The sequence below is a fragment of the Microtus pennsylvanicus genome, chromosome 2 (genome assembly GCF_037038515.1).
Source record: "Microtus pennsylvanicus isolate mMicPen1 chromosome 2, mMicPen1.hap1, whole genome shotgun sequence".
NCBI classification, from domain to species: domain Eukaryota; kingdom Metazoa; phylum Chordata; class Mammalia; order Rodentia; family Cricetidae; genus Microtus; species Microtus pennsylvanicus.
Genome location: NC_134580.1, coordinates 82,722,407 through 82,794,495, shown reverse-complemented (window position 1 = coordinate 82,794,495; position 72,089 = coordinate 82,722,407). Strand labels below are relative to the sequence as shown.

Sequence of the window (72,089 nt, the reverse complement as noted above, 5' to 3'; positions counted from 1 at the left end):
GGAGAGAGAACATGAGCAAGGAACTCAGGACTGCTAGGGCTTGTTCCACTGAGACAGTGTGCCTGATCTAATGGGAGCTCACCAAAGCCAGATGGACTGGGTTTGAAGGAGCATGTGATCAAACCCGACTCTCTGAATATAGCTGATAATGGGGGCTGAATGAGAAGCCAACGATAATTGCACTGGGATTTGTCTCTACTGCATGTACTGGCTTTTTGGGATCCTAGTCTGTTTGGATGCACACCTTCCTAGGCCTGGATGGCGAGGGGAGGGCCTTGGACTTCCCACAGGGCAGTATATCCTGCCCTCTTTCAGGACTGTAGTGGGGATGAGGGAAGGTGATTGGGGCACGGAGGAAAATGGGAGGAGGGGAGAAAGTAGAAATTTTGAATGGTATTATTTATAAAGCAATAAAAATTAAAAAAAAATTCGAAGAACTTCCGTGGTATTACAGGACAAGAAACACAGCCCTAGAGAAGCACATTAGGGTCTCAGTCTTTTGTCCCTTGCCCCTCTTCTGCCTCATCCACCTGCATTATATTCTCTCTACTCTCCACTGCAGCTCACTACTGTCAGTACACCCCAATGATGCGCTTCTGAGTGAATAACTTGAAACTATCTAAGTTGTCACCACTTTTTGCTGACATTGAAATTATGTTCCTGACGTTGTGTACTCCTGGCTATAGTAAGCCTTGCAGATGTATCCAAACCATAGCCCATAGGTCACGTGTGGTTAAGGACAGCTGTGAATGTGGTGCAATGCAAATATAATCTTACCTAAGGAAAAAAAAAGCCAGAGATTCAGCGAGCACTCATCTATCTTCTGATAGCTATATGTTCAGATATTTGTACAGCTTTGGTTAATATTTGAAAAAGTTCACTAAATTGTTCCCTTGAACCTTATATAACCTTAGTATATGATTTAATTATTTCTCCTAGTTTTTCAATCTTGTCTCAAGTGTTCAAGGCTGCAGTATGGCATATATAGGGGCAAAATGTGTTCACTGTATATATCTTGATTCTGTGGATCAGTATTACCTCACTCACCAAGAATTTTATCTTGGGAGGCCTCAAAAGCCCTGACTCTACTTGATGTCCAAGTACCCCAGCCTTCTCTCTACAGCAACTCTTCCTGTTCAGCTGAAGACCATGGTAATACTGATGACAGTAATTGAAGCCAATTATGTGGAGTAACCTTATTTCTTGAATCCATGTCTTTATAAACTCTTTCCCATATGGTAAATTCATTCCAAAAGATACTACTGTTTGCTTAATATATTTTAGATCTTTCATGCATATAGGCTTTCATTTACATTCTGTGTATCCTTTTAGGTATTTACTATTTGTTTGTTTTCAGAACTAGTAAGAGGATAAGTAGCTAAAACACTTGGTATATCATCTCTGACTCTGAGAGGTACTGGCAATGTTAAATCTTCTGTCTGTACCACAGCTTCTTGTTTATCAGTTCTGACAAAGTTCTTCAATGGTTCCAAATCTATGTACTACTGTGTTTTGTAGAGTATGTATTTCTTTACCTGTAAATATTTCTAACAATTTCATCAAATCAATTAATTTATGGCTCTTATCATGTACATATGGGTCCAAGTCTTTCAGTTTTTCCATTAATGATATCTTCTCATCTTTAGAAATTATTTGGATGGCATATTGAATGCCTTCCAGGAGGGGTTTTCTATCTGCTAACCTGCCCTAATTTTGTAACAGATTTTGTTGGTCAGTTTCAACAGTATGAATTCTTTCAGATAATCTTATCTATCGGTTCCATTCTATAGTGGCATTTCATTTGTATTTTAATAAAGCTTGCCTGATGATCAGAAAAGGAAAGTAGCCATACTGGCAAGCCTTATAGGCAGGAAGCAATGGCACACACATTTAATCCCAGTAGTCACAATGACACACACCTTTAATCCCAGTAGTCACATGTTCTTGACATAGAAAGCAGGTGGTAGTGGTGCACACCTTTAATCTCAGAACTAGATATGATTATAAATGGGAGGAGAAAGCTCTCAGTCTCATTCTTAAATTTCCTGGAGGTAAGATCACCAGATTTGGACTGAGGTTTAGGTAAGAATCAGTGGCTGTCTGCTTTGCTTTTTCTGGTCTTCACATTGAACTTATTTATTAAAATACAAATGAAATGCCACAACATCATTCTGTAAGGTTTCATAACTCACTGTCATGAGTAAAGTTTTCTGTTGAATTATGGTTATCATTTTCAATGATATGAATCTTTTCAGCCAAGTTCACATTACTAGTGTATAAAGTCTGTATCATTTTTAAAAGTTTCTCATTCTTGACTCTGTTATCAAACCATGTCCTTCAGAATATAATATGAAGTATCAAACTAATAGCAGTTAAATCTAAGACTATATGTTACCCAGGTAGGTCATATAACTCTTTTAGAATTCCCTTTATAGTATAAATGAAAGTGTTTTAAATTCTTGGATGGTGATATTGTCTGCATTTTCAGATGACTTATTTTAACTCCATTAAAATCCTTGTTAATATTAGAATTTTAAGGTGAAATAGCAATGTGGGCCAGCAGGTGTCTCCGTTATACTGCTAAAGCAGTCCAGAAATGCTGGATATCAGATATAACTTGTTCTAATGTTGCTAACCTGTGGATACTCTAAGGAAAACTCAAAACCAAACTGAATAGATTTTTGTTAAGGAGACGCTGGTCAGGGTAACTTGCAATGGGTGTATGCTGGCCAGAGCCACAGGAAGCTGTGGTATCCTCATGGGGGCCAAAAGCAGGATTGGAGGCAAGCTTTGAGCTTGGAGAACAAGGGAGGCACAGGAAGCTGTAGGGATCAGGGTGTTCAGAAAGCTGTGTGGATAGTGTCTGCAGGGTGTCAGCAAGCAGTGACTGTCATGGGAAGTCACAAGCAGGAGTGGGAGTTAAGCTTGGGTGGATGGGAGTTGAGAGTGCCTGTTTTTCTCACCAATTCAAGTTGTTAGGTTTCTGTCCAACACTTGCCTGTGCTGGTGGCTAAAATGCCTCGGGTAAATGTTTTTGTTTTTTAAATAAATATGTACCCTAAACTTTGGGCTCCTAATTTAGCATCCCTAATAAATACCCAGATACAGTTATTGGTGTTCAACCCGAAGGTCAGAATAGTAAAACAGCTAGCCAGTGGCTCTTACCAGTTGATTCATTTATTATTTGAAATTTACTTTGCCATATATTAAAATGGCACTCTTGGCAATTCTAAAGTTGTTTGTTTTAATTTCTTTGCCTGAAAATTTTAGCCTATGAGATCTGAGGATTTTCACTGACTAAACAGTCTGTCTCAGTGAGTGTTCTGTTATTATAAATGACTATAAAATCTCTCATTTTTCATTTAATCAGGGTTTTCTTTCAGTTTTAAAGATGTACTCTATAGTGATCTTTCACTTATATTTTAATAAATACAGCTTCCCTGAATATCAGAAAGTAAAACAACCCTACTGGTCAGTCTTAAAGACATACATCTTTTTTTGTTTGTTTGTTTGCTTGATTTGAGAAAGGGTTTCTCAGTGAAACAGGACATACACTTTTTATCCCAGTAGCCACACTAGTTTGCCATAGAATTGGGCAGTAGTAATCCAACAGCCAATATCAAACTAAATGGGGAGAAACTCACAGCAATCCCATTGAAATTCAGTCATTCTCTTATACTTTCTGCAAAGCTGGGTTAATTATTTGTTTATGATTGATCTTCTGGTTTGTCTTGCCTGGTATGTCTCTCACAAGTTTCAGATGAATGTTTCTTATGACTACTTGGTGATCTGTTCTTAAGTCAGCACTAGGAAATGATTGGATGTTTTGGATGCTAGATAAGAGATTCCTGAATACGAGAATGTAGTCAGTTTGGCTGTAGTGGGTTTGGCAGGTTATTCCCACATTCAGCATCTTGATGATTTGATCTGCATGAATTTTGTGTTGGTTTGTACACATCATTTGCACAGCAGTCATTGTCCTCTACCATTTCTTTGTCCGAATCCATGTTTCTATGATACTGTAGTCCTTTCTTTCTCCAGATGCCACTCTTGTATTGAAGTCACCCATAATGATTAGAATGTCATTTTATGCACCCTGTTGACCTAGTTCTGTAGTTCTTTGAACTGTTGATTATATCCTCTTCTGCTTCTTACATGTTGGCATATATACTAGTATGATAGTTACTTGATGTATCATTGTCTGAAATCAAACATTTATAGGTATGTACCTGAGCATTCATTTTTAGACCAAACTGAGCAGCACTAAAGCTACACCTGCTGTGTGTTTTCCCTTTCTACCTGAGTTTATAATCTTCCATCCACTTATTACAAGCTTGTGTGTTCTTGTCTAGTGTGTTGTTGCCAATCCAATGATACCACACCTGAAGTGACTGAGCTCATGCATGAGTAAGCTGGTTTCCCCAAATGTGTTTAGTGTTCTTATGTTGCAGGTCCCTATTGTTGTGTCCCTTTTCAGCATGAGGATGTGCTTGTCTATCTATTCATATCAGCTCCCCTTTCCCCTTTTGACTTTAAGAGAGAAGTGTCATCTGTCCTGCACTTAGGACATAGGGTACTGGGATAGTATCAGATTCTGGGACTTTAAGATGGAAAGATCAGCCACGCTCATGGATAAGTAAAATTAATATTGTGAAAATGGCCATCTTACCAAAAGCAATCTACAGATTCAATGTAAGTCCCATCAAAATTTCAATATGGTGTTTCACAGATCCAGAAAGGACAATCCTTATCTTCATATGGAAACACAAAAAGCAACCAGGATAGGTAAAATAATCCCGATTAACAAAAGAACTGCTTGAGGTATCACTATTCCTTATGTCAAATTGCATTTTAGCTATAGTAATAAAAACAGCATAGTATTGGCACAAAAACAGACACCTTGATCAAAGCAATTGAATAGATGTCACAGAAATAAGTCCATACATCTCTTAACACCTGAACTTTTATTAAAAAGCCAGATACACTGGTAAAAGGATAACATATTCAGGAAATGGTGCTGATCAAACTGAATGTCTGCATGGAGAAGAATGCAAACAGATCCTTACCTATCACTGTGTACAAAACTCAACTCCAGATGTGTTATGGGACATCCTTCTGCATATGCGTTGCTTTTATTGATTAATGAATAAAGCTGTTTCACAGCAGTGGCGTTGCAGAATAGAGCTAAGTGGAAAACTAAATTGAATGCTGGAAGAAAGAAGGTGGATTCAGAAGAAGCCAGGTAGCTGCCTGTAGGAGACAGATGCATTGGAATCTTGCTAGTAAGCCACAGCTATGATTAATAAAAGTGGGTTAATTTAAGATATAAGTGTTAGCTAGAAATATACTTAAGCTGTTGGTCTAATAGTATTGCAAATGATATAGTTTCTCTGTGGTTATTTCAGTTCTGGGCAGCCATAAATGAATGAGTAGCCTCCCCCAATAAATTGGCACCAATGTGGCAGACTACATAATAAAACCTGAGAGAGTATTGCTTTTTTTTCCGGATGTGCTCTGTTTCCTAGAGGCAAGTGGGAGAACCATGGTTTCTTTAGGAGAGGTGTCCCTGACTCAATGGTAGCAAGAAAAACGAAGAAGAAAAGAAAAAAAAAGCACAGAGTTTTGAAATAGCAGCTTTCTGGCTCTTGCTGCTAGCATGAACTCTTGCTATTTCAGTAGATTGAATATTTGAATGCAGTTTGTGGGAAGCATGCTGCAAGTTACTTGGTGGCAGCATGGGCCAACTGGTTACTAGAGTTGAGATTGTGAGCATGGCTCCTGCCTGGCAGTCCCAGAGGCAGTGAACATGCTTCCACCTTGTTGGACTGGGCAGAGCCAACATGCAGGACTATGGAGTTGGTCCTATTCATGCCCACTTAATATAAAAAGGCACATCTGGTAAAAAAAAAATAGCTAAAGATACAGAGCAAAGACACATTCATAAAAGACCTCTAAATGAGTCACAGTGTTGGATAAATGTGTATAGGCCTGGGAGAGAAAAAAAATCGTTATAAAAAATAAATGATTTAAAAATAAATAAATAGCTAAAACAAAGTCTTTAAAGAGACAGTACAGACAGTCATAGATAAAGAGAATAAAGAAAAATAAGCCACATAAGGACAAAAATTACAGAGAGTTTCAATATGTTTGTTATTGCTTTTTCTTTGAATTTTTTGATTGTGAATGAGTTAATTACAGAGATACATTTCATTTTATGGGCTATAAAATGAAATATATATATATATATATATATACATGGTATTGATTAAGGTATTGTGTCTGTGCAACTCATTTAAAAATGTAAATTATAGTTAAGAAATACAGTTTAATAGACAGTTTTCTATAATTGTCAAAATGTAGTTATGTTTGGTTAGTTAGTTAGGTTTTCTAGACATATAGAGATATATTTCAGTTAGATAAATGTTCTTCACATCTTTCAGAAACCTTCAGAATATGGCACTGAAAATGTTTTAAGAACTTAGGACTTTTTATAATAATGAGACACATCTGCTCCTGGCAGCACCAACCATTCAAGAGGATGATGGACATCAAAGAGGCTCCTTACAGTCTGCTAGCCATTTGGGCAGGAAACGACTCTTGTCTGAACTTCTTGACTGAACTTCCAGGACCCACAAAAGTGACTTCTGAATCTTCCTAAAGAAGGTAAGACAGTCTTTCAGGGTTACTGCTTCATTAAAGAGTCTGTCAGACATTCTGCAGTACACAGAAGAAAGCAACTGATGGACTTTGCCTTTATAAGGTAGAACATATATTCAGATTTCTTGTTTCATAGAAAAGTATGCCCGATACTCTGGGCTAATAGGCTAAAGATGGGAGCCCAAAATGTTACAAAAGAACTTTGGATGACTTTCCAGGCAACGAGATGTCTCTGCAATTCTGGAGTTGGGAAGTTCCTTACAATGAACTTCCTGCTTACTTAGGTAATAATATATCTTTCTGGAGTCTTAAATGGAGTTGAAGAATAGATATATTTCTAGTTTTCCTTAGTTATTATAAAAGATGAAGTAGATATCAATATTGTGACTATAATTCTTGCTTAATAACTATTTTGTTATATGTGTTTTACTATATTAAATTTAAAATCTTCCCTTTCATTTAGAAAATGGTGTGAGAGGTCCTTCTTTTTTTTATTTTTTATTTTATTGAGAAAAGGAGAAAAAAACAAGTTTCTGCCTCCTCCCAGACTCCCATTTCCCTCCCCCTCCTCCCACCCTTCTCCCCCTCCTCCCACCCTTCTCCCCCTCCCCCCACTCCTCTCCCCCTCCCTCTCCAGTCCAAAGAGCAGTCAGGGTTCTCTGCCCTGTGGTAAGTCCAAGGTCCTCCCCGCTCCATCCATATCTAGGAAGGTGAACATCCAAACTGGCTAGGCTCCCACAAAGCCAGAACGTTGAGTAGGATCAAAACCCAGTGCCATTGTCCTTGGCTTCTCATCAGCCCTCATTTTTCGCCATGTTCAGAGAGTCCAGTTTTATCCCACGCTTTTTCAGTCCCAGTCCAGCTGGCCTTGGTGAGCTTCCAATAGATCAGCTCCACTGTCTCAGTGGGTGGGTGCACCCCTCGTGGTCCCGACTTCTTTGCTCATGTTCTCCCTCCTTCTGCTCCTCATTGGGACCTTGGGAGCTCAGTCCAGTGCTCCAGTGTGGGTCTCTGTCTCTATCTCCATCCATCACCAGATGAAGGTTCTATGGTGATATGCAAGATATTCATCAGTATTGCTATAGGCTAGGGTCGTTTCAGGTTCCCTATCCTCAGCTGCCCAAGGAACTAACTGGGGACATCGCCTTGGGCTCCTGGGAGCCACTCTAGGTTCAAGTCTCTTGCCAACCCTAAGGTGGCTCCCTTAACTAAAAATTGTGCTTCCGTGCTCCCCTATCCAAACTTCCTTTATCCCAATCATCCTTTTTCCCCAAGTTCCCCCCATCCTCCCCTTCTCCCTTTTCTCTCCACATCTCCCCTTACCCCATCCCACCCCACCCCAAGATCCTAATTTTCTCCCTGGCAATTTTGTCTACTTCCCATAGCCAAGAGGATAACTATATGTTTTTCCTTGGGTAATCTCAAATGACTGAGAAATACTAAGAAATACTGTGAAACACTAAGAAACATTAGACATTATGTAAATGCAAATCAAAACTACCTTGAGATTTCGTCTTACCTCTGTTAAAATGGCTAAGTTTAAAACACAAGTGACATACTGGTTAGGGTGTTGAATTAGGGGAACACTCCTCTGAAGGTGGTAAATGTGAAAACTTGTACAGACACTATGGAAATTGGTGTGGTGGTTCTTCAGATAGATGGTGACCTCAAGCCCCATATATCACTCTTGAATATGTACCCAACGGACACTCAATAGTTTTCTATTCATTAGAGTCAGAAATTGGAAACAACCTATGTGCTCCTCTGCAAAAGACTGGATAAAAATATGGAAGATTTATACAATTGAGTATTAATTTTTAAAAAAGACTATATCATTCAAATTGAAGTCAAATGGATGTAACTAGAAAAAATTCATTTTTAGTAAAAAACTCAGATTCAGAAAGATAAATATATTATGTATTCACTATATCTGAATATTAGTCACTAAATAAATGATAACCAAGTTATCCTCCATAGACACAGAAAGGATAGACATAGAGGAAGGGACTATGAGTACATAGATCTCCCTTGGAAGGGAAAATGGAATAGATTATATGGGTAGAATGAACTTGGGCTGAAGGGAGTGATGGGAACTGGAGGATCACATGAGAAGGGCAGGTGAGCATGGATTAAGGGAGAGAATGATAGGAGAGCCAACTAAAATTTAAGGGCATTTGAAAGTGGTATGGAAACCTAGTTCTGTAGAAAGTAATAAAATGACTCCTAATGATATTCTGCTGTATGCCCTAGATCAGTGTCTTAGTCTGCCATCATCAGAGAGGCTTCCTCCTGCAGCAAATGTGGACAAATACAGAGACAACAGGCAGATATCATGCACTGAGAGAAACCTTGGGAACACAGCTCTAAAGGAGATATCCCCATCAAATACTCCCCACCCTCAGTGCTCATGGAACATAAAGAAGAGGGGCAAGAGTAAGGGAGACAGAAGGTATGGAGAACATGAGGAGAACAAGGCGTGCTAAATCTAATGAGCAAAGCTCATATGAACTCATAGAGACATAAGCAGCAATCACAGGCCTATACTGGCCTGCACCATATCCTCTGAAAATATATGATATCTTTCTGATGAATACTTTCATGGAAATCCATAATGTGCAAATGAGTTGGTCCCTGATTCTTGTGACTGCTATTGAGGCTCTTTCATTTTTCTGTGGTGTTGTCTTGTCCAACTTCAATATGATGGTTTTTGCTTTATCTTTTCTTTTGTAATGTTTTGCTGTTATCTCTTAAAAACCTGTACTTTTCGAAGGAGAGAGAGAGAGAAAGAAGTGCCTATGAATGGGTCAAAAGGTGGGGAGTAAGTAGGAGTAGAAGAGGGAAAAAATTATTCATAATTTATTTTTGAGAAAATAATATATGTTTAATAACAGGGAAAATAATAAAAAATAAAATTTCTGAAGTACTCTACAGTGAAATGTATTCTGCATTTACAAACATAAATGTGTAAAATGAGAACAACAATATATTGAACAGTTTGAACTGGGTGAGGTTTGAAGAAGACTTTTTAAATATTCCTTTTTTATTTCTGAACAGTAATATTGATGAGAATAAAAAGAAATATTTATTATATATTACAAATATATAAAATAATCATATATGTATCATTGTTTATTTTAAATTTTAATGGCTACTAATAATATATTCCTAATATAGACAACAGCATATTCTAGCAAACTACTATACTTTTGATTTTATGCAGCAGACTATAGTGAAGCTAATCCTCCCTTACCATGGTCTTGTGGACTTTGACTTAAGAAAGATGACATGTGCCCAAAATATACTTCATCTGTGTTTGTTTTTGTTCTCTGATTCATGCTGCAAAATTATAGAGCTCAATAAGACAGGACAATAATCGGAATGAATGGTGATTTCTTTGAATATATATGCACGTCAGCCATTCAACCCTGTTTAAGTCACCCCCAGTAAATTCATTTCTTCACCAGATTATACTTTCTCAAATCAGATTTGGTGTTTTAAACACCAATCCAGTTTGGAAGAAGAACTTATTTGATGTTTCTCTCATAATTTTATGCAAAAAGAACTGAAAATTATAGTTATTTATGGAATAAAATATAATACTTGAATAAATGTATACTTATATCAAATATTTTCTCTTCAAACATTTATAATTTATTCTTGATCAGTCATTTGGCATCTTTGTCTCCAGATTTTTGAAATATAAAGTACATACCCCATTTTGTAGAGCTCCAATGTGAAACAGCAAAGTGGGATATTATTCTGTTCAAATATAACTTGGAATCTCATCCTTCCACCACTACTCACCTCAACCTCTACTAATCATCATTTTCTTCAATTTTTATATCAATTTTAAAACAGTTTCACATGTGAGTATAAATGTGTGAAACTTGCTTCTCCATGACTGGTTTATTCTACACATGATCTCAAGTTATTAGATGCTTTGACATAAATGAGAGGTTGTCATCAATTTTATAACATTTCATTTTGCATGTGATCATATTTTATATATCCATTAATTAGTTGGTGGATATTTGGATTGTACAAGTTTTTGGCAATTGCGAATAGAAATTCAATAGACTTGTGCATCTAAGTATCTAGTTGATACTTATATAGATATCAAGATACCAATCACACACACACACATACACACACTCATACATACACATCATATAATGGTGTTTCTGAATCGTTTGTTCATCCTGTTTGAAAATCACTTAGCAATCTCAATGTTTTACCATTAACAGTAAGTAGTATTCCATTTTCTTCTATACTTCTGAAACACAGTTATGTGTATTACCACAATAATATTTCCCTTATCTGTTCTTATATCTGCTCTCTTACTGATATCTCTAAATATCAGGTTCCACATAAATTATTTGTAATCAGATTGTGACTTATGGTTTCTTTGGAGGTGCTTTGAGCTAAGTAACTAAACATAGCTACTGCTTCTGTGTATCTGAACATTGGATGTGACATTTGCCAAAGTAAATGAACAGCTTTTTGTGAATCACATAGAAACAGGAGAAATATCATTTTATTATTTCTTATGTCAAATGACATGATCTAAAATATAAGATATTGTTCCTTAATATCAATTGTAATATATTTTGATAGATTCTTGTTTCCCACAGTTGTAAAATATGTTAGTAAATATGTAAAAATAACATATATTTGCTCAGTGAGATATATTTAATGTTGACCCTGGCCTGATAAACTTGATAGCTGACGATGTCCACTGAGCATAAAAATAGGGGTTTCTGTGTTTATGAACAGAATCTAATGACAGATATGGTTAGACAATTCCGACATAACATCTTTGCTTACTCAGCTTTTTAATGGCTTCTTTCATATCTTTGTTTCTTAATGTATAGATAACAGGATTCAGGGCAGGGGTTACAGCAAAGTCAACAATAAACAGGTATTTGTCAATTGATGATGTGGGGAAAGGCCACACATAGAGAAACATGCAGGGAGTAAAAAAAAGAACAACCACAGTGATGTGTGCTGATAGAGTGACAAGTGCCTTGGTCAAGTCTCCTGAAGACCTTTTCCAGACAGTTATCAAAATGAAGACATAGGAGAGCAGAAGCAGGAAGAAGGTCCCCATGCTCATGAAGCCACTATTGGCAGCAACAACAAACTCAAACTTGTCTCTATCAGTACATGCGAGTTGTATGATCCGAGGAAAGTCACAGTAAAAGCTATCTACTTTGTTAGGACCACAAAAAGGCAGGTTTATAACAAAAGAGAACTGGGACAGGGCATGGACCACACCAGTGACCCAGCCAGCCATTACAAATAAAATACATAATTTAGGGCTCATGATTCTCAAGTAGTGTAGAGGCTTACAAATGGCTGTGTACCTGTCAAATGCCATGGCTATGAGCAGCACCATCTCCACTCCTCCTATAATGTGGATAAAACACATCTGAGTCATACAACTGTGGAACGAAATTACTCTGTGTTCTTTCAGAAGATCTGAGATCATCTTGGGAACTGTGGTAGAGGAAAGTCCAACATCAATGAAGGACAGGTTGGCCAGAAGAAAGTACATAGGAGACTGTAAGTGGGAGTCAGTAATTACCAAAAAGACAATAAAAAGATTTCCCAAGATTATGCTTAAATAGAGCAAAGAAAAAATGTATATGAGAAAAATTGTAGTTTTCCAGGAGTTGAACAGTCCCAGCAACACAAACTCAAAAACCACAGAGTCATTTGTTTGATCCATTGATTGCTGCAGAGGAGAGGCTATCAAGACACCTGTTGATAGAAAATGACCAAGTTTTCATCAGTGGTAGTAAGGTCTCTCCATTGACTATAATTCTTTCTTCTGAAGTTTATATTTATCATAGTTGGAGATACATGAATAACATTCAGGAAGGGAAATATAATGATCAGCAAGCAGATCACACATAAAGAGAATGGAAGATCACAGAAAAAATGTATACTAGCCATATAACCTCGCTTATCTATTTAGATACAGTGTTCACAATGCTAAAGCAGGAAAATTATAGGCTCCTAGGCTAAAAACAGCCTCCCTTAATTATAGAAAATTATTAAATGCAAAAAAGTTGTTAGCATCTTAAAAGGTTGAAAACAGGCTATTTTCATTGTTTTTTTTCCAAAACCAGGCATTTTGGTTTTGCTTTGTTTTATTTTGACTGTGAAGGTTGCCTTAACACTTTCCATAGCTGTTCTCTTATGAGTTTCCTCACTTATGTGATAATATTTTTGTTTTCTTCAGATTAATGCTTTGGTAATGACTCACAAATTATTCCTAGCAGCATTTCTTACTCTCTCATGAACATCAATAATTTTCTTAACTGGAATATCTGGCATATGATTTTTTTGTTTGCACAAGTTGAGGTGGAGGAGAGATGTACAGATTGAGCTCATTCACCATGTTTAAATAATTACTCAGAATTATACAGCCTTGGAATTATTTATTCATTCATTACTTCCTACAATAGTAAAACATGTACACTTAAGTAAAATATAATATATATTATATATTATAATGATAACATTTTATGGAAGTTGTATTAAACATTTATTCTGGAAAAGGATCTTTGCTTAAACATTATTTCTTTCAAACTTCACACAATTCCATGTTCTGTTTTATTAGATCCATTTTATACACAGAGACACTGACTTCTAGTGGGATAAAGTATTAGAGCTAAGACTGGCATACGTAACTAAAGATATGGTAATCTATGCTCCTATTTACCACTCTGAGTTCTTTAACAACAGGCCCTTTAATTTTATACTTGGATCTTCTTCAGGTATATATTTAATTGACTAAAGTGTATTCAGTTATTATTTTTTTAATCCACTAATACAATGACTTCTTTTTATAGTGTTGTTTTTTTTTAATTTTAAATCTAGATGCTGGGTATGGGAGTGTGCAATAGCAGAGGATCACAAATTGAAAATCACTCTGGGCTAGGTAGTGAGTTGTAGATTAGTTCCTGGACAGACTCCAAGGCTACAGAGAAATGCTGTCTCAAAAAATTAAAATAAATAAATAAAGATCAATTTGTCAATGGGATTTTTCAACTTAATCTTTAGATTTATTTAAGAACCTTTGTGTAATTCTGTAGCATATCATATAAAACTTTGGTAAAAAATCCTAATATTTCAAGCAATTTTTCCTCAAGGCTTATAGGAAATAAATATAAAACATGAGTTACCATTTTTAAAACTGTTTTATGGATTTATATCAACAAAAGAAAAGCATTATAAATAATGTTTTCAATATAATTTTATTGAAATTTTTAGATTATTAACTTCTGATTATAAGTGAAGCACTAAATCTAAAAAGTAAAGAAACATCTGTTAGAGCTATAGATTAACATTATGTAATGAAACAGATGGTAATCTAATCTAAAAAAAAAATGCTTTTTGAAAGCCCAAAGTTTCAGTAACCAGTAGCCAAATTATACAACTATCTCAAAAATTACGACAAAGAAGAAATATTATGTGTAAGAGAATTTAAACAAATATAAGAAATAAGAAATAGTCTATACAGAAAAAAAGACATAAAGAGCATTATGTATTCATTTTATTAATATATTTTCTTATATATTTGATACTCTGTATAAAATGGGAATTTCAAGTATCATAATAAAATAAAGCAAGTTCAGACTTAGGAAACTATCATTTGCCAGATGACTAATCCATGAATTAACTTCAAAACTACTGAAAAGTAGTGGATATGTAAGAAGGACTAACACAAAATGGAGAGCAGCAATTTGAAGATATGAATAATGAGTGGTAGGGCAGTAAAAAGAATACTAATATACAATGGCTTAGAATGTGCCACAAACTTCTATTTAAAAAGGGATGATCTTATAAAATATACAAATTGCTACAAATTAGTTACTGTTCAAATCATATACAAATCCATAAACATAATTTTAGTAAAAAGCCTCTTTACCCACTAATCTATCTTGATATTATCCTGTGACTGAAATTAAATAACTATTACAGCTTATTCATCCCAATGTGAGTTGTTCTATCTTATAGTATTTTTTCAAATAAAAACATATATCTATGTTAATGTATATAACAGAGTAATAAATATATATGCATATATATGAGGCATGACTAACATCTAATATAGTATAATATTATAGCATAACTACTAAATAGGTTTTCTCCATCATAAAAATTGGTAATATATAAGAGACTTTCCTGTAGATTATCAGACAGGAAAGAATAATTTAGTTACTATGAGAAAGCCAAGATACAGACATTGCTTTTGTATTTTACTGATCTTATTCTTTAGAGAGAAGGGGGAAAGAAGAGTCAAAATATTACACATATTACTTTAAAATACTACTGTTTTGAAGAATGTTGTAATTTCTCTCAACTCAGTTTCAACTGTGAGTGAAGAAAGCAAATGTTACAAATGAACTTGTAAGAAGTGAACTAGGTTAAATCATAAGACACAGAAAAAGTAGATTTTGAAAAACAAAAACACAGAACAAGTTGAGGGTGGTGCAACCTGACACTAGGAGATTAGAGAATGGTCCTACACCTACCTGAGGAAGCACAGATTCTACCCTCAGCATCTTCAAGGGATGAGGAACACAGGACAGGAAGAACTTGTTTTCTAATTCACCCCTCATCATTACAACTAAAGGCACACAGCGACTTATCAACAGGAATACAACCAATTAATATGACTGGGACTAAAATTCAATATCTACATAATTATTAGTTTTCTATAGGAACTTTGCCTCCTATAAATATTGTTTTCCCAAGAGTCAGCTATTAATAAACATAGAAGAAATTATTGGCCAATGACTGATAAGGAGTCCCTATGTGGTTGTGATAATGTTTTAAATATGTGATCTGATATACATTGAATTGTTAGACTAATTAAAATCATTGATAACACTTTTTTGGTATCTATTAAATTATGCGCACGCGGTTTTGATCCAACGCAATGTGCTGCCTTGGTGGGAGCCTAGCCAGTTTGGATGTTCACCTTCCTAGATATGGACGGAGGGGGGAGGACCTAGGACTTACCACAGGGCAGGGAACCCTGACTGCTCTTTGAATTGGAGAGGGAGGGGGAGAAAAGTGGGGGGAAGGGGAGAGGGGTGGGAGGAGGGGGAGAAGAATGGGAGGAGGGGGAGGGAAATGGGAGGCTGGGAGGAGGTGGAAATTTGTTTTTTTTTCTTGCTTTTCTTTATTCTCCTTTTATCAATAAAAAAAAGTATATAAAAAAAAGAAATATATAGAGTGGACAGCCTTGCCGTGTTCCTGATTTTAGTGGGATGGCTTTGAATTTCTCTCCGTTTAGTTTGATGTTAGCTGTCGGCTTGCTGTAAATAGCTTTTATTCTATTTAGGTATGACCCTGGTATCCCTATCTCTCCAAGACTTTTATCATAAAGGGCTGTTGAATTTTGTCAAATGCTTTTTCAGCATCTAATGATATGATCATATGGTTTTTTCTTTCAGTTTATTTATATGATAGATTACATTGATAGATTTTCGTATGTTGAACCAGCCCTGCATCTCTGGGATGAAGCCTACTTGATCATAATGAATAATTTTTCTGATATTCTTGGATACGGTTTGCCAGTATTTTGTTGAGAATTTTTGCGTCAATGTTCATAAGTAAGATTGGCCTGTAATTCTCTTTCTTGGTTGAGTCTTTGTGTGGTTTTGGTATCAGAGTGACTATAGCTTCATAAAAGGAATTTGACAATGACTCTTCTGTTTCTATATTGTGAAATACATTAAGGAGTATAGGTATTAGGTCTTCTTGGAAGTTCTGGTAAAATTCCACATTGAAACCATCTGGTCCCGGGCTTTTTTTGGTAGGGAAGTTTTTGATAACAGCTTCTAATTCTTCGTAACTAACAAGTCTATTTAGATTGTTCACCTGTTCCTAGTTTAACTTTGGTATATGATATTTATCTAAAAACGTGTCGGTTTCTTTAACATTTTCCAGTTTTGTGGCATACAGGCTTTTGTAGTAAGATCTAATGATTCTTTGAAATTCCCAATGGAAATAGAAAATACTATACTGAGTGAGGTAACCCAGACCCAAAAAGATGAACATGGGATGTACTCACTCATAATTGGGTTCTAGCCATAAATAAAGGTCAGTGAGTCTATAATTTGATTTCCTAAAGAAGCTAAATAAGAAGGTGAACCCAAAGAAAAACGTATAGTTATCCTCCTGGTTATGGGAAGTAGACAAGATTGCTGGACAGAAAATTGGGATCTTGGGGGTGGGGTGGGATGGGAAGTTAGGGGAGATGGAGAGAAAAGTGAGAAGGGGAGGATGGGGAGAACTTGGGGAAACAGGATGATTGGGATAAAGGAAGGTTGGATAGAGGAGCAGGGAAGCACATATCTTAATTAAGGGAGCCATCTTAGGGTTGGCAAGAGACTTGGACCTAGAGGGGCTCCCAGGTGTCCCAAGGCGAGGTCCCCAGTTAGTTCCTGGGGCAGTTGAGGATAGAGAACCTGAAATGACCCTAGCCTATAACCATACTGATGAATATCTTGCATATCACCATAGAACCTTCATCTGGTGATGGATGGAGATAGAGACAGAGACCCACACTGGAGCACTGGACTGAGCTCCCAAAGTCCCAATGAGGAACAGAAGGAGGGAGAAGATGAGGAAGGAAGTTAAGACCACAAGGGGTGCAGCCACCCACGGAGACAGTGGGGCTGATCTATTGGAGCTCACCAAGGCCAGCTGGACTGTGACTGAGAAAGCATGGGATAAAACCGGACTCTCTGAATATGGCAGACAATGAGGGCTGCTGAGAAACCAAGGACAATGTCACGGGGTTTTGTTCCTACTGCACGTACTGTGGGAGCCTAGCCAGGTTGGATGTTCATGTTCCTAGACCAGGATGGTGGGGGGAGGACTTTGGGCTTTCCACAGGGCAGGGTACCCTGACTGCTCTTCAGACTGGAGAGGGAGGGGGAGAGGAGTGGGGGGAGGGGGAGAGGAGTGGGGGGAGGGGGAGAGGAGTGGGAGGCTGGGAGGAGGTGGAAATTTTTTCAATAAAACAATAAAAAAACCGAAATATATAGAAACAAATATAAAAGTAATATAACGTACTATAATGTACTTTTAACTGTTTATTTAATATTTATACCTAAGTGGGATTTCATAGTCTTACAAAACCCTTTCTGACTTCTTTGATCATTTTCTGACTCCCATCACAGTGTGACTTGTGATCCCTTTATGAAAGTATGATCCATTCCTGTTTGATGAGAGAAAAGAAACTCTTTAATATAAATATGTTTCCTTAAGAACTTTGGTATTCAGTGTATCAGACCCTTTTGGCTCAAGAACAAAATTTTTTTCTGACAAATATATTGATCGCCTTTCAGTGTAAGACTGAAATTGGCAGATTACAAAATATATGAAATATAAAGGAATCAAAGATAATATATTGTCATATATTCAATTGGTTTACATAGAAGAATTAAACTTCAAGAGAAGGGGACTCCAGAAAATGTGAACAAAATGGAGAATGTTTTATTTTGTGAAACTATGGTTATAATTGTATTACTTCAAGTTAAGCCTAAACACATAATAGGAAAAGAATAGACTTAGAATTTAGGGATACAGAATTGAAGAATTACAGATACATTGTCCATTATTTAACTTGTTTTTTATATCAATACAAGACATAAGAAAAGATGAGGCATCTGATATCACTAGAAGATACATTCTCACAGCAAAATCTCTAATCCTTTGGTACTCACATGGTTTTGCCAAAATAACTGCCCAAATTGGAGCCAAACAAGGATGATACCAACGGACATGCCAACGTACAGGGAAAAGCCCCTGAAGCTTCAACCCCACAAAAAATGTATGTGAAAAAGTAGAGCTGAGGGGGCGAGTCTTTCTACCCAAGGGAAGAGCAGACGGTCAGCCCTGAAAACATACATGCAAATAACTTTGTATGGATACAAACATACACACACACACTCACACACACACACACACACACACATATATATATCCATATATACTATATATATTACATTTAATGAAAAAAGAGGCCATGAATTTTAAGTAGTGTGTAGAAAAATATGGGACTGTTTAGAAAGAAGTTAAGGAAGGAAGATTAATGAAAAGTCTTATAGTATAATATCAAAATGAAGTTGGATGATGATGGTGTACACTTTACTTCCACCACTGAGGAGTCAGAGGCAAGTGGAACTATGTGAGTTTTAGGCCAGCCTGTTCTATGAAGCCATTTCAGGGAAACCATGGTTACAAAAAAAATCTTGTTTAAAGAAACAAAAACAAAAGAAAAGAAACAAAAAAAAAAAAACAAAAATGAAAAAAGAAGAAAGTTATGTAATGTGAATAATTATCTCTAAATATTTGATATTCATTGATATAAGATAAAAATAACCTTTCTTAGGTAAATAATTTAAAAGTGTTAATACAATCTTATTCATTAAACTTAATATATCTATTTTCCAAAGAAAAAGAAACTATATTCAAATAGTTTTGTCATAACTTTACATATAAATTTCCTTATAAACTTTGATTTTAGTTCTTCCAATGTTTTCAACAAGTACCACTAAGCATAATTTTATGTACAACTTTCTCAATATACATAAACACTTTCAAAGTCATTTAAATTTTGTTTCATTTTTATAATATTGGCCTCTATAAGATGCTTAAATCATGTTTCATGTAGACTCTGAATAATATATTTACTCATCCTTAAATCATGTTTTGTATAGACTCTAAATAATATATTTACAATGGTTGAGAAGGCGACATTATATGAAGAAAATTTATTTGCCTGTTTATCACCTATTTGAGGCGATCTATAATTTTATGATTGAATATCAGTTGAACAAACAATGAGTTTTATGTCACACTTTCACCTATGTATCTGGTGTACCATCATCACAATTGTTCTCTTTTACCTCTCCTGTTTCTCCTTTTCTGTTCTCCTGAGTCCTTTTCTCTTTCCTAATATTAATTTTCTTTTGTTCATTTCTTTCTTTTTCTACATTAAAATTTCATTTATAAATCACAACTATATATGACATCTAAATATGTGTAATACTGTTAGTAATTTGTTCACAGGCACTGCCACATTCAAAACATGCAGTGTGGTTTCCGGTAATATGAAGTAGTATGTCCTCCTCCTACCATAAGAACACATCCTAATGGAGAAAACTTTTGGATCAGGTCCAACTCATGGCCTCTGGGACCTAAATCTTAAATGAATGGCATCTTCAGCTTTAAGCAACTGATGTCCTCTTCTTACTTCCATGGATACTGCTACAAACATATACTTTCCCAAACAAAAATTATAGTAATAATGTTCAAAATTGTCATTGCTTGATGACTAAGTGTGCCATTTTTTCTTGCATTTAATACTCATATGTATTTCTTCTTTGAAGAATATCTTCAGGTCATTTGCTCACATTTTTTTGGTATTATTTTTTGCCTTTAGTGTTAATTTTTTTAATTTCTTTATGTAGAATGCATAGTAATCCCTTATTGGGTGAATAGTGGTAGAGATTATTTTTCAAATTCTTGCCTTTGCTTTGTTGAATTTTTTTTATAGTGAATTGAAAATTTAATTATCTTAAATCATAGTATTACAAGATGTACCTGATATATATTTTATAAACTATAACATTTTTGATGCATTAAACCAGTTGATTTATGGTTTTTTTATTTTTATTCTTTTTTAGTTGTTGAAAAAAAATTCCCGCCTCCTTCCCGTTTCCCATTTCCCTCCCCCTCCTCCCACACATCGCCCCCTCCCCCCTCCCCTTCCCCTTTCCCCCTCCCCCCACTCCATTCTGCCTCCCTATCGAGAATGAAGAGCAGTCCATATTCCCTGCCCTGCGGGAAGTCCAAGGTCCTCCCACTTCTATCTAGGTCCAGGAAGGTGAGCATCTAAACAGGCCAGGCTCCCACAAAGCCAGTTCATGTATTTGGATCGAAACCTAGTACCATTTTCCTTGGCTTCTCATCAGCCTTCCTTGTCCGCCATGTTCAGAAAGTTCGGTTTCATCCCATGCTTATTCTGTCCCAGTCCAGCTGGCCTTGGTGAGCTCCCAATAGATCAGCCCCACTGTCACAGTGGGTGGGTGCACCCTTCGAGGTCCTGACTTCCTTGCTCATGTTCTCCCTCCTTCTGCTCCTCATTTGGATCTTAAGAGCTCAGTCCGGTGCTCCAATTTGGGTATCTGTTTCTATCTCGATCCATCGCCAGATGAAGGTTCTATGGTGATATGCAAGATATTCATCAGTATGGCTATAGGATAGGGTCATTTCAGGTTCCCTCTCCTCAGTTGCCCAAGGTACTAGCTGGAGACATCTCCCTGGATACCTGTGAGCCCCTCTAGAGTCAAGTCTCTTGCCAACCCTAAGATGGCTCCCTTAATTAGGATATATATTTCTCTGCTCCCATATCCATCCTTCCTTAATCACACCCATCCCATTCCCCCAAGCTCCCCCCATCTTCTCCTTCTCATGTTTCTCACCCCATTTCCTCTTAGCCCCATACCACCTCACCCCCAAGTTCCAAGTTTTTGCCTGGCAATCTTGTCTACTTCCCATATCCCTGCGGATGACTATATATTTTCCTTTGGGTTCAATTTCAGATCATGTTATTTGTTAATTCTTATTATTATTTCCTGTGTACTGAAGTATTATTTAGAAAGTCATTGTATACATCACAATGATGTTTTCTTCTTCAGTATTTTCAAATAATGCAATATATAACTTTTAAAAATAATTAGTTTTAAGTGTAATTATATTGGTTTTAGGTCTTTGATCCTCTCTGAACTTTATTTTGTAAGATCTATGGATATGGCGAGATTCCTACTTCTGAATTTACTAAACAGATCATTGTAGTGAGGAGGCAGACTGTGTTTCTGCCACCCGGCTCCTGGCCACCTGGCTAGCTTATGCCATGAGGCAAGCAGGCCTGCTTTTTGTCCCACTAGGCTCATGCATGGTTAGCTTTACACCTGCAATAACAAAACACAAATTGTATTCATTTAAACACTGCCTGGCCCATTAGCTCTAGCCTCTTACTAGCTAACTCTCACATCTTTATTAACCCGTTTCCATTAATGTGTATAGCACCACGAGGTGGTGGCTTATCAGCAAGATTCTAACCTATGTCCATCTTGGGCTGGAGCTCATGGCGTCTCCCTCATTGCCTTCTTCCCAGCATTCTGTTCTGTCTACTCCGCCTACCTAATTTTCTGACCTATCAGGCCAAGCAGTTTCTTTATTAATTAACCAATGGAAGTAACACATAGACAGATGACCCTCCTACATCAGATTATCATATCCCCCATTGTATATTTTTTTCATGTTGCAAAAATCAGATAGCTTTGCAGTTTAAATGTATTTCTAAGCCACATATTAGTCAACATTATTATTTTGTGCCTATTATATGCTGTTTGTAACACTGATTTTGCAGTATATTATGAAGTTATATGCTATAACATCTGACATTTGCTAAGGATTTTCATGACTGTTCGGATTAACTGTTGCTTACGTATTAATGTTAGGATCATGTTTTTATACTTCTGAAATGAATTCAAGTGGAAGATTGAGAGGTGTTAGAATGAATGGTTATTCATTAGGTAAATACATCTTAAACTAACATAGCCTCAACATGCAGTTATGTAATTCTAGTTCCTTGGAAGACTGGGGTGGAAAAACTGTAGTCAAAGATAACCTAAGCCCCTTAGTAAGATTCCATTTCAAGTTTACGATATAAAAAATTAATTGGATTATAATGGGAATATATAACTAATATTAGCAAGATTCCCTAGCATACATGAGACATTGGGTTTACCCTTAGTAACAACAACAACAAAATAGACCAAGGCCAAGAAAACTCTCCTCACAATAATAACCAACAGCAATACAAAAAAAAAAAAGATAGACATCATTGAGATTTTGTGATAATATTTTTGGCTACATAGAATGGCTATCATCAAGAAAATAAAATTATAGATCTTGCTAAATGCAATAACACTTATTCAAGAGGAAAGACACTTAATTTTTTTCTAAAAATGAGAGTAGAAAAAGGAGTAACTGAGAAGAAGAAAAAGCAACAGTGGGTGCAGAAACAGGCAAATAAGTGATGGCAAGTGGAATGGGAATGAATCTGATTAGTGTACATTATAGTTACATAAATATCTTACAATGAAAATCACTACGTTTTAAAATGAATTAGTATCCACGTAGGCTTGTCTTGCTTGGGGGAGAAAGATGGCTCAGTGGCTAATAGCACTGGGTGATCTTAAAGAAGACTGGGGTTCAGTATTCTACACCTAAGTGGCAATTCTTAACTGTCTGTTCTAGTTCCAAAGGTTTCGAAGCCTCGTCTGACCTCCTTGTATTCCTGCACACACATGGAACATTGTCACACACTCAGGCACACACTTAAGCATAAAATTAAATAGTTATTTTTTAAAAAAATAAAATTTATTAATTTAATGTTTTGATTTCAGTAGGCATTTTCAAATTTCAAATAAAATTTAAACTTATTGATATAATAATTCATCATCACTATAAATATTTGTATGGATGATAGTTTTTATTATGTACTCTACTTTTATATTCAAAGCTTTGAATATTTGTGCCTTTCTTTTCTTTATTGACCTTACGACTTTACTAATAATTTGTTGTTTGTTTGGAATAGTCAGCCTTGTTTGTGTTTACACTTTGAATGTCAGAATAAAAATATCTTCATATTTTAAATATATTTCTTTCCTTCATGCTTTTCCTGATACTTCTTTCATGTTTAGTTTCTGATACTTTTTGTTTTACCCACACACAGACATGTAATAGAGCCCTTAAAGCATGATTGGGGCTATTTGGGATATATATAATATGTATTCATATTATATATATATATGACAATTTCTGACTTCCAGTCCTTCATTCCTCTTGCTTCGGTAAACACAAAGATCTTCCTCCCTGGAATTACGTTTATCAGTAGGCATTTATTTTGTCAGTGCTTAGGTTCATGAAAGAGCATTCCATTTAAAACATTCACAGACCTCCAAGGATATAGAATTAATTACTACCTGCCTAAGTTGCTTCTCTGATTTTACCCAACTAAAAAAAATTCTTAACTTCTTACACTCACTTTTACCTCTGTTTACTGCTGATTTTAATTCAGGAAATTTAAAACTTATGTTTTACTCTCAAGAACAGCAGAAGAGATAATTAGCTGCTACCAGAGAAAGACTTCCTTCCTGCTGGCACTACTTACACACAACCACCCACTGAATGACCATTACAACTTATATAGTCTAGAAACAAGTTATTATACAATTCGATTTCCACTAAAATATAAATAAATTGCGTATACATAATGAATTTGGTGATTACATAAGATGTCTAAAAATTATTTCAGAACTCACATGTGATTTACCATCTTCTTTATGACCTTCTTATTATCTTTATTTCTTAGTGTATAGATGGCTGGATTCAGGAGAGCTGTGATGAATAAGTAAAATACAGTAAGAAACTTGTCTACCCAAGTCATGCTGGCTGGCCATAGATACATTCAAAATGACAGGCCCCCAAAATAGCACAACTATGTTATGGATTTACAGGTAGAGAGGGCCATTGAGAACCATCATTAGAGTGAAGCTGTGGAGGTACTAGAATGCAAGTGTAAGATATCAGCAAGAGAATAAGAACAATTTTTGCTAAAACACCACTGTCAGCATTTATCACAATACTCAGAATACCAAAATTCATGCAGGCTAATTTTATCACCTTAGGTATATCACAGAAAAAAAACACAACTGTCTGTTACTCTAGGTTCACAGAAAGATATCTCCAAAATCAGGATCAGTTGACTAATGTCATGCACAAATGTAATGATCAACAATATCACAACAACCCAGATGCAAATGTATCTGTCCATGATGCTGGTATTGTGTATGGCTTGCAGATGACCACATAGTGGTCTTAGGCCATTGTTACAGGTAGGTAGTACCATTTCACTCCCTACAAGGCTCATGCAGTCCCCAAACAAAAAGGTTTTTCTTTTATGAGGTCTATGAACAATTTGGAGTTAGTAATTGGGGAAAGCCATAATTCAACAAATGAAAAATTGGCTAACATAAACTGCATGGGAGAAAGGAATTGATGATCAGTGATAATTAATATCACAACAAAGAGGTTGCCTACCACAGTCATCAGGTAGAGGGTGGAAAACAGCAGCAGAATGAAGCTATGTTGTTCCCTTGAAGTACAAATTTCCTGAAAATAAACTCAGATACCACTGACTGGTTTGCTTCTTTCTTTTAGTACACTGTGCTCCAACGGTTAGAGAAAGACAGAGCCTAAAGAGTTCCTGAAATAGAAATAATCAATTAATGTTCAGAGTCAAAAAACAGAAAAGAATACAAATATCTTAGCATTGTATATGTCAAATTTAAAATAACTTTTTTATTTGTATATTGTTTCTAATCAGGGAATTATCCTAAATGTAGGAAGAACTTTATACATCTGAAAGATAATATGTATAGATATATAAGTACATATGTTGTGTAAAAACATCAGTAACAAATACTCTAATCACATATTCTAAGTCTTAAATCTGTGTTTTTGCCATGGATGCAGAGGTAAATTCTTTCAATGAATATCTGAGATATATTTGCGGCCTCTTCACTTGACTGTCATAATATCATAATACTGTGGCACCCATGCTTGCCATAAGCCCATCTAGAAAAAAATGGCCATTAAGAAACTGTGCTAAACTCTGTTCTTTTTTGCCTAGAATTTCTTTTCAAGCTCTCAAAGTTTTTAAGTGGATTTATTTGGCTATGTTGACATACCAATTTGTTGTAGAAGGCCACTTGTTTGATTCAGGCTGCTCAGCCCTGAAATAACCACCCAGAAACTGTATTAATTAGATCACTGCTTGACCCATTAGCTCTAGTTTCTTATTGGCTAACACTTACATCTTAATTTAACCCATTTCTATTAATCTGTATATCACCACATGGCTTTTTCTACAGTTTAATATTTATTTTATTATCTTTATTTCTTTAATTTATGACTTATGTACTCTTTCACATTATATTTAATGGCTCTTTACACTTTTTCTTCTCTTTCCTAAGCCTATGTATACTTTTTAAACAGTGTGTCTCATTTAGAGGTCTTTTATGTCTGAATCTGTTCTTATTGTGTAACTGTAAATACTTTCTGACTTCTTAAAATGCTAAGTGGGCATGGCTACAGCCAACATGGCTTTGCCTACTTGCTCAGCCTAGTCCTCCATGGCAGAGACATGTTCACTGCCTCTGAGAGCCATGTACTTTGCCCCATTTTTTAACACACAGAGGGTCTATGTTGCCTTAAGCAAGTTGTAGCACTCTGCTTACAAATCCCATTCAAATGCTCTGCAGTGAGAACTCACTAAAGGTTTAGAGCCCCTGTGCTTGAAAACCTGGAAGCCACTGTTTTTTAAAGACAGTGCAGAGTTTTTGGTCCACCCATTTTAAAGCAGCCATGGCACCCTTGCTAGCAGCAAGTCCATCTAGAAAAAAAATTGTGGCTACCAAGAAACTGTGATAAACTCTGTTCTTTTGTGTCTAGAATTCCTTTTCAAGCTCTCTTAAATTTAGTTGGCCATGTTGGCATGCCAATTTGTTGCTGGAAACCACTTGTTTTTGTTCCTAGTTGCTCAGTCCCTAAATAACCACTCAGAAACCATATTATTTGCAATACTCTTTGGCTAATAGCTTAAGTGTAATTCTGGATAACTCTTATATCCCAAACTAACCCATCTCCTTCATCTGTGTATCGCCACATGGTATATATGACTATATACACATTTCTAAATATAAGCTGTTCAGTCCATACAATGTTACTTGCATATATGTAAGCAATTAATAAAAAAAGAGTCCTTAAATTTGAAGGAGAGTGTAGTGGAATATTGTAGGGTATCTCTTGGCAAAAGGTGGGAGCATGGGGGTGGAGATGATGTGTGGGGAAGAGGAGATGGGGAGAGAGACGGGAAAGGGGAGGATTTGGGAGAGCTTAGGGGAATGGGATGGTTGAGATGGAGGAAGGGTGGATATGGGAGCAGGGAAGGTTTCTTAATTAAGGGAGCCATTTTAGGGATGGCAAGAGATTTGACTCTAGAGGGGTTCCCAGGTGTTCAAGGAGATATCCCCTGATAGATCCTTGGGCAGCAGAGGAGAAAGTGTCTGAACTGGCCTTATCCCATAGCCACACTAATGAATATCTTGCATATCACCATAGAACCTGCATCTGGCGATGGATGGAGAGAGAGACAGAGACCCACATTGGAGCACTGGACTGAGCTCCCAAGGTCCAGATGAAGAGCAGAAGGTAGGAGAACATGAGCAAGGAAGTCAGGACCTTGAGGGATACATCCACCCATTGAGAAGGTGTGACTGATCTAATGGGAGCTCACCAAGGACAGCTGGACTGGGATTGAAAAGAATGTGATCAAACCGGACTCTCTGAATGTGGTTGACAATGAGGGCTGACTGATAAGCCAATGATAATGGCACCGGGTTTTGATTCTACTGCATGTACTGGCTTTTTGGGAACCTAGTCTGTTTGGATCCTCACCTTCCTAGACCTGGATGGAGTGGGGAGGGCCTTGGACTTCCCTCAGGGCAAGGCACCCTGACTTCTCTTAGGACTGGAGAGGGAGGAGGAGGGGCAGTGGGGGAGTGGGAGGGAAATGGGAGGAGGTGGAAATTTTTAATAAATAAATAAATAAATAAATAAATAAATAAATAAAACAAAATAAAAACCAAAAAAGAAATGAGAACAAAATAAACAAAACAATACAAAAATAAAAGAGGAGAGTAGATACAATGTGAATATATAATGATCTCTAAATAGTTGAGCAAAGTCAACTGAAATAATCTTTCTTAGATCAGTAATTTAGAAATGTTAATATTTATTTTAGTACACTTTGTTTAAATGAACTTATCTGTCTTTCAAAGGAAAAAACTATATTCCTATAGTTTTTTCATAAGCTTTTTATATTTTACTCTTTAATGAAAATGTTGTTTGCGTTCTTCCCTTGTTTCCAACAAGTACCATTAAGCATAATTTTATCCATAGCCATCTCAATATACATAAACACTTATAAATTCATTTACATTTTGTTTCATGTTTTATATTATAGGCCTCTACAGGATCATAACTCATCCATAATTAGTGTTTTATATATATTCTAAATAATATTCTTATAATTTATTTTTTGTTAACCTCCTAGTTTGGGGAATCTAAAATTTTATTAGTGAATATAAATTGAACAAGCAATGAGATTTATGCCACATTTTGATCTATGCATCTGGTGTGCTTTAATTAAATTGCTGTCTATCACCTCTCATGTTCCTCCTTTTCTGTCCTCCTGGGTCCCTTTCTTTCATAATATTAATTTTCTTTTGTCTCTTTTGCTACATTAAAATTTAATTTTTCTTTTAAAATTAATGAATTATTTTTTTAAAAAAACATCTGTTCTATTTTACAAACCAATTCCAGTTTCCACTCCCTCCCCTCCTTCTGCTTCCTCTACATTTCCCCCACTTCATTCCCATCCATTCTTTGGAGTAAGTGAGGTTTTCCATGGAACATCAACAAAGAACATCGCTTTGAGGCAGGACCAAGACTTTTCCCACTATATCTAGGCTGAGCAAAGTATCTGTCCAAAGAGAATGGGTTCCAAAAAGGCAGTACAAGGTGTAGTGACAAACCATGGTCTCAGTGACAGTGACCCTATAGTCTGCTACAGCCATAAAATAGCCACCACACTCAGAGAGCCTAGTTTGATTCTATGCTAGTTGCTCCCCTCCACTGTCCACCCCCACTGCTCTCAGGTCAGAGTCAGTGAACTCCCATTAGCTCAGGTAAACTTTTTCAGTGTGTATCCTCATCATGACCCCTTTGTTCATATTATCACTCTTCCCTCTCTTCAACTGGACTTTGGGAGCTCAGCCCTGTCTTCATTGTGGATCTCTGTATCTCCTTCCACCAGTTGCTGGATAGAGGTTTTATGATGATATTTAAGATAATCATCAATCTAACTACAATGCAAGGATAATTCACACACCCTCTCCACAGTTGCTTATACTCTTAGCTGGGATCATCCTTGTGGATTCCTGAGAATTTCTCTAGTTTCAGGTTTCTTGCTAGCCACATAATGGCTTGCTCAATCAAGATAACTCTTTCCTTGATCTCCCTCTCTGCCCTTCCCCCATCTCGACCATCATCCCATTCCTTCAAATTCTCCTCCTCCTCCCCTTGTCCACTCCTCTTTTCGCCCTTCAGCCCTAACGTTTCCCCTCACACCGACACTCCCAATTTTCTCAGGAGATCTTGTCTATTTTTCCTTTCCAGGGGGGAATCCATGTATTTTTTTTTTAGGGTTCTTCATGTTAACTAGTTTCTCTGAGGTCATAGACTACAAGCTTATAATACTTTTCTTTATATATAATATTTACTTTTGATTGAGTACATACCATGCTTATCTTTCTGGATTGTTACCCCATCCAGAATGGATTTTTTTCTACTTCCATTCTTTTGCATACAAATTTCAAGATGTCATTTTTTTTAAAACCACTGAGTAGTACACCATTGTGTAAATGTACCATATTTTCTTTATCTGTTCTTCACTTGAGAAGCATCTAGGTTATTTCCAGGTTCTGGCTATTACTCATAATGATGCCATATGCATAGTTGTGAAAACGTTCTTATAATATGAATGAGAATCCTTCAGGTATATGTCCAAAAGTGGTATTGCTGGGCCTTGAGGTAGGTTTTTTCCCAATTTTCTGAGAAACCACTATACTGATTTTCAAGGTGGTTGTACAAGTTTGTACACCTTATAGCAATGGAGGAGTTTTCCTCTTACTCTGCATCCTCTCCAGCATAAGTCAACATTAATGTTTTTGATCTTTGTCAATCTGACTGGTGTATGATGGTATCTCAGAGTTGCTTTGACTTTCATTTCTCTGATGGCTAATGTTAAACATTTTCTTTTTTATTCAAAAATTTACACTTCCTCCCCTCCTCCCATTTCTCTCCCACTCTCACACTCACCCTCTTCCCTCTCCTTCCCTCCTTAAGAGAGGGCAGGGAACCCTGCCCTGTGGGAAGTCCAAGCCCCCCCCCCACATCCAGGCCTAAGAAGCTGTACATTCAAATAGACTAGGGTCCCAAAAAGCCAGTACATGCAGTAGAAACAAGTCCCAGTGCCTTTATCAATGGTTTCTCAGTCAGCCCTCACTGTCAGCCACATTCAGAGAGTCCATTTTGATCACATGCTCATTCAGTCACGGTCCAGCTGGATTTGGTGAGGAGGTCCTGAAACTGAGAAGCTTCTGTAAAGCAAAGAACTCTGTCATTAAGACAAAAAGGCCTTCTACTGAATGAGAGAAGATCTTCACCAACCCTGCAGCACACAAAGTTCTGATCTTCAAAATATACAAAGAACTTAAGAAACTAGACATTAAAATTCTAATTAACCCAATTAAAAATGGGGTAATGAACTGAACAGAGAATTCTCAACAGAAGGAATTCAAATGGCCAAGGGACCCTTAAGGTCATGCTCAACCAACCTCTTTAGCGATCAGGGAAATGCAAATCAAAACAACGTTGAATATTTTCTTAAGCGTCTTTTGGTCATTTCTTCTGTTGAGAATTCTCTGTTTGAATCTTTATCCCATTTTTGAATTAGATTGTTTGGATTTTTGATGTCTAGTTTCTTGAGTTCTTTATATACTTTGGAGATCAGTCCTCTGATGTATGGTTGGCAAAGATTTTTTTTCCCATTTGTAGGCTGCCTTTCTGTCTTATCGACTGTTTCCTTTGCACTACAGAAGTTTCTCAGTTTTAGAAGTCCCATTTATTTATTGTTGCTCTCAGTGTCTGTGCTACTAGTTTTACATTTAGAAAGTGGTCACCTGTGCCCATGTATTGAAGGCTAACTCTCACTTTCTCTTTAATGAGATTCAATATGGCTGGATGTATATTGAGGTCTTTGATCTATTTGGACCTGAGTTTAATGCATGGGGATAGATATGGGCCTTTTTGTATTCTTCTACATGCTGATATTCATTTATGACAGCACCATTTGTTGAAGATGCTTTCTTTTTCTCATTGTATAATTTTAGCTTTTTTGTCCAGAACTAACTGTTCATAGATGTGTGGATTAATATCCGGGTCTTTGATTTGATTCCATTGTTCCACCTATCTGTTTTTATGCTAATACCAAGTATTTTTATTACTTTAGCTCCATAATAGAGCTTGATGTTAGACATGGTGATGTCCCTGGGAGTTCTTTTAGTGTACAAGACTGTTTTGGTTATCTTGGCTTTTTTTGTTTCTCCATCTGAATTGAGTATTATTCTTTCAAGGCCTGGAAACAATTGTTTTGGGATTTTGATGAGTATTCAATTAAATCTATGTATTGCTTTTGGTAGGATTGTCATTTTTGTTATGTTTACCCTACATGTCCAAGACCATACTAGACCTTTCCATTTCCTGATATCTTCTTCAATTTCTTTCTTCAGAGACTTAATGTTCTTGTTGAATAGGTTTTTCAATTCTTTGGCTAGTGTTACCCCAAGATATTTTATGCTATTTGTGGCTATTGTAAATGGTAATGTTTCTCTGATTTCTTTCTCAACCCCTTTATCATTTGTTCATGGGAAGGATACCGATTTTTTTGAGTTGACCTTGTATGCTGACAAATTACTGAAGGCATTTATCATTTCTTCACTCATCTAATTTTTGGTGTTACTTATGTATACTATCATATCATCTTCAAATAGTGAAAGTTTTATCATTTATAATTTGTATGCCTTTAATCTCTTTCAAAAGTCAGAGAGAAAAATCCAAATTAACAAAATCAGAAATGAAAAGGGGACGTTTCCACAGACACTGTAGAAATCCAGAGAATCATTGGGTCATACTTTGGAAAGCTGTACTTCACAAAACTTGAAAATGTAAAAGGAAGGAACAATTTTCTGAATAGTTACCACATACTGAAATTAAATCAAAACCATATAAACAATTTAAATAGATGTATAACCTGTAAGGAAATAGAAGCAGTCACCAATAGCCTTCTAACAAAAAAAAACCCCAACCAACCAAACAAACAACAATAACAACAACAACAACAAAACCAGGGCTTGATGATTTCAATGCAGAATTCAAAAAACTTCAAAGAGCTAATACCTATACTTCTCAAATTGTCCACACAATATAATCAGAAGGAACATTGCCAAACTCTTTCTATGATGCTACAGTTACCCTGATACTGAAACCACATAAAAACTCGACCATGAAAGGATTTACAGGAGAGTCTACATCATGAATGTCCATGCAAAAATACTCAATCAAACATTGGCAAATCAGTTGAAAGAACACATAAAAATATTATCCACCAGGATCTAGTTGACTTCATCCCAGAGATGCAGGGATGTTCTACATACAAAAATCTATCAATGTAATCTACCATATAAAAAATTGTAGGAAGAAACATATAATTATCTTATTAGATGCTTAAAAATAATTTGACAAAATCTAACACCTTTTCATAATAAAGGTCTTAGAGAGATCAGGGATATAAGGAATGTATCTAAACATAATAAAAGCAGTATACAACAAGATGACAGCCAGCGTCAAATTAAGTAGAGAAAAACTCAAAGTGATTCTATTAAAATCAGGAACAAGACAAGGTTTTCCATTTCCATTCTCTTCATATCTTTTCAACATTATACTTGAAGTTCCAGATAGAGAAAATTATATTTTCTATTGACAGCACTTCATGACACTTAATCACCTGTGCTACTGTTAGTAATTTGATCATAGGTATCACCACACTCAAATAATGCATTAGTGTAGTTTCAGGTAGCATGATGTAGTATAGTACGTCTTTCTCCTCTTATAAGAACTCATTGCATGGGAGGAAGCATTCAGGTACGGTCAAGCTCAAGGCCTCTGGGCTCTGAGTCTTAAGTGAACGATGGCCTCAGCTCCAAACAATTAATTTCCTCTTGTGACCTCCAAGGACACCACCTCCACACACATAAACTTTCCTAAACATAAATAATAGCAATAATGTTAAAAAAGGGCCCAGCAGTCATAGTGTACAACTTTAATTCCAGCACTAAGGAGGCTGTAAGTTTGAGGCCATCCTGGTCTACAGAGTTAATTTCATGAAAGCCAGGGCTATACAGAGAAACCCTGTCTCTAAAAGCCTGATAATCCTCAGCTGCCCCAGGAACTAACTGAGGACCTTGCCTTGGGCACCTGGAAGCCCCTCTAGGTCCAAGTCTCTTGCCAACCCTAAGATGGCTCCCTTAATTAAGATATGTGCTTCCCTGCTCCCCTATCCAACCTTCATTTATCCCAATCATCCCGTTGCCCCAAGTTCTCCCCATCCTACCCTTCTCACTTTTCTCTCCCCATCTCCCCTTACCCCCCTCCCACCCCACCCTTAAGATCCCGATTTTCGCCTGGCAATCTTGTCTACTTCCCATACCCAGGAGGATAGAGGCAGCTGAGGATAGGGAACCTGAAATGATCCTATCCTATAGCCATACTGATGAATATTTTGCATATCACCATAGAACCTTCATCTGGCGATGGATGGAGATAGAGACAGAGACCCACACTGGAGCACTGGACTGAGCTCCCAAAGTCCCAATGAGGAACAGAAGGAGGGAGAACATGAGCAAAGAAGTCAAGACCACAAGGGGTGCACCCACCCACGGAGACAGTGGGGCTGATCTATTGGAGCTCACCAAGGCCAGCTGGACTGTGACTGAAAAAGCATGGGATAAAACCGTACTCTCTGAATATGGTGGACAATGAGGGCTGCTGAGAAGCCAAGGACAATGGAACTGGGTTTTGATCCTACTTCATGTCCTGGCTTTGTGGGAGCCTAGCCAGTTTGGATGTTCTCCTTCCTAGACCAGGATGGAGGGGGGAGGACTTTGGACTTTCCACAGGGCAGGGAACCCTGACTGCTCTTCAGATTGGAGAGGGAGGGGGAGAGGAGTGGGGGGAGGGGGGAGGAGTGGGAGGCTGGGAGGAGGCAGAAATTTGTTTCCTCAATAAAAAAATATATAAATATTAAAAAAAGAAAAAATAAAAAATAAAAGCCTGATAATGATTATTTTAAAAATATGTCATTTATTTCTTCTTTGAAAAATGTCTATTCAGTTCATTTGCTTACTTATTTTTATTACATTATTTTTTGTCTTTAGAGTTTAATTTTTTAGTTTTTTATATAGTGTGCATAGTAATCCTTTATAGTATGGATTATGGTGAAGGCTTTTCTCTCACTCTATAGATATCTTTTCACTCTGTAAGCTCTTGCCTTTGCTTTGAAGAAGCTTTCAATTTCATGAAATCCCATTTGTCAATTCTTTCTCTTATTTCCTGCATTTAGGAATATGATTCAGAAAGTCCTTCTTTATGCCTATACTTGAAGAGTTTGCACTTCTTCAATAATTTCAAAGTTTCAGGTAATACAATACATAACTATTTAGTTCTATATGTTTAAGTTGTGTTTGTTGTAATTTTTTTGTTTGATCCATTCTGAATTGATTTTTGTATTGTGTAAGAACTATGGATTCATTGAGATTCATTCTTCCTAATTTACTAAAGATATTGCCCAATCCTCCACTGTATACTTTTGGCATGTTGCAAAAAGTTAAATAGCTTGGCTTTGTGAGCTTATTTCTAAGCCACATATCAGTCAACATTATTATTTTGGCCTGTCACATGCTGTTTGTAATCATGATTCTGTGGTATAATATTAAGTCAGGTGCTATAACATCTGACATTACTTCCTTTACAAAAGATTCGTTTGACTGTTTGGATTAACTTTTTCTTACCTATTAATGTTAGAATCATGTTTTTCTATGTCTGAAATCAATGTTAGCAGAATTCTAAGAGATGCTATGTTGAATGTTTGGCATTTGGTAAATATATATGAAACTAACTTAGCCTGAAGTTGCCTGATTATAATTCCAGCTCCTGGAAGGCAGGAGTGGAAAAATTGCAGTCAAACACAACCTTAGTCCCTTAGTAGGATCATATTTCAAGCTTTCAATATAAACAAATAAATGGACTATATTGGGAATATATAGCTCAGTGTTAGGGAGAATCTCTAGCATACATAAAACCTTGGCCTTAACTCTTAATACCAAAGGATAAAAGAAACCAAAACAAAATAAAAGTCAATAGCAACACAAAAACAAATGAAAGAAAAGTTTGAAATTGTACATAACATTTTAGCATGGCTATCATCAAATGAACAAAAATATAGATCATGCTCAGTGAAATGGCACTGATTCAGGAGGACTTAAAATGAAAAACATTGTTTTATTGATACAAATTTATGTCCCCAGCTTGTTCCTTGGGCAGCAGAGGAGAGGGTGCCTGAACTGGCTTTATTCCATAGCCACACTGATGAATATCTTGCATATCACCATAGAACCTTCTTCTGGTGATGGATGGAGATAGAGACAGAGAAACACATTGGAGCACTGGACTGATATCCCAATGTCCAAATGAAGAGCAGAAGGAGGGAGAGCATGACCAAGGAAGTCAGGACCACGAGGGGTGCGTCCACCCACGGAGAAGGTGTGTCTGATCTAATGGGAGCTCACCAAAGACAGCTGGACTGGGACTGATGGAGCCTGTGATCAAACAGGACTCTCTGAATGTGGCTAACAATGAGGGCTGCTGACTGAGAAGCCAAGGACAACGGCACTGGGTTTTGATTCTACTGCATGTACTGGCTTTGTAGGAACCTAGTCTGTTTGGATGCTCACCTTCCTAGACCTGGATGGAGCAGAGAGGACCTTGGACTTCCCACAGGGCAGGGAACCCTGACTGCTCTTAGGACTGGAGAGGAAGGGGGAGAGGGAGTGGAGGGAGGAGGACAGGGAGTGGCGGGAGGAGGAGGGAAATTGGAGGAGGGGAGGAGGTAAATTTTTTAATAAATAAATAAATAAATTGTTTTTATAAATAAAAGTAGAAGAAAGTGTAACTGGGAAGAAGAAAGGCACCAGTGGATGCAGAAACAGGCAAATAAGTGACAGAAAGAAGGATGAGTCTGATTAGTATATATTATAGTTATATGAGCAACTTACAACCAAAATCACTACTTTTAACAATTAGTTAGTATACATTTTGCTAAACTGTGAGCCAATGGTGATTCTGGGACAGTGCCAGGCCTTTTCTTCAGTTGAGACCAACTGATGAGATCATAGTGCCCCAGGGATAGTTGCAATCAATGGACACACAGATGGCTATGGGTCATAGCAATGGATCAAAAAGCAAAACAAAAATACATGAATCTGTTTGTGTGTGTATTGTGTGAGTGTGATTTTGTGTGTGGAGAAGGGGCTTGTAAGTATGGGAGGGAAATAAGAGGTCATAGACTTTATCAGATATAATCAGCTTGTTATAGATATTGTCAAATAACATACTTAATAAAATTATTGTGACAGTATAGTTGAGAGTTAAATCTCTAAACACAGTGGAGATAATTTGTTTTGAAAGAGACCAGAACCTATATATATTTACATATCAAAATCTGTGGCCAGGCATGAGCCATTCTTCACTGTAATGTATGATTTTAGAAAAACATGATACAGATATTTGTGTTGTATTGTTGGATAATTTACATTATGACAACCACTTTAACTTATTAGAATATAGATACCATTTGATTTTAGCCATAATATTCAAGAAGTTCTGATTCTCATGTCTATTTAGAAATTAACTAGCCTCCCACCTATTGTAAACATATATACATATTGTAAGGTTAGCATCACATCAGATGATATATAGAATGAATTATAATGAATGCCATATTATCAAGTGTATAATGATTACCTAACTGGCCTTTTCAGTTATGTTACTTCATTATACAACATAAAATCATGATCATACAAATAATTTGTGAACTGAAGAAAGTATATTCAAATATTATAAATAGATTGTTCTTTTGGGTATAGATTAAATATTAAAATTTCTGAATTTATATGAATAGATATGACTTAAAAACTTAAAGAGGTTATAACAATATGAGGCAACTAACATTATGATTTGGTATTTTTAACATTTTAATTTCTAAGTGTATGCAATCTTCACAACAATCTTAAATATCTTCGGTTACAAATAATTAGGTTTAGGGAAGAATGACATATTTTAAAATTTTATGTAATTGATAAGCAATTCAAAGAGAATTTTGTTAATAACAATCTTATTAAGTTAAATCTAAATATAAATCTAACAATTTAATAAACAAAGCTCCATGTATTAATGTGATTGTTATTTTTTCAACATATCTTCTAATCTTTAACATATACTAGTATTTTTCAGGACTCATTCTACATGGTAAACTATAAGTATTACAATTTCAAAAATATTTTCAAATGGTTATATTAATTACCATAAGCTAAATATAAATTATAGATTCCCAGAAAAAGTTATTGTACAATTAAATTTCCAATAAAATAGGCATAAAATCATGTTTACACAATGAACTTGCTAATTAGAAAAGATGTCAAAAATTAATCCAGAACTCACCTGTGATTTATCAACTTCTTTATGGCATTCTTTATATCTTTATTTCTTAGTGTATAAATGGCTGGATTCAGGAGAGGTGTGATGACTGAGTAAAATACAGCAAGGAACTTGTCCAGCCATGTGATACTGACAGGCGACAGATAGATGAAAATGACAGGCACAAATAATAGCACAACCACTATGATATGGGAGGTACAGGTAGAGAGTGCCTTTGATGAACCATCTTTAGAATGAAGCTTAACAGTTATTAGAATGTAAGTGTAAGATATCAGCAAGAAAATGAAGCAAGCTGTTGCTACAACACTACTGTCAGCATTTATCATAATTCTCATAGTATCAGTATTGATGCAGGCTAATTTCATCACCAAAGGAATATCACAGAAAAAGCTGTCTATCACTCTAGGTCCACAAAAAGGTAGCTCCAAAATCAGGATCAGTTGACTAATGCCATGCACAAATCCAATGATCCATGATATCACAACCAGCCAGATGCACTTCTGTCTGTCCATGATGCTGGTGTAGTGGAGTGGCCTGCAGATGGCCACATAGCGGTCATAGGCCATTGTTACAAGAAGAACCATCTCACTCCCTACAAAGAAATGTGCAAAGAGGATCTGGCTCATGCAACCTCCATAGGAAATTATTTTATTTTCTTTAACAAGGTCTATGATCAGTTTGGGGGTAGTAACTGAGGAAATGCATAAGTCAATAAATGAAAGATTGGCTAACAGAAAGTACATGGGGAAATGAAGATGATGATCAGTGATGATTAATATGACCACAAAGATGTTTCCTACCACAGTCATCAGGTAGAGGGTGGAAAATGGCAGCAGGAGGAAGATCTGTAGTTCCCTTGAAGTACAAAGTCCTTGGAAAATGAACTCAGTTACCACAGATTGGTTTACTTCTTCCATTATTTCACTGTGCTCCAGTGGGTTGAGAGAGACAGAGCCTAACAAACCATTACTGAAACAGAAACAGTAACTTAATATTCACAGCCAAGGAAGAAGAAAAGAATACATTTTATATCAACATTGTATTTAGTAAGATTTACAAGAACTGTTTCATGTTGGTATACCCCTTCTAATCATTATATTTTTCTAAATATAGGAAAATTCTATACATCTCAATGATAATATGCATAGGGGTGTAAATGAGTATATTTTCTAAAAATACCAGCAGCTATTACTCTGTTTAAATTTTTAAACCCTTAAATTTATCTTTTTTTTGTGGGATCAGAGGTAATGTTCCTCAATTATTATCTGAGCCATATTTACAGCATCTTCATTGGATTGTCTTTATACCAAAATGATAAGCATTTCACAATTTTTTTTTCTATTTTATGGATTTTATTTTTTTTTTTGATTATTTTTTTTTATTGATAAAAGAATAAAGGAAAAAAAAACAAATTTCCACCTCCTCCCAGCCTCCCCTTTCCCTCCCCCTCCTCCCACTCTTCTCCCCCTCCTCCCACCCCTCTCCCCTTCTCCCCACTCCTCTCCCCCTCCCTCTCCAGTCCAAAGAGCAGTCAGGGTTCCCTGCCCTGTGGTAAGTCCTAGGTCCTCCCCCCTCCATCCATATCTAGGAAGGTGAACATCCAAACTGGCTAGGCTCCCACCAAGCCAGCAGATTGCGTAGGATCAAAACTGCGTGCCATTGTCCTTGGCGTCTCATCAGCCCTCATTGTTCGTCATGATCAGAGAGTTCAGTTTTATCCCATGCTTTTTTTGGTAATAGTCCAGCTGGCCTTGGTGAGCTCCCAGTAGATCAGCTCCACTGTCTCAGTGGGTGGGTGCACCCCTCGTGGTCCCGACTTCTTTGCTCATGTTCTCCCTCCTTCTGCTCCTCATTGGGACCTTGGGAGCTCAGTCCAGTGCTCCAGTGTGGGTATCGGTCTCTGTCTCTATCTCCATCCATCACCAGATGAAAGTTCTAAGATGATATGCAAGATATTCGTCAGTATTGCGCTAGGATGGGGTCATTTCAGGTTCCCTATCCTCAGCTGCCCAAGGAACTAACTGGGGACCTCAGCTTGGGCACCTGGGAGCCCCTCTAGGGTCAATTCTCCTGCCCACCCTAAAGTGGGTCCCTTAACTAAGAATTGTGGTTCCGTGCTCCCCTATCCAACCTTCCTTTATCCCGATCCTCCTATTTCCCCAAGTCCCCCCTCCTTCCCTTCTACCTTTTCTCTCCCCATCTCCCCTTACCCCCTTCCCACCCCACCCCCAAGATCCCACTTTTCTCCCCGGCAATTTTGTCTACTTCCCTTATCCAAGAGGATAACGATATGTTTTTCCTTGTGTTCACCTTCTTACTTAGCTTCTTTAGGTTCGCCAATTGTAGATTCTGTGACCCCTATTTATGGCTAGAAACCAATTATGAGTGAGTACATCCCATGTTCTTCTTTTTGGGTCTGGGATACCTCACTCAGGATAGTGTTTTCTATTTCCATCCATTTGCATGCAAAATTCGAGAAGTCATTGTTTTTTACCACAGCGTAGTACTCTAGTGTGTATATATTCCATACTTTCTTCATCCATTCTTCCATTGAAGGGCATCTAGGTTGTTTCCAGGTTCTGGCTATTGCAAATAATACTGCTATGAACATAGTTGAACAAATGCTTTTGACATGTGATAGAACATCTCTTGGGTAAATTCCCAAGAGTGGTATTGCTGGGTCCAGGGGTAGGTTGATCCCGAATTTCCTGAGAAACTGAAACACTGACTTCCACAGTGGTTGCACAAGATTGCATTCCCACCAGCAATGGATGAGGGTACCCCTTCCTCCACAGCCTCTCCAGCAAAGGCTATCGTTGGTGTTTTTGACTATAGCCATTCTGACAGGTGTAAGATGGTATCTCAAAGTTGTTTTGATTTGCATTTCCCTGATTGCTAAGGAAGTTGAGCACGACCTTAAGTATCTTTTGGCCATTTGAAGTTCTTCTGTTGAGAATTCTCTGTTCAGTTCAGTGCCCCATTTTTTAATTGGGTAAATTAGCATTTTAAAGTCTAGTTTCTTGAGTTCTCTATATATTTTGGAGATCAGACCTTTGTCTGTTGCGGGGTTGGTGAAGATCTTCTCCCAGTCAGTAGGTTGCCTTTGTGTCTTAGTGACAGTGTCCTTTGCTTTACAGAAGCTTCTCAGTTATAGTAGGTCCCATTTATTGAATGTTGCCCTTAATGCCTGTGCTTCTGGGGTTATACCTAAGAAGCGATCACCTGTGCCCATCTGTTGTAGGGTATTTCCCACTTTCTCTTCTATCAGGTTCAGTGTTTTCGGGCTGATAATGAGGTCTTTAATCCATTTGGACTTGAGTTTTGTGCACGGTGATAGATATGGGTCTATTTTCATTCTTCTACAGGTTGACATCCAGTTGTGCCAGCACCATTTGTTGAAGATGCTTTCTTTCTTCCATTGTATACTTTTAGCTCCTTTATCAAAAATGAGGTGTTCATAGGTTTGTGGGGTAAAATCCGGGTCTTCTATACGATTTCATTGGTCGACTTCTCTGTTTTTATGCCAGTACCACCCTGTTTTCATTACTGTAGCTCTGTAATAGAGTTTGAAGTCAGGGATGGTAATGCCTCCAGAAGATCCTTTATTGTATAGGATTGTTTTGGCTATCCTGGGTTTTTTGTTTTTCCATATAAAGTTGATTATTGTCCTCTCCAGATCTGTGAAGAATTTTGATGGGATCTTGATGGGGATTGCATTGAATCTATAAATTGCCTTAGGTAGAATTGCCATTTTTACTATGTTGATCCTCCCAATCCAAGAGCAAGGTATGTCCATCCATTTTTTGGTATCCTCATCAATTTCTTTCTTCAATGCCTTAAAGTTCTTGTCAAATAGATCTTTCACTTCCTTGGTTAGATTTACCCCAAGATATTTTATGCTGTTTGTGGCTATCGTGAATGGAGAAGCTTCTCTGATTTCCCTCTCTGCTTCCATATCCTTTGTGTATAAGAGGGCGACTGATTTTTTTGAAGTTGATCTTGTATCCTGCCACATTACTAAAGCTGTTTATCAGCTGTAAAAGTTCTTTGGTGGAGTTTTGGGGGTCGCTTATGTACACTATCATATCATCTGCGAATAACGAAAGTTTAACTTCTTCCTTTCCAATTCGAATCCCCTTGATCCCATTATGCTGTCTTATTGCTATTGCTAGAACTTCCAGTACTATATTGAAGAGGTATGGCGAAAGTGGACAGCCTTGTCGTGTCCTGAGTTAAGCGGGATGGCTTTGAGTTTCTCTCCGTTTAATTTGATGTTAGCTGTCGGCTTGCTGTATATAGCTTTTATTATATTTAGGTATGACCCTTGTATCCCTAATCTCTCCAAGACTTTTAACATAAATGGATGTTGAATTTTGTCGAATGCTTTTTCAGCATCTAATGAAATGATCATATGGTTTTTTTCTTTCAGTTTATTTATATGCTGGATTACATTGATAGATTTTCGTATGTTGAACCAGTCCTGCATCTCAGGAATGAAGCCTACTTGATCATAATGGATAATTTTTCGGATGTGTTCTTGGATTCGGTTTGCCAGTATTTTGTTGAGGATTTTTGCATCGATATTCATGAGTGAGATCGGCCTGTAATTCTCTTTCCTGGTTGAGTCTTTGTGTGGTTTTGGTATCAGAGTAACTGTAGGTTCGTAAAAGGAATTTGGTAATGACCCTTCTGTTTCTATATTGTGAAATACATTAAGGAGTATAGGTATTAGGTCTTCTTGGAAGTTCTGGTAGAAATCCGCATTGAAACCATCTGGTCCTGGGCTTTTTTTGGTAGGGAGGTTTTTGATAACCTCTTCTAATTCTTCGCGACTAACAGGTCTATTTAGATTGTTCACCTGGTCTTGATTTAACTTTGGTAAATGATATTTATCTAAGAAAGTATCCATTTCCTTTCCATTTTCCAGTTTTGTGGCGTATAGGCTTTTGTAGTAAGATCTAATGATTCTCTGAATTTCCTCTGTGTCTGTGGTTATGTCCCCCTTTTCATTTCTGATCTTATTAATTTGCAAATTCTCTCTCTGCCGTTTGATTAGTTTGGATAGGGGTTTGTCAATCTTGTTGATTTTCTCCAGGAACCAGCTTTTTGTTTCATTGATTCTTTGGATTGTTCTCTGTGTTTCTATTTTATTGATTTCAGCCCTCAGTTTGATTATTTCCAGTCTCCTACTCCTCCTAGGTGAGTCTGCTTCTTTTTTTTCTAGAGCTTTCAGGTGGGCTGTTAAGTCTCCAATGTGAGCTTTCTCTGTTTTCTTTAAGTGGGCACTTAGTGCTATGAACTTTCCTCTTAGGACTGATTTCATAGTGTCCCATAAGTTTGAGTATGTTGTTTCTTTATTTTCATTTAATTCCAGGAATACTTTAATTTCTTTCTTTATTTCTTCCTTAATCCAGGTGTGGTTCAGTAGTTGGCTGTTCAGTTTCCATGACTTTGTGGGCTTTCCGGGGGTAGCCTTCTTGTTGAATTCTAACTTTAATCCATGGTGATCTGATAAGACACAGGTGGTTAGTAATACTTTTTTGTAACTGTGGATGTTTGCTTTGTTACCGACTATGTGGTCGATTTTCGAGAAGGTTCCATGAGCTGCAGAGAAGAAGGTGTATTCTTTCCTATTTGGGTGGAATGTTCTATAGATGTCTGTTAAGTCCATTTGTTTCATTACCTCCATTAGTTGTCTTATTTCTCTGTTAGGTTTCTGTCTGATTGACCTGTCCATTGGTGAGAGAGGAGTGTTGAAATCTCCTACTATTAGTGTGTGCGGTTTGATGGCTGCCTTGAATTTTAGCAATGTTTCTTTTATGTACGTGGGTGCTTTTATATTAGGGGCATAGATGTTCAGGATTGAGACTTCATCCTGATGAACTGTTCCTGTTATGAATATAAAATGCCCCTCTCCATCTCTTCTGATTGATTTAAGTTTGAAGTCAACTTTGTTAGAGATTAGTATGGCCACACCTGCTTGTTTCTTAGGTCCATTTGCTTGATAGGCCTTTTCCCAACCCTTTACTCTGAGTAGATGCCTGTCTTTGTGGTTGAGGTGTGTTTCTTGTAAACAGCAGAATGTTGGATCCTGTTTTCTTATCCAATCTCTTAGCCTGTGCCTTTTTATAGGTGAGTTGAGACCATTGACATTAAGTGATATTAATGACCAGTGGTTGTTAACTCCGGTCATTTTTTTTTAGTCGTAGAGTTTGTGTGTATCCCTTCTTTGGTTTGTGTTGATGAAGGGTCTCTAGATGTCTGAGTTATTGTGGTCATTATTGGATTCCTTGGTTAGTGATTTTCCTTCTATTACTTTCTGTAAGGCTGGATTTGTGGCTGCATATTGTTTGAATTTGTTTTTATCCTGGAAAATTTTATTTTCTCCATTTATAGTGAACGAAAGCTTGGCTGGGTATAGTAATCTGGGCTTGCATCCATGGTCTCTCAGTTTCTGCAGTACATCTATCCAGGACCTTCTGGCTTTCATGGTTTCCATGGAAAAGTCAGGTGTAAGTCTGATAGGTTTACCTTTGTAAGTAATTTGGCCTTTTTCCTTTGCCGCTCTTAATATTTTTTCCTTATTCTGGATGCTTTGTGTTTTGATAATTATATGGCAAGGGGATGTTTTTTTTTGATCCAGCCTATTCGGTGTTCTGTATGCTTCTTGCACCTTCATAGGTATATCTTTCTTTAGGTTGGGAAAGTTTTCTTCTATAATTTTATTAAATATATTTTCTGGACCATTGAGCTGCACTTCTTCTCCATCTTCTACTCCTATTATTCTTAGGTTTGGTCTTTTTATTGTGTCCCATATTTCCTGAATGTTTTGTGATGAGAGTTTGTTGGACTTGCTGTTTTCTTTGATCAGTGTGTTTATTTTCTCTATGGTATCTTCAGAATCTGAGAGTCTTTCTTCTATCTCTTGTATTCTGCTGGTTATGCTTGTTTCTGTAGTCTCTATTCGTTTACCTAGATTTTCCATGTCCAGCCGGCCCTCTGTTTGTGTTTTCTTCTTTGCCTCTATTTCAGTTTTCAAGTCTTGAACTGTTTCCATTATCTGTTTGATTGTTTTTCCTTGGTTTTCTAGGGTATCATTCACTGATTTATTCAATTCTTCAAACTTTCTGTTATATTTCTCATCCATTTCTATAAGGGCGTTTTTTACATGCTGTTTAAGGGCGTCAATCACCTTCATGAAGTCAAACTTTTCTCCTTCTTGATTAAGGTGTTCATGACCTTCCGTTGTGAGGTCGCTGGATTCTGGTGGCTTCATGTTGCTTTTCAGTTTGTTGGGCGAATTCTTGCCTTGGCGTCTGCCCATCTCTTCTTCCAAATACTCCCTTATGGTTCTTCTTTTACCAGATCAGGTCTCCTTGCCTACCCAACGCGGCCTCACCAATGTTGGCTCTCCTGGCACCAAGGGATCAGGTCTCTGTGCCCAACCCTGGCTCGTCCCAACGCTGGTACTCCCCAATGCTGGTTCTCCCCAACGCTGGTTCTCCTGGGCCGAGAGATCAGGCCTCCGTGCTGGTTGGGCAGCTCGCAAACAAAGCGCCTACTCTCCTTGGTGCAGGCAGGCCACAGAAACAAAGGCAGTGGAGCCCGCCGGGGCGCCAGGAGGACTGGGACCCAGCTCCCAATGCCTCGCGCCAAAAGAGGGCGGGGGGCCCAAGTGGGGAGGGCTCTGGACGGAAGCTGGGTGGGCCAGGAAGAAAGAGGCAGTAACCAGGGAATAGAGGTCCTGCAGAGAGCCCAAGAAAGACAGGAGGCCAGGGGACCCCCGAGATCCCCGTCCCTGGCTGGCACCGCGGGCCAGAAACTCACCCCAACGCTGGTTCTCCTGGGGCCGAGAGATCAGGCCTCTGTGCTGGTTGGGCAGCTCGCAAACAAAGCGCCTACCCTCCTTGGTGCAGGCAGGCCACAGAAACAAAGGCAGTGGAGCCCCCCCGGGCGCCGGGAGGACTGGGACCCAACTCCCAATGCCTCGCGCCAAAAGAGGGCGGGGGGCCCAAGTGGGGAGGGCTCTGGACGGAAGCTGGGTGGGCCAGGAAGAAAGAGGCAGTAACCAGGGAATAGAGGTCCTGCAGAGAGCCCAAGAAAGACAGGAGGCCAGGGGACCCTCAAGATCCCTGTCCCTGGCTGGCGCCGTGGGCCAGAAACTCACCCCAACGCTGGTTCTCCTGGGGCCGAGAGATCAGGCCTCCGTGCTGGTTGGGCAGCTCGCAAACAAAGCGCCTACCCTCCTTGGTGCAGGCAGGCCACAGAAACAAAGGCAGTGGAGCCCCCCCGGGCTCCGGGAGGACTGGGACCCAGCTCCCAATGCCTCGCGCCAAAAGAGGGCGGGGGGCCCAAGTGGGGAGGGCTCTAGACGGAAGCTGGGTGGGCCAGGAAGAAAAAGGCAGTAACCAGGGAATAGAGGTCCTGCAGAGAGCCCAAGAAAGACAGGAGGCCAGGGGACCCCCGAGATCCCCGTCCCTGGCTGGCGCCGTGGGCCAGAAACTCACCCCAACGCTGGTTCTCCTGGGGCCGAGAGATCAGGCCTCCATGCTGGATGGGCAGCTCGCAAACAAAGCGCCTACCCTCCTTGGTGCAGGCAGGCCACAGAAACAAAGGCAGTGGAGCCCCCCCGGGCGCCGGGAGGACTGGGACCCAGCTCCCAATGCCACGCGCCAAAAGAGGGCAGGGGGGGGGCAAGTGGGGAGGGCTCTGGACGGAAGCTGGGTGGGCCAGGAGAAAGAGGCAGTAACCAGGGAATAGAGGTCCTGCAGAGAGCCCAAGAAAGACAGGAGGCCAGGGGACCCTCGAGATCCCCGTCCCTGGCTGGCGCTGCGGGCCAGAAACTCACCCCAACGCTGGTTCTCCTGGGGCCGAGAGATCAGGCCTCCATGCTGGTTGGGCAGCTCGCAAACAAAGCGCCTACCCTCCTTGGTGCAGGCAGGCCACAGAAACAAAGGCAGTGGAGCCCGCCCGGGCGCCGGGAGGACTGGGACCCAACTCCCAATCCATTTCACAAATTTTTAACATAAACAGAAACTTTCCAGGTATAAAGTCAATTTTGACTATGTCTATAGGCAGAATCAAATCCAGAACATTAAAATTTGTGAAAAAATAGTTCATCAAATAAATTGACAATCCACCTGCTGAACACATGTTTTCAGCATTTGAGCTTTGGACTTATCCATTGTAGTATATCTCTGAACAATCATGTATTACTAGGTCATATGCATACAGCCTTTCAACTATAAATCATGATACTTCATACAACAGTTTGAAATATTTGTTCATGAATGTTTTTTTCTCTGCATCTCTACCTTTCTGTTTCATCTCTCCACTTTTCTGGTTTCTTTTATTGACTGTCTGATTTAAAGCTTTCTCATAAGTTTTCTTTCCTAATTTTAATGTCTGTAAATTTTCATACTATTTTTAGGCTTAAAATGGGAAGGGTAAATGTTAACAAATTAGGGGATATTTTGTGAGTTTCTTGTTAAGAACTTAAAATATCATATGGTAATAATAATTTTCTGGGCCAATAAACTGCAGGCAGAAGTGATACTGTAGTGAAAAATGAGGTCGGTCTGATTTTGAATCCCCAACATTACTTTTAATTATCAAACAAATGATAGGAATTTCAATTTTGAGAAGTCCAATAAAATTAATGACATTTGTAAAACAAGAGACTTTGCTATTTAAATACAAATACAAATAAGGAAAAAAATGATTAATTTCAGTAGAAAAAATGGTCAGAATTATATAGAATTAATTTTATTGTGTTCAAAATTGAGCATATTTCTTGCTGAATATCAATATTTTTTACACATCTTTTTAAAAAATTTTGTGAATTCTTAGTAAATTATGATTCCTTTAATTTGTGTTACCCTAATTGCACTCAATTTCTAATAACTAATTTTCTAAGATATTGTCTGTATCTTGAGAAACTAGAGAATCTAAACTTCAAAAGTTAATCGGACAACATTAGAGTAAGTTTAGTGGCCTGTGAGTACAAATTTTTCTGTATTTGGAAATTTGGAACTTCTAAAGTTTACCCTAAGTGATCAATAGATGTGAGCATATAAAATTTCTTTATCTTTTCTGATGTCTCAAGGACTAGTTGGAAGAGAAACCTGCAGTATTTTTATCAAGCACAACAATTAAAAATTACACATGCAAGACTCATTGTAACTTGTGAAGGATTTAAAACAATGTGCTACTAAAACAAAAGCATATAAACAAGCAAAGATTAAATGAGTAATTGTGATGGCAATTTAAAACACAACAGTCATTTTGTGATGTACTCACGCTACAACAATCACTTTATTAAACAGATCTTCCCTTTTGAATGATGTTTCCCTAGAATCTGAAACTCTTAATCATTGTTTCTACTATCACCAATGTCACTGAGTTGTTTCCTTTCAGTGTGGCTTATATACACTGACAAGAGTCATGTCTGCCTTGGAAAGATTCCTATTCTCCACATTAAATAGAACCATGAAATTGGAAAGCCTTTTGCTTTCATAGTCCTTGGGGATTCATAGACTTCAGCTTCTCTTGAATTGATTCCAAGAGCTAAAAAATAAAGAAAATTGATTCTTTAACTTTATAAATATTTTGTCATTATGAGTTAATATTTTGTATGTTCTATGACAAGTTACAAGCTAAGATAAATAACATGGGTAATGTGATACCTTAGCAGTGAATGTCATTTGTTGCCAAATCTGATGACTTGAGTTAATCCTAGGGATCCATAGGGTGGAAGGATAGAAACTACTAACTCAGCTATGTTCTGATCTCCATACATATGTTGCAGGAGAACAAGTATATATAAATACAGCTGCAGTCATAATACACGGAGCCACATGAATAATTTGGTTGAAATAGGAATAAAACATATCATCTGTAGTCCTAAAGTTCACATGCTTATTTAGACAATTATCTCTACACCTAGAAATCCCCATAGATTTACTTATTCTTTCTCACTCTCTTTGATACTTTATGACCAATGCTTACCACACCTATGAATCAGGCACATGAACTTATTTTAGGTTGTTCAGTTTGTCTTTATTTTCAAATACATTTCATTATATATACCTAAAGTGAATATAGTTATTTTGATAGACACACCTACAGAGAAATTACATATTAGTAGTTTATATAGAAAGTGTATGTGTTAAAATAATTTCAAAACTTCTTTTGACTTTTCATCACAAGCTTTTGCTTCATTAAATATAGTTTTCATTTTATACAATTTTAAAAGTAATTTATTTTGAACTGTGCATGCATTTTTCCAGAGAAACATTATTGTATATGTAAAGCAATTTTATAAATGAAGTAATTATGGACTTAAATATGTTTCTAATATTTCATATAATAAATCTGTTGCTATAGTTACTTCTCCAAAGTACATTTATTAACTGCAATCTCTTATACTTTTGTTATACTTGTAATAATCTCAGAAGCCTTACATATATCCATTCATGATCTTCTTCAATTCCCTGACTTATTTGTTCATTAATTGCTATTGCAAGCATATGTATAATACATACATGCATGCATATATACAATTATAATCTCCAATAATATCTTCCCTCTCTGTTTAATGCTATGTGTATGCATGATTTTCCATATTTGGTTACTGAGCAACCAACTGGTGTACTCTTTCCTGGAAGGTGTTTATGTCCCTATCACTCCCATATTTGCCCATTTGTATTTATATATATACAAATATGATTTTATATATATATATATGTGTGTGTGTGTGTGTGTGTGTGTGTGTGTGTGTGTGTGTGTGTGTAAGACTGAGTTAGGTGTGGTAGTACTTTAGTACTTTATAGACTACCTGGCCTCTTGTATTTAATGTGGAGTGCTTTTGCTGCCCATGCAGCATACCGATAAGGAATAAAATGTGCCCCTGCTCTTCTTTACAAAACCAATATGAAAGTTGAGAGAATCAAAGCATATATGCTTCCTCAAGCATTAACAACACAAAGATAATGAAACAAGGAGATGTAAAGGAAGAATTCTTATACATTATTTGCTAATGGAAAACATCAAGAAAGACTCTGTTAAAACTACAACCCACAGAGATGCTACTGCAGCCTTTTACATAAAGTACCTCTGCAGTGACACCTGCCAAAAAAATATTAATTCCACTTCAACCTGGCGTGATTCTGTAGTTAATGCCTTTAGTCAGAGTTATTGTTTTATGTTAAATGATGGCTCTTCCTCAGTTTTGACTTTTGAAATTTTCTTCATACTGAAGATACCTTGGTTGGTAGAGTGGTTGTCTTAGAATGCATGAAGCCCCAAATTTAGTCACCAGCAATACAGGAAACAGAGTGAATGTGGAGACAAAAACCAGAATCCTAACACTAGAGACACAGAGGTAGGAGGATGATAATTTCAAAATTGTATCAGCGATATGATGAGTTTGAGGCTGCAGTGGGTTATATGAGACCCTTTACAAAATTAAATGGCAAAAAATATATGTTAGCTAACTTTGTTCTTAAAATATTGCATTACCATAAAGTGACTATCTATCTATCTATCTATCTATCTATCTATCTATCTATCTATCTATCTATCTATACCAAAACTAGTAAAAATACTCCTCAAAGAACATAATACTTATTTTGAAATAACACTGCAGAGGGAATTCATGTTTAATCCTTAGTTGTAGGAATATTCAAAGAACTGAGGTCAGAATAAATTGCTTTTGTTATTGTTTAGTTTGTCTGTTATCTTTTATTTTTATGTTGGTTTGTTTTGTTTCATTTTAATTTATTATGGGCTATCAGTTGTGAAGAAAAAGATAACTATGCAACAATTCACAGAGTCACAGGCAAAGTCACTAGGAGGACCCAATAGGGAACACATTGATCTCACAGAGAAGGGAAAGAGGAGATCTCCTGGGTGGAAAAATTCAGATCCTGACAAAAACTTGAGAGAGCCAGTTGAGGAGTGAGTGGAGGGAAGTTGAAAGAGATGAGTAGAAAGGGGTGCTTTTCAGTGACAGGTAGAACCCTGATGCAAGGGAAACTGCTATACATCTGTAAAGGTAACCCACAGTAAGACTCCCATCAATAGAGGATATGTAATCTGAGCTTGCCATCTCCTGAGATCAGATTGGCAACTATCCAAATTTTTATCAGACAGCCTACATCCAGTAACTTATAGGAAGAGAAACAAAGACCTACAGACAAACATAAGGCTTAGCTCAGGGATTTATGCTGAAGAGAGGGAGAAAGGGTTATAGGAACCAGAGGGGTTAAGAATTGTAAGAAAATCCACAAAAATTAATCTAACTCATAGAAACTCATAGATTCTGAACCAACAACTTGAGTGCTTGCATGGGACCTAGCTAAGCCCTTCACAGATAGGTGACAGTTGTGTAGATTGGTATATTGATGTGACTCCTAATAACGGGATCAGGGACTGTCTCTTATGCTTTACTGGCTCCTGGGAACCCATTCCTCATTCTGTATTGCCATCCCAAGCCTAAATACATTGAGAGGAGAATAGTCTTTCTTTTCTTGTTTTTTTTTTTAAATATTGCTTTATAAATAATACCATTCAAAATTTCCACTTCCTCCCCTTTTCCCATTGCATCTTGCTCCCCCACTCACTGTTCCCCCACCCCCTGCAGTCCTAAGATAAGGCAGGGTACCCTGCCCTGTGGGAAGTCCAAGAGCAAGGAAGGTTGCATCCAAACAGACTAGGATCCCAAAAAAACCAGTACATGCAGTAGAGACAAATCCCAGTGCCATTAACATTGGCTTCTCAGTCAGCACCCATTGTCAGCTGCATTCAGAGAGTCCGGTTTGATAACATGATAGTCCAGTCCCAGTCCAGCTTTCTTTGGTGAGTTCCCATTAGATCAGACACACTGTCTCACTGGGTGGACGCACCCCTCAAGGTCCTAACTTCCTTTTTCATCTTCTCCCTCCTTCTGTTCTTCAACTGAACCTTGGGATTTCAGTCCACTGCTCCCATGTGGTTCTCTGTCTCTATTTCCATCCATTGCCTGATGAAGGTTCTATAGTGATATTCGAGATTTTCATCAGTATGACTATGGGACTAATTCAGTCCAGGCACCCTCTCTTCTACTGCCCAGAGACCTAGCTTGGGACATCTCCATGGACTCCTGGGAACCTCTTTAGAGCCAAGACTCTTGACAACCCTAAAATGGCTTTCTTAATTATCTTCTTCCTTGCTCCTATATCCTCCCTTAATCCATCTCAACAGTCACATTCCCCCAAAATCTCCCCAATCCTCCCCTTCTCCCTTCTCTATCCTCCTGTCCCCTTTTCTTACCTCATTCCCACCCCAATGCTCCCAACTTTTGCCTAGTGATCTTGTCTGCTTCCAATTTCCAGGAGGATCTATATATGTTTTTCTTTGGGTTTACCTTATTATTTAGCTTCTCTAGGATCATGAACTATAAGCTCAATGTCTTTTGTTTATGGCTAGAGACCACTAATGAGTGAGTATATACAATATTCCTCTTTTTGGGTCTGGGTTATTTCACTCAGGATAGTGTTTTCTATTTCCAACCATTTGCATGCAAAATTCAAGATGTCATTGTTTTTACAGCTGAGTAGTACTCTAATGTGTATATGTGCCACACTTTCTTCATCCCTTCTCCATTGAGGTATATCTAGGTTGTTTCCAAATTCTAGCTAATACAAATAATGCTGCTATGAACATAGTTGAACAAATGCTTTTGTAGTATGATTGGGCATCTCTTGGGTATATTCCAAAGAGTGGTATTGGTGGATCTTGAGGTAGGTTTATCCCAATTTCCTGAGAAACCACCACACTGATTTCCAAAGTGGTTGCACAAGTTGCATTCCAACCAGAAATGGATGAATGTTCCCCTTACTCCACATCTTCTCCATCATAGGTTATCATTGTTTTTTTTTTTTTTAATTTTAGCCATTCTGACAGGTAATATAGTATCTCAAAGTTGTTTTGATTTGCATTTCCCTTATTGCTAAGGAAGTAGAACATGACTTTAAATATCTTTTGGCCATTTGAACTTCTTCTGTTGAGAGTTCTCTGTTCAGTTTAGTATCCTACCCATCAAAATCCTAACAAAATTCTTCAGAGACCTTGAGAAAACAATAATCAACTTTATACGGAAAAACAAAAAACCCAGGATAGCTAAAATAATCCTATACAATAAAGGAACTTATGGAGGCATTACCATCCCTGACATCAAATTCTATTACAGAGATACAGTAATGAAAACAGCTTGGTATTGGCATAAAAACAGAGACGTTGACGAATGGAATTGAATCAAAGACCTGGATATTAATCCACAAACTTATGGACATATGATTTTTGACAAAGGAGCTAAAGTTATAAAATGGAAGAAAAAAAAAGCATCTTTAACAAATGGTGCTGGCATGACTGGATTTCAACCTGAACTGAAGAATGAAAATAAATCCATATCTATCACTATGCACAAAATTCAAGTCCAAATGGATTAAAGACCTCAATGTAAATCCAACCACACTGATCCTGATAGAAGAGAAAGTGGGAAGTATCCTGAAATGCATGGATACAGGAGACCACTTCCTACGCATACCTCTTAGCAAAGACAATAAGAACAACAATGAATAAATGGACCTCCTGAAAGCAAAGAACAAAGTCACTAATACAAAAAGTAAGCCAATTGAATGGGAGAAGATCTTCACCAATCCCACATCAGACAAAGGTCTGATTTCCAAAATATATATAGAACTCAAGAAACTAGATATTAAAATTCTAAATAACCCAATTGAAAAATGAGAGTAGTCTTACCACAGTTGATACTATATTTTTTGTTGATACCAGAGGGAAGAATGATTGTTCCTAAGCAGAAATAGTAGGAATGGACCTAAAAGCCTAGATGGAAGGTTGGGAGGGAATGAGAAAGGAGGAGGAAGAGAAACTGCAGTTGTGATGCAAATATATAAATAGAAAAAGAGGTTGTAATAGATCTCTCTAGATTTGTAGTTTCTGTGGTCAAATTCTGTCAAACTATCTGATATACTAGATACAATTGATAGAATCCCCTTTTTGTATTTTTTCAGGAGGAATTTGTAACCCACAGCAAGAACAAATTCTCTTCATCAATCATGTTTCCTAATGTATCTGTCCCTGCATCAGCCATTGTGAAATTATCCATATAATGATAAATTTTAGATTGAGGAAATTGTTTGTAAATTATTTCTACTAACTGTTGTACAAAATGTGGATACAGTATTGAGTTGTTTAATATTCCTTGTGGAATAACTTTCTACTGATACCCTTTAGGAATTGAATATTATTATTTGACACTGTAAAGTCAAAATTTTCCTTTCCTTGTTCTTGCACAGGTATAGTATAAAAGCATATTCTTAATCAATCACTGTAAAAGACCATTCCTTACATCATAAAGAAGGCAAGGGAATTCAGGAATGCAAACTTAATGGTTGAATCACCTTATTTCTGGCTCTTAAATATGTAACCATTCCACATTATTAAAAATTACTATTAATAAAAATAAAGGGAAATTTTATGGAATTATTTATTCTTCTATATGGTTATTAATGCTGTTTCTATAACAATTGTTCTATGCCAGTACTTTTTCTGTTATAATACGATACTGTTCCACCTACGAAAGTTTATGCTTCTTAAAATACAGATTACATAGAATTCTGTCACTGAATTGCTAAAATTTAAATGAAATTTATATTCTTAAAAACTATACAGGAAGTAAGAGGTCATTTTATAGTTTAATTATATAGTTTAGCAAGGAGTCCTTATAGTGTTCTGTTGTCTTAATGTGACTCTGAGCATGTGAGCACAAGGTGTCTCTAGGTTTAAAATAACTTATAAAATAATCTTGAAAAAGAAAAAGGATAGGGTAAGAAAGAATGCAGGAACTGTGAGATGTAATCATGTAGGCATGGGACAGCCATTGCAGTCATGATCCCAAAGTTGCCTACTCTGTGCACCACACAAAAAAATATCGTTAGCAATCAATCAAAGATCAGAGAGTACATATGTACTTCTACACCTCTGTGCTAAACTGTGAGCCACTGGGGATTCTGGGACAGAGCCAGGCATTTTTTTTCAGTTGAGACCCACTGATGAGATCCTAGTGCCCCAGGGATAGTGCAATCACTGGACACACAGATGGCTATGGATCATAGCAATGGATCAAAAAGCAAAACAAAAATATGTGAATGGAGTTCTGTTTGTGTATGTGTGTTGTGTGAGTGTGATATTTTGTGAATGTAGAAAGGGATAGTAAGGGTGGGAAACAATAAGAGGGCACAGACTATATCAGATGTAATCATCTTATTGCAGATATTGTCATAAAACATAATTAATAAAAAAAGGGTGACTGTACAGTTGAGAGTTAAATCTATAAATATACTGGAGATAATTTGTTCTGAAAAAGATACCGGAACCTACACATATATACACGTTAAAATATGTGGTCACATATTAGCCATCCTTACCTGTAATCATATGATTTCAGGAGAACATGATACAGATATTTGTTTTGTATTTTAGATAATTTATGTATGACAACCTCTTTAACTTATTAGAATATACATACTGGTGGATTTTAACCATCAGCTTAAGAAAGGTTGGCAAAAAGTTTGAATTCATATCTGTTTAGAAATGAACTAGCCTCCCAGCTCTTGTAAACATGGTTACATACAGTTTATTCAGTAAAGGAAGTATTACATCAAATGATATATAGTATGAATTATAATGAATATCATATTATCAAGTGTTTAATGATTACCTAACTGGCCTCAACAGTTATGTTACTTCATTAAATAATATAAAATCATGATCATGAAAATAATTTGTAAACTGAGAAAAGTATATTCAAATATTATAAACAGATTGTTTTTAAAGAACAATAAATAGAAAGTACTTAGTAGAACATAAATAAAAATATTCTGAATTTGTATCAATAGTTAAGACTTAAAAAGTAAAAGAGATATAACAATATGAGACGACTAACATTACAATTTGATATTTTTAGAATTTAGAGTTCTAAGTGGATGCAATTTCACGAATGTGTTTAATATCTTCTGTTATAAAGAGAGTTAGGATTAACATATAAGCTCATATTTTAAAATATGATACAATTGATAAGCAATTCAAAGAGAATGTTGCTAATAACAATCTTACTAAAGTTAAATAAATAAAAAAGTTAACAATTTAAGAAACACAGCTTTGAGTTAATGTGATTGTTATTTTTGCAACATATCTTCTAATCTTTAATATATACAAGTATATTTTATAGAACTCATTCTAAGTGTTAAACTGTAAGTATTACAATTTCAAATATATTTTCAAATGGTTATCTTATTAACCATATACTAATTGCAAATTATAAATTCCTAGAACATGTTATTATACAATTAAATTTACACTAAATTGTACATAATATCATGAGTATTCAATGGATTTGCTGATTAGAGAAGATATCAAAAATTGTTCCAGAACTCACATGCGATTTATCATCTTTTTTATGGCTTTCTTAATATCTTTATTTCTCAGTGTATAAATGGCTGGATTCAGGAGAGGTGTTATGACTGAGTAAAATACAGCAAGGAACTTGTCCAGCCATGTGATGCTGACAGGCGACAGATAGATGAAAATGATAGGCACAAATAATAGCACAACCACTATGATATGGGAGGTGCAGGTAGAGAGTGCCTTTGATGAACCATCTTTAGAGTGAAGCTGAACAGTTATTAGAATGTAAGTGTAAGATATCAGCAACAAAATAAAGCAAGCTGTTGCAACAACGCCACTGTCAGCATTTATCATAATTCCCAGAGTATCAGTATTGATGCAGGCTAATTTTATCACCAAAGGAATATCACAGAAAAAGCTGTCTATCACTCTAGGTCCACAAAAAGGTAGCTCCAAAATCAGGATCAGTTGACTAATGCCATGCACAAATCCAATGATCCATGATATCACAACCAGCCAGATGCACTTCTGTCTGTCCATGATGCTGGTGTAGTGGAGTGGCCTACAGATGGCCACATAGCGGTCATAGGCCATTGTTACAAGAAGAACCATCTCATCCCCAACAAAGAAATGCACAAACAGGATCTGGCTCATGCAACCTCTATAGGAAATTATTTTATTTTCTTTAACAAGGTCTATGATCAGTTTGGGGGTAGTAACTGAGGAAATGCATAAGTCAATAAATGAAAGATTGGCTAACAGAAAGTACATGGGAGAATGAAGATGATGATCAGAGATGATTAATATGACCACAAAGATGTTTCCTACCACAGTCATCAGGTAGAGGGTGGAAAATGGCAGCAGGAGGAAGATCTGTAGTTCCCTTGAAGTACAAAGTCCTTGGAAAATAAATTCAGTAACCATAGAATGGTTTACTTCTTCCATTTATTTTCTGTGCTCCAATGTATTGAAAGAGATGAAGTCTAAAAAAGCATTGCTGTAACAGAAACAATAACTTATTTTTCTTAGTCAAATAAGAAGCAAAGAATACAAACTGTATCAGCATTGTATTCAGTAATATTTATCATAACTATTTCATCTTAGTATATTCTTCTTATCAAAAAAAATTTTCTTAAATATAGGAAAATTCTATATATCACAAAGATAATATTCATGGGGTTAAAAATGAGTAGATAATCTAAAAATACCAGTAGCAATGACTCTGCTTATATTTTAAACCCTAAAATAAATCTTTTTGTTATTTATTACATCAGATAAGAGGTAATGTTCTACAATTCTTATCTGAGCCATATTTACAGCCTTTTCATTTGATTGTCTTAATACCAGAATGATAAGCCATTCATGAATTGTAAACATAAACAGAAAATTTCTAGACATAAAGTCTATTTTGTCTATTTCTATAGGCGGAATCAAATCCAGTGTATTAAAATTTGTGAGAAAAATAGTTCATCAAATAAATTGATAATTTATGTGTCAAAAACATGTTTTCAGTTTTATGACTTTCCTTGAACTTTGGACTCATCCGTTTGAGTGTACCTCTGAACAATCATATATCACTAGGTCTTTAGAATATTATTTATTGTCATATACTTACAGCCCTTCAACTCTAAAACATGATACTTCATATAATAGTTTTAATAATTTGTTCATGATTGTTGCTTTCTCTGCCTCTCTACCTTTTCTGTTTTATTTTTCCTTTTTTTCTCAATAGTATTTTTTTTAACTAATTTAATATCTGTACATCTTCATGCTATTTTTACGTTTGAAATTGGAAGGTTAAAATGTTCATAAATTAGGAAATATTTTTGATTTTCTGTTAAGGACTTAAAACATTATGTTGTAATAATAATCATGTTTATTGATGTCCTAGGTCAATAAACTCTATGTAGAAGTAAATCTATATTGAAAATGAGGTCTGTTTGATTTCAAATTCCCAAAAACACTTCCAGATTATAAAACAAATTATATGAATTTCAATTCTGAGAAGTCCAAGAAAATTAATGACATTTTTAAAACAAGGTACTTTGCTACTTAAATGCAAGTACAAATAAGAAAAAATGAAAAATTTAAGCAGCAAAAATAGATTTATATGGAATTAATTAATTGTGTTCAAAATTGAGTATATTTCTTGTTGAATACCAATGCCATTTTCACACATCTTTTTCAAAAATTTTGTGAAGTCTTAGTGAATTATGATTCTGCTGATATCTGTCCCCCTAATTTCACTCCAATTACTACTAACTACTTTCCTAAGGTATTGTTTGTTTCATGAGGAACTGGAGAATCTAAAATTTAAAAGTTATCGGTTAACATTAGTGTAAGTTTGGTGGTTTGTATGTACAACGTTTTTCTGTGTGAGGAAAATTTGGAACTTTTAAAGTTTACACAAAGTGATCATTAGATGTTTTCAAATGTCTCAAGGACTATTTGGAAGGAAAAACTATAGTCTTTTTTTGTCAAGTACAGCAATTAAAAATTACAAAAACATGATTAACTTGTGAATGATTTAAAACAATGTGCTACTAAAACAAAAGCATATAAACAAACAAAGCTTACATTAATAATTGTGTTGACAATTTAAAGCTGAACAATCATTTTGTGATGTACTCACGCTACAACAATCACTTTATTAAACAGCTCTTCCCTTTTGAATGATGTTTTCCTAGAATCTGAAACATTTAAACAGTGTTTCTACTCTGACCGATGTCACTGAGTTGTTTCCTTTCAATATGGCTTATATACACTGACAAGAGTCATGTCTGCCTTGGAAAGATTCCCATTTTCCACAATCAACAGGAACATGAAATTGGATAACGTTTGGCATTCTGATTCCTTGGGGATTCATAGCCTCTAGCTTCCCTTGAATTGAATCCAAGAGCTCAATAATAAAGAAAATTGATTTTTAATTTTATAAATATTTTAAATATGAGTTAATATTTTGTATGTGCATGACAAGTTTCAAGCTAAGATAAATAACATGGGCAATGTGATACCTTAGCAATTAATGTCACTTGTTGCCAAGTCTGATGACTTGAGTTAATCCTAGGGATCCACAGGGTAGAAGGATAGAAACCACTCACTCAGCTGTCTTCTGATCTCCATATACATTTGTTGCAGGAAAACAAGTCCATATAAATAAAGCTGCATTCATAATATATGGACCCACATGAATAATTGTAATAGTTGGCTGAACAAGGGATAAAACATATCTGTAGTTTTAAATTTCACATGCTTATGTAGACAATTATCTCCACACCTAGAAATGCCAACAGAGATATTTTTCTTCTTTCTCACTCTCTTTTGATACTTTATGATCAACCCCTACAATACCTATGAATCAGGCACATGACTGATTTTAGATGGTTCAGTTTGTCTTTATTTTTAAATTCATTTCATTATATATACTTAAGGTGCATAATGTTATGTTTTCATAGACACACCAACAAACAAATTACATATTAGTAGTTTATATAGAAACTGTGTGTGTTAAAATAATTTTAAATATTCTTTTGATTTTCATCATAAGCTTTGCTTTTTAAATACAGTTTTCATATTATACAGTTCTAAAAGTAATTTATTTTGAATTCTGCATGCAGTTTTCTAGAGAAACATTATTGTATATGAAAATCATTTTTATAAATAAAGTAATTATAGACTTAAATATGCTCCTAATCTTTCATATAATAAATCTGTTGTTATAATTGCTTCTACAAAGTACATATATCAACTGTGCCCTATTATACTTTTGTTATACTTGTAACAACCTCAGAATGCTTACATATAACTATCCATGTTCTCCATCAATTCCCTGATTTTGTTGTTCTTCAATGTTTATTGCATGCATATATATATATATATATATATATATATATATATATATATATATATGTGTGTGTGTGTGTGTGTGTGTGTGTGTGTACACACACATACACACATGTATATACCAGTAATATCTTACCTGACTGTTTATGATTAAGTATATGCATATTTTTCACATTTGGTAACTAAGCAACTAATTCGTGTATTCCTTCCTGGATGGGGGGTTATGACTATAGCATTCCCAGATTTAACCATTTTTGTATATATATACAAAATATATATTTATGTTTGTATAGGCTGAGGTCTCATACACTTTTCCCATCTACTTTGACCTCTTTTATTATAGAATTGTAGTATTTTTTCAGCTTATCTTGGGCAGTAATGATAAAAAGACGTTAAAGATAAAGGTTGTGATGTTACTTGAGGCACAATCTCATCACAAGTCCCGATTCCCCGGTTCTTGTGATATTTCTGCCCCTTTATTTGCAATTTTCCTTGAGACTTAAATGTAGAAGTGCTTCCTGAAGGTATCCACTGGGACTGACCTCTTCTGTTTAATGTGAAGTGCTTTTACTGCCCCTGAAGCATACTGATAAGCAGTAGAATGTGTCCCTGCTGTTCTTCATAAAACCAACATGAAAGTTGTGAAAATCAAAGCAGATATGTTTCCTCCAACATTAACAACACAAAGAAATTGAAACAAGGTGATTGTTAAGGAAGAGTCCTTATACATGATTTGCTAATGGACACAATCAAGAAAGACTTTGTCAAGACCACAACCCACAGAGAAACTACCGCAGCCTTTTACATAAAGTATTGTCCAGTGACACCTGTCAATAAACTATTAGTTCTACTTAAGCCTGAGGTAATTCTGCAGTTAATCCCTTTAGTCAGAATTTTATATTAACTGGTGGCTCTTCCTCAGTTTTGACTTGTAAAAATTTCTTCATACTGTAGATACCTTTGTTGGTAGAGTGGTTGTCTTAGCATGCATGAAGCCCCAAGTTTAATCACCAGCAATACAAGAAACAGAGCGAATGTAGATAAAAAACTATAATCCTAAAACTTGAGAAACAGAGGTAGAAGGATGAGAATTTCAAAGTCGTATGATCAATATGATGAGTTTAAGGCTGCCATGAGTTACATGAGACCCTGTACAAAATTAAAATGAAACAAAACAAACAGCAAAATAAAGCAAAAGACACCAGACAAAGCAAACAATAACCAAAGCCATTTATCAAGACCTCAATTCTTTGAATATTCCCACAACTAATGATTAAAAATGAATTCCCTTTTCAGTGCTATTACAAAATAAGTTTTGAGGTTCTTTGTTTTTGTTTTAGTATCTATAATGTCACTTTACGATAAGGCAACATTTTTTTTCTTTTTTTTTCTTTTTTTTTATTGATAAAAGAAGAATAAAGAAAAAAAAACAAATTTCCACCTCCTCCCAGCCTCCCCTTTCCATCCCCCTCCTCCCACTCTTCTCCCCCTCCTCCCACTATTCTCCCCCTCATCCCACCCCTCTCCCCTTCCTCCCACTCCTCTCCCCCTCCCTCTCCAGTCCAAAGAGCAGTCAGGGTTCCCTGCCCTGTGGTAAGTCCTAGGTCCTCCCCCCTCCGTCCATATCTAGGAAGGTGAACATCCAAACTGGCTAGGCTCCCACCAAGCCAGCAGATTGCGTAGGATCAAAACTGCGTGCCATTGTCCTTGGCGTCTCATCAGCCCTCATTGTTCGTCATGATCAGAGAGTTCAGTTTTATCCCATGCTTTTTTTGGTAATAGTCCAGCTGGCCTTGGTGAGCTCCCAGTAGATCAGCTCCACTGTCTCAGTGGGTGGGTGCACCCCTCGTGGTCCCGACTTCTTTGCTCATGTTCTCCCTCCTTCTGCTCCTCATTGGGACCTTGGGAGCTCAGTCCAGTGCTCCAGTGTGGGTCTCTGTCTCTATCTCCATCCATCGCCAGATGAAAGTTCTAAGATGATATGCAAGATATTCGTCAGTATTGCGCTAGGATGGGGTCATTTCAGGTTCCCTATCCTCAGCTGCCCAAGGAACTAACTGGGGGCCTCCGCTTGGGCACCTGGGAGCCCCTCTAGGGTCAATTCTCCTGCCCACCCTAAAGTGGGTCCCTTAACTAAGAATTGTGGTTCCGTGCTCCCCTATCCAACCTTCCTTTATCCCGATCCTCCTATTTCCCCAAGTCCCCCCTCCTTCCCTTCTACCTTTTCTCTCCCCATCTCCCCTTACCCCTTTCCCACCTCACCCCCAAGATCCCACTTTTCTCCCCGGCAATTTTGTCAACTTCCCTTATCCAAGAGGATAACGATATGTTTTTCCTTGTGTTCACCTTCTTACTTAGCTTCTTTAGGTTCGCCAATTGTAGATTCTGTGACCCCTATTTATGGCTAGAAACCAATTATGAGTGAGTACATCCCATGTTCTTCTTTTTGGGTCTGGGATACCTCACTCAGGATAGTGTTTTCTATTTCCATCCATTTGCATGCAAAATTCGAGAAGTCATTGTTTTTTACTGCAGCGTAGTACTCAAGTGTGTATATATTCCATACTTTCTTCATCCATTCTTCCATTGAAGGGCATCTAGGTTGTTTCCAGGTTCTGGCTATTACAAATAATACTGCTATGAACATAGTTGAACAAATGCTTTTGACATGTGATAGAGCATCTCTTGGGTAAATTTCCAAGAGTGGTATTGCTGGGTCCAGGGGTAGGTTGATCCCGAATTTCCTGAGAAACCGAAACACTGACTTCCACAGTGGTTGCACAAGATTGCATTCCCACCAGCAATGGATGAGGGTACCCCTTCCTCCACAGCCTCTCCAGCAAAGGCTATCCTTGGTGTTTTTGACTATAGCCATTCTGACAGGTGTAAGATGGTATCTCAAAGTTGTTTTGATTTGCATTTCCCTGATTGCTAAGGAAGTTGAGCACGACCTTAAGTATCTTTTGGCCATTTGAAGTTCTTCTGTTGAGAATTCTCTGTTCAGTTCAGTGCCCCATTTTTTAATTGGGTTAATTAGCATTTTAAAGTCTAGTTTCTTGAGTTCTCTATATATTTTGGAGATCAGACCTTTGTCTGTTGCGGGGTTGGATTGGGAGGATCAACATAGTAATAATGGCAATTCTACCTAAGGCAATTTATAGATTCAATGCAATCCCCATCAAGATCCCATCAAAATTCTTCACAGATATGGAGAGGACAATAATCAACTTTATATGGAAAAACAAAAAACCCAGGATAGCCAAAACAATCCTATACAATAAAGGATCTTCTGGAGGCATTACCATCCCTGACTTCAAACTCTATTACAGAGCTACAGTAATGAAAACAGTGTGGTACTGGCATAAAAACAGAGAAGTCGACCAATGGAATCGTATAGAAGACCCGGATTTTACCCCACAAACCTATGAACACCTCATTTTTGATAAAGGAGCTAAAAGTATACAATGGAAGAAAGAAAGCATCTTCAACAAATGGTGCTGGCACAACTGGATGTCAACCTGTAGAAGAATGAAAATAGACCCATATCTATCACCGTGCATAAAACTCAAGTCCAAATGGATTAAAGACCTCATTATCAGCCCGAAAACACTGAACCTGATAGAAGAGAAAGTGGGAAATACCCTACAACAGATGGGCACAGGTGATCGCTTCTTAGGTATAACCCCAGAAGCACAGGCATTAAGGGCAACATTGAATAAATGGGACCTACTAAAACTGAGAAGCTTCTGTAAAGCAAAGGACACTGTCACTAAGACACAAAGGCAACCTACTGACTGGGAGAAGGCAACATTTTAAGAACAAATTTAGCTAACGTATATTTTTTGCTGAAGGGCTCACGCTCAAAAACAGGAAGCAAAAGTTGAAGGCATGACTGGAAATTTTGCTATCAGGACTGTTTTTCATTAATGCATTAAATCCTTAGATTAATTAATGACAAACTACTGAAAATTTATAAACTCTATTCTGAAATTTCTCCCTCACATCTTCTACTTAAGATGACATTTCTAGTGATGCTCTGTTCATTCACCTTTTAAAATTTTGCATCTTAGTGCGAGCATGCATCATTGTGTCGTGTGTGCTGTGTGTGTATATATATATGTGTGTGTGTGTGTGTGACTGTATGCTTTTATTTATGTTTGTATGTCTCTCTGCGTGTTTGTTGTTTGTGTTTATTTTTACTGATTAAAATAGTAAACTTAATTCTGAATCATCTGGAATAATTTCATGGTTTTCATAATGGAAAATAACTTTTTCTGTATCTTGACAGCCAGTAACTATATTAAGAGATTCAGCAAAATTTATTATTACCATAAAAATAGCGTGCAGCTTTGATTTTTGAACTGAATCATGAAGGTTTTCAACTACTTTACTCACTTTTTATGATCTTAAGCTGCATTTCCTTATTTCTTTGCATCAGTATAGAATGTAAGAGCTCTAGAAAATGGTGTCCCCTTTACTATAAAAGGGAGAAACCAATTAGTTTTTTTTTATAAACTGAATTCTCTTGCTTTTGGTATATTTGTTGTTAATCTCTCCCTCACAATTTATGCAAGCCGTTTGCTAGTGTTCATTTTTGCCCATAATGAGGCAATTTCAATATTAGTAAGAGTTACCAAAATTTCTGCTGGTACTATAACTGTTATTTTTCAAAGTCATTTTTCCTTTCAGAATCATTTCAGAATCCTTTTCTACATAGGTCTTTAAATTTTTACTCTGCTTGTGTGCTAAAAATAAATATCCATTCAAAGTATTATCTTTTATCTGTATAAGAATTCTTGTGGGAAAATGAATTGAGAGAAAATCAACTAAAATACTTTCAAGCTTTGGATCCAATTGATCAATATATGTATCCTGAATTTTCTTTTATATCAGAGCCAATTCTATTTAAGACTCAGCTAATAATTTATTGAGTTACTCAATAACCAGAGCCTAGAAATAATCTAGATGTTCATGAACACAAAGAATGGATAAAGAAAATGTTGTATACTTCACAATAGAGTATTATTTAGCAGTTAAAATTAATTACATTCTGAAATTTGAAGGCAAATATATAGCACTAAAAAAATCATCCTGAGTGAGGTAATCTGACCAAGAAAATAAACATGGTATGAATTCATTCATAATGGGATTTCAGTTGTGAAGAAAAACATAAACATGCAAAAATTCATAGAGTCACAGGCAAGGTAACTAGGAGGATCTAAGAGGGGAATACATGGATCTCACAGAAGAGAGAAAGAGGAGATCTCCTGGGTGGAAAAGGCAGATCAGGACAGAAACTTGAGAGAGACAGTTGGGGAGTGGGCAGACGTTAGAGTACTTGAAAAAGATGAGTAGAAAGGGGTGCTTTTCAGTGACAGGTAGAACCCTGATGCAAGGGAAACTGCTATAAATCTGTAAAGGTAACCCACAGTAAGACTCCCATCAATAGTGGATATGTAATCTGAGCTTGCCATCTCCTGTGATCAGATTCGTGACTACCCTAATTTTTATCAGAGAGCCTACATCCAGTAACTGATGGAAAGAGATGCAGAGATGTACAGCCAAACATAAGGCTTAGCTCAGGGAAGTCTGCTGTAGAGAGGGAGATAGGGTTATAGGAAACAGAGGGGTCAAGGACATTGTAAGAAATAGCTTGGTATATTGATGTGACTCCTAAAAATGGGAGCAAACTCTGTCCTTCATGCTTTCCTGGCTCCTGGGAACTCATTCATCACTCTGCATTGCCTTCCCCAGCCCTAAAACAATGAAAGGAGAGTAGTCTTTCTACAACTTTATATGCTATTCTTTTTTGATACCCAAGGGAAGCCTGATCCTATCTGAACAGAAATAATAGGAATGGACCTAAAAGCCTTGATGGGATGTTGGGAGGGAATAAGAGATGAGGAGGAAGGAGAAACTGCAGTTGTGATGTAAATAAATAAATAGAAAAACGAGATTGTAATTGATCTGTCTTGATTTGTACTTTCTGTGGTCAAATTCTGTCAACCTATCTGATGTACTAAATACAATCGATAGAATCTCCTCTTATATTTTTTCAGGAGAAATATTTAACCCACAGCAAGGAAAAATTCTCTTTATTTCATCAATTATTTTTCTTAATGTATCTACCTCTGAATCAGCCAGTATGATATCTTCCATATAAGGATAAATTTTAGAATGAGTAAATTATTTCTAATGACTGTTGTACAAAAATGTATAAAGTATTGAGTTGTTTAATATTTAGTGGATTAACTTTCTAAAGATATCTTTTCTTTGTCTGAATATTGTTAGCTGTATCATTTTTTGCTAGTCTCTGCACAATTGGAAAGCGCAGGGCTTCTCTCAAATCCAGTTTCTTAGGCTGGATCTTCTCAACTAGCCACTTTGAAATTGTTCTGAGAAGTTTAGAGTCTAAAGCTCATATTTATGTGGGGTTTTTCAACTTAGTAATGTTATCACAGTCCTGGAAGCATCGTTGTTGTGGCATTCCATCTTCCCTTGGGAGATATCAAAGATCCTTCTTAGGTGTGCTCGTGGTTCACTGTAGACAACTGATAGAGACTCAAGCCCAAAATAATTCATGGGAAGGTGATAAATCCTTTTCAAGAGGTAGTTAGTACTCTATATGACCATTAATTCCATGACATAGTATATGTATATACATATTAATCTTAATAATCTTATACCTTGTATATATACATATATAGATTTATCCTATAAATCTTATACCTTGAGAAAAGGCATTAAAGAGTCAAGATATGAGCCAGGCAGTTGTGGTACATGCCGTTATTCCCAACACTTGAGAGGCAGAGGCAGGTGGATCTCTGTGAGTTTGAGGCTGGCCTGGTCTACAAGAGCTAGTTCTAGGACAAATTCCAAAGCTACAGAGAAACCCTGTCTCAAAAAACCATAAATAATGTGTCACTATAAAAACCAAAGGATTATGAGATTAGGAGCAATAAATTAGTCCTTAAATATTTGTTTTTCTTCTTTTCCATATTAGGTGGCTAACATATGAGAAAGTTTTTGGATTTTATTTTAATAAGCATGTTTGAGTTTAGAGAAAGAGAAAATCATATTCCAAATGCAAAGCTAGCTTCAATCTTAATGGGACTGGGACTACAGAAAGACCATTTATATTATATGTCTTTAGAAAATAGCAGAAACAAATAATTGGGAAGATTTATAGAATCTTAAACCTTTTGGAAATGTGATCTACCAAATAGGCTAATATACTCTTTTTCTTGAGACATTTTTCTGGGTGATTTGTTCTTTATCTTAACATGTCTCATTTGTCCAGTAGCCTTCAGATTCCTCTGCTGGATGTCTTCATTCTCCTGAAAAGCCAAAAACAAAGCCCTTACCCAACCCTAACTTTGGAAAATTTTCTGGAAGTTATGTCTGATCAAATGAAAAGCATTTGATAGTTGTTATTGGTTAGCTTAGATTAAATGGCACCAGTGCTTAATGGACTATCTCTCTTTTAATTAAGAGTCGTCTCTTGTTCAAATGAAATCTTTATCAATAATCTTAGTCTATTTGCTGAACCAAACCCTTCATTGTAATTGTATACCAGGCTCTAAAGCACCTCTGGCCAATTTTATCCAGTTTTTAGTGATAATTCTATGACCATGAGTTTAACATTTGCTACACAAAGTATAAATGCATGCCATATGAGACTATTGCTCCTTGAATTCTCTTAAATCTAACATTGGCACAGGAATCCATCCAGCTGTAAGAGAGTCTCTCATTTGGCAATTTCTGTAAGGTTAGTGGATATGTAAAAGTTGGTTGTTTGAAAACCTTAGGCTATTCTTCACTATTCCTATAATGCAACACTGAAATTAGTTCCTATTAAATTCTTCTTTCTGAATTTGAATATCTTCATGATCTGTTTATTAGATTCTTTTTAAGGTCCATATCTTAGTAGTCAGATTAACCTCCTTTTTTAGTGATAAGATAAAGCATGAAATAATCCCACACCAGTTTGCATTCAAAGGGTTATTTATTTGAGGGGAAAAAACTTACAGAACACTGTCCTACATGACAGCCAGGAAAGGAGTCTAGTCGCTGGAGCAAGAGAGCGAGAGACTGGAGGGCTGCCGCTGCTTTTTAAAGAGAAAGAGACTATGCCCCAGTAGGCTAGTATCTCAGTGGCTATTGGCTTAAGGAGTGGAAAGAGCTCCAGCAGCACACCACCCTTTTATTTAAGTAAGAGAGTTCTAAACCTACTATGAAATTATATACAATAAGAACAAATATCCTATGTGAACTAGCTTAAGTCTTGTATACTAAATAACTTGGCCAACTCTTGAGAGAAAAGTAGCTACATTTATCTAGTATTCAACCCCACCGAAGATCCGAAAAGGGAAATAATTTCACCTGAGTAATTAGGAAGTGCAATCAAACAACTTCCAAAACATGCAACAAATCACAGAGACAACTGGCTACCTGGTCAATCACCCAGAATCACATTTGCAGCATTGAAGCAACAAACTTTAGTTAAGGCCTAAAATAACTGACAGAGAATAAATTGTATGATAAAAATTCAATAAAACAAAAGAAAAAGAAACAAGCAAGCAATAAATTATTTCAATTCCTTGCTTTCTCTGTCCATTCTAATTAGTTCTTTCTTTCCAACTTCTTGTAGGTAAACCATCATTGCCCTTTATTATTTCAAGTATATTTTCTTTTTTACAGATATTTTAGAGAAAAATAATTATAATTCTCAGTAACCCATGAAATAATCACCTTCACTCTTATTTTTATTGACATTATTGCAGAATCTTTTGTTGTTTATCATTGTGATTTTGGTAACTGCTATGGGATAATGCTTTTGTACCTTGTTAAAATTTGTCACTCATATTGGGTCAATAAAATGTTGATTGATCAGGAGTCAGACAGGAAGTATAGGTGGGGTGACTAGACTTGGAAAATTCTGGGAAGAGGAAAACTCAGTCTGCTGTCACCACCCAGGTGCAGAGGAAGCAATATAAAAATGCTGCACTGAGTAAAGGCTAAACATAGATAAGGATTATGGGTTAAGTTGTAAGAGCCAGTTAATAATAATCCTGAGCTAAAAGCCCAAATAGTTTATAATTGATATGAGCCTTTGTGTGTGTCTTTGGGACTGAACAGCTCCAGGACCAGCGGAGACAGAAAAAAAAAGAAATTTCAATCTAGAGTTAACTCTTTAACATTTTTCTTCTTGGTAACTATAAGATTTGTGTCTCTCTTCTACCATCAGCAGAAATTAAAAATTTTCAGATTGTAAGCAGGATTATGTCAATATTTAGTGAATCAAACTTGATTTTTATTATTGAAACAACCTTATATTTTAATCAGGATCACATATTGTTCTTCTTAACAATTATCTATGAATTACATGTATTTACTTTCAAATAACAGTTAAACCAATTCCTTCCTCTGGATTTCAACAGTCAGTCTTTGATTCTCTCTCCATATTTTCTTGACTAACATGTGTGAATGGTATTGCTGTCTCCTATCATCTTGTGTTTATGTTGGTTTTTATGATGCTTAGAGATCAATCTGTATATGTAAATATCAAGGGTGTCAATGTGATTTTTCCACATAATCTTGGGTGTATGTATAATCTTTCTGAAATTCTACAGAATATTTTAAAAACTTCTGATGAAGCAAGGCTAAACGGGTTCCCTTAATTAAGATATATACTTCCCTGCTCCCATATCCATTCTTCCTTTATCACAACCATCCCATTCCCCCAAGCTCTCCCTATTCTCCCCTTCTCACTTTTCTCTCCCCATCTCCCCTTTCCCCCATTCCACCCCACCCCAAGTTCCCAATTTTTGCCTAGCAGTCTTGTTTACTTCCAATATCCAGTAGGATAACTATATGTTTTTCTTTAGGTTCACCTTCTTATTTAGCTTGTCAAGTATCATGAATTATAGGCTCAATGTCCTTTATTTATGGCTAAAAAACAATTATGAGTGAGTACATCCCATGTTCATCTTTTTGGGTCTGGGTTACCTCACTCAGGATAGTGTTTCCTATTTCCATCCATTTGCATGCAAAATTCAAGAAGTCATTGTTTTTTTACCACTAAGTAGTACTCTACAATGTATATATTCCATACTTTCTTCATCCATTCTTCCATTGAAGGGCATCTAGGTTGTTTCCAGGTTCTGGCTATTACATATAATGCTGCCATGAACATAGTTGAACAAATGCTTTTGTCATATGATAGGGCATCTCTTGGGTATATTCCCAAGAGTGGTAATGCTGGGTCCAGGGGTAGGTTGATCCCGAATTTCCTGAGAAACCATCACACTGCTTTCCAAAGTGGTTGCACAAGTTTGCATTCCCACCAGCAATGGATGAGTGTACCCCTTCCTCCACATCCTCTCCAGCAAAGGCTATCCTTGGTGTTTTTGATTTTAGACATTCTGACAGTTGTAAGATGGTATCTCAAAGTTGTTTTGATTTGCACTTTCCTGATCGCTAAGGAGGTTGAGCATGACCTTAAGCGTCATTTGGCCATTTGAAGTTCTTCTGTTGAGAATTCTCTGTTCAGTTCCATGCCCCATTTTTTAATTGGGTTAATTAGCATTTTAAAGTCTAGTTTCTTGAGTTCTTTATATATTTTGGAGATCAGACCTTTGTCTGTTGCGGGGTTGGTGAAGATCTTCTCCCAGTCAGAGGGTTGCCTTTGTGTCTTAGTGACAGTGTCCTTTGTTTTACAGAAGCTTCTCAGTTTCAGGAGGTCCCATTTATTCAATGTTGTCCTTAACATCTGTGCTGCTGGGATATATGTAGGAAGTGGTCTCTTGTGCCCATATGTTGTAGAGTACTTCCCACTTTCTCTTCTATCAGGTTCAGTTTGTTCAGACTGATATTGAGGTCTTTAATCCATTTGGACTTGAGTTTTGTGCATGGTGATAGATATGGATCTATCTTCATTCTTCTACAGGTTGACAACCAGTTGTGCCAGCACCATTTGTTGAAAATGCTGTCTTTCTTCCATTGTATACTTTTAGCTCGTTTATCGAAAATCAGGTGTTCATAGGTTTGTGGGTTAAAACCCGGGTCTTCTATTCGATTCCATTGGTCAACTTCTCTGTTTTTATGCCAGTATCAAGCTGTTTTCAATACTGTAGCTCTGTAGTAGAGTTTGAAGTCAGGGATGGTAATGCCTCCAGACATTCCTTTTTTGTATAAGAATGTTTTGGCTATCCTGGGTTTTTTGTTTTTCATATAAAGTTGATTATTGTCCTCTCAAGGTCTGTGAAAAATTTCGATGGGATTTTGATGGGGATTGTATTGAATCTATAGATTGCTTTTGGGAGAATTTCTATTTTTACTATGTTGATCCTCCCAATCCAAGAGCAAGGGAGATCCTTCCATTTTCTGGTATCCTCTTCAATTTCTTTCTTCAAAGACTTAAAGTTCTTGTCAAATAGATCTTTCACTTCCTTGGTCAGAGTTACCCCAAGATATTTTATGCTATTTGTGGCTATTGTGAAAGGTGATGATTTTATGATTTCCCTCTCTGCATCCTTATCCTTAGTGTATAGGAGGGCAACTGATTTCTTGGAGTTGATCTTGTATCCTGCCACATTACTAAAGGTGTTTACCAGCCATAGGAGTTCTTTGGTAGAGTTTTTAGGGTCGCTTATGTATACTATCATATCATCTGCAAATAACAAAAGTTTAACTTCTTCCTTTCCAATTCTTATCCCCTTGATCCCTTTATGTTGTCTTATTGCAATTGCTAGAACTTCAAGCACTGTATTGAAGAGGTATGAAGAGTGGACAGCTTTGTCGTGTTCCTGATTTTAGTGGGATGGCTTTGAGTTTCTCTCCATTTAATTTGATGATAGATGTCAGCTTGCTGTAAATAGCTTTTATTATATTTCAGTATGACCCTTGTATCCCTAATTTCTCCAAGACCTTTATCATAAGGGATGTTTGAATTTTGTCAAATGCTTTTCCAGCATGTAATGAAATGATCATATGGTTTTTTTTCTTTCAGTTTATTTATATGATGGATTGCATTGATAGATTTGCGATTGTTAAACCAGCCCTGCATCTCCGGGATGAATCCTACTTGGTCATAATGGATAATTTTTCTAATATGTTCTTGGATTCAGATTGCCAGTATTTTATTGAGAATTTTTGCATCAATGTTCATGAGTGAGATAGGCCTGTAATTCTCTTTCTTGGTTGGGTCTTTGTGTGGTTTTGATATCAGGGTAACTGTAGCTTCATAAAAGGAATTTGGCAATGACTCTTCTGTTTCTATATTGTGAAATACATTAAGGAGTATAGGTATTATCTCTTCTTGGAAGTTCTGGTAGAATTCTTCATTGAAACCATCTGGTCCTGGGCTTTTCTTTGGAAGGGAGGTTTTTGATAACAGTTTCTAATTCTTTGTGACTAACAGGTCTATTTAGATTATTCACCTGGTCTTGGTTTAACTTTGGTATATGGTACTTATCTAAAAAAACATGTCCATTTCCTTTGCATTA

At 36.7% G+C, this 72,089-nt stretch overlaps 3 protein-coding genes across 3 annotated transcripts; all 3 read right to left on the bottom strand.

The window, feature by feature from the left end:
* Positions 1-11,449: 11,449 nt before the first annotated feature.
* LOC142844275 (olfactory receptor 4F21-like) lies at positions 11,450-12,385 on the bottom strand. Its single transcript, XM_075962612.1, has one exon. It carries the CDS (start codon positions 12,383-12,385, stop codon positions 11,450-11,452), a length of 936 nt encoding a protein of 311 aa, XP_075818727.1.
* Positions 12,386-37,271: 24,886 nt separating this feature from the next.
* Positions 37,272-38,189, bottom strand: LOC142844938 (olfactory receptor 4K3-like). The gene has a single exon (XM_075963714.1). It carries the CDS (start codon positions 38,187-38,189, stop codon positions 37,272-37,274), a length of 918 nt encoding a protein of 305 aa, XP_075819829.1.
* A 17,578-nt stretch (positions 38,190-55,767) lies between these two features.
* Positions 55,768-56,685, bottom strand: LOC142844937 (olfactory receptor 4K3-like). The gene has a single exon (XM_075963713.1). It carries the CDS (start codon positions 56,683-56,685, stop codon positions 55,768-55,770), a length of 918 nt encoding a protein of 305 aa, XP_075819828.1.
* Positions 56,686-72,089: the final 15,404 nt, after the last annotated feature.

Coding starts and splice junctions, on each gene's coding strand:
- LOC142844938 (XM_075963714.1), bottom strand. CDS start 38,189: ATGGAAGAAGTAAACCAATCTGTGGTAACTGAGTTCATTTTCCAAGGA.
- LOC142844275 (XM_075962612.1), bottom strand. CDS start 12,385: ATGGATCAAACAAATGACTCTGTGGTTTTTGAGTTTGTGTTGCTGGGA.
- LOC142844937 (XM_075963713.1), bottom strand. CDS start 56,685: ATGGAAGAAGTAAACCATTCTATGGTTACTGAATTTATTTTCCAAGGA.